Below are 72,089 nucleotides of genomic sequence, written 5' to 3'. Positions count from 1 at the left end.
GGTAAGCTTTCAGCCCAACTTTTAAATACAGATTGCTTAGCACAGTTGATTTTGACCCATGACTAATTGCAGTATAAATAAATGCTGAAAATAATCTTATAAAGTGGGGAGACTGGAGTGTTGTCTATCCACTTACTCAGACTTTTGTATTTATTATTTCTGACAACAATAATAAAATGGTATTAATTTTTCAATTAATATTAGCATGAATATTGACTTATGCTATTATGTATATCAAGACACAAAGAAGAAAAGCTTTTCCGCTGCTTTACATAATCGAATAATGCTACTTTAACATTTGCGGAACCTGTAGGGAAGCATAATGAATTCTGCAAATACTCAGATTTACATACTAGAAACTGAAAACAACTGTTGGAAACAACTGGAAAGTTCTAAAATGCATCTACTGTATTTCATGCAAAGTAGTTTTAGCTTTCTGAAAAAAAAAACCTAAAAAACTGTAAAGTTGTCTTTATCATAGCACTGACGATGCCATGCTTGCATTTGAGCATCAGGAAAGATTGTGATTTATACACAGAATGTATATTCACAGGATGACGTCTGGCATTTCTGAGTCTGGCAAAATATGCAATGAGCACAAAGCGCAATTTTGGGAGCACCCAGGAATGGCTTAGCAAAGAAGAAATCACTGACAGCCAGAAGTCACCAAACACTCCAGGGCATTGAAAATAAGTGAAAACTAGGATAAATAACGTTGGTTCAAGTCATTGCATAGTGATGGCCTAAACATAAGCTACCTTCACTGACTGGCCAGTCACAGCCGTGGTCTTTGCTGCAAAAGGGAGCGGTGCTGCCCCAGCTACAGGCATGAAGGGTGAGTGTCCATTGCCCAGTGTCACCCTGCAATGATCCTCCTGAACAGAATCTGAGTCTGCATTCCTTTCTGTAAGGAAAGGAGAGGAGTCCAGATTATCTATGCCTAGATTGTTTTACAAACCACAACTTTGCATTGAAAGCTAATACTCTTGTTTTCTAGCTGTGAATTTTGTTGTAGGCAAGAAGAGGAATTAAGATCTACCACTATTTAGCTAACACCTGGCAAAATGAACTATAGTAACATCTTCTCACAGTAGTATGTCTAGAATTGCACGCATAAATGCAGGTTAACACGCATCTTTTCTACTGCCAAGATGTTGATGGCAGTATGCTGATTGCATTCAAAAACAGAGAGAGCTAGGAGGACATAGTTTGAGGTAAAGGAGCAACTGCAGCTCCATTTTTAAGTCATAAAGTCAACATGTTTTTTGAAATCTAGGTTTTGATTGCTCTGCTTGCTCTTACAAGCCTCTTCCTCACTACTTGCAGTCTCTCAAGTTGCTTCTTGGGGAAGCTGCAACTAATTTTATGTTGGTGGAAGAAGTCTTCATTTTTATTTGAATGAAGATAACTGTAATTCAAAGAATTCGGCAGAAATATGGCTGGTGCTACATTGCTCCAGTTATGAATTGTTTGGCTTTCTGAAATACAGTTCCTCATTCATGAGAGCCTCACCATTACTTTCTTAAATCCTCTTTCACAAATTCAAGTGGTCAAGATCATCTAAGGGCTGGGTTTGCTATTTCTGCCTGCTCAGGTTCAGACTAATCTCTGCTACCAACTTCTATTCAAAGCTGCCACTGCTGGTCTTGTCCTGCGGTGTCTACTTTGTGGAGCCTTTGGAATCTCTGAGCAAAATAGGACCCCTGCAAGGAGCCCATCAGATGATCTGCGTATTGACTTTGATTTCCCTTCCTAAGAGTTTGCTCAGGGCAACCACTTCCCCTAGGCTTTGTTTTCTCCAATCATTTGCCTCTTCTGCGCACTCACAAGCATCATACAATATTCCTAGGCTCAGAATACAGACTCTTACTACAGCAAAACACTGAGTGAAAAAAATGCACCAGTGCTGAATAATAATTTATGTAAATCAAGCCTTCCCACACTACTTTTTTCCTTCTCTTAGAGAGGGAGCATAGGGCTTTTCTTCTTAAGCCTTCTAGCTTATTGCATTAATAATTCATAACCAGTGCACTTTATATAGGCTGTGGCTCACTCAGAGCAAACTTACAGGAAGCCATTTTTCCAACAGTGTTCACCAAAGTGGATTTTCTTAAAAGCATACAGCTTTCCAAACCACAGACTCTTCATTTTCTGTGGTGAAAGACTCGTGGTTCCATGAACTGTTTTAAACTGATTATTGACATGTTCCTTCTCTACAGAGCTGAAGATGTGTACAAGGCAAGGAAGGACAGGTTTGTTGCAACAGATTCTGCAGAGTTAATAAAGGTAGTAGATCTGCATCGGTAGGAAGCCACAGTGCTGTGAGGCAGGGCTTGATTAAACATTTCACTGTAAATGCATCATAAGGAGCTGGCCATCCACCTTTAGTATATTACTAATAATAATGAATTCTCTTGGAAGACTAGGGACAATTTAACAAGTAATTCAGTTGTTTTAAGTCTATTAAAAAAAAAAAACTTTTCACATTTTCAAATAGTAAAAAGTTAACGAACTCTTCAGTTCTAGTTATTAAGTAATGCCTAATAATAAATGACTAGTTATGTTGTAGAAAAAGAGAAATAGGCTGAATATTTTCATGGCAACCTTGTGAAATGTGTTAAGTAGATGAACTATCTGATATAAGCATATGGAGCAGGGTAAGACTGATTAAATTACTTTATAAGGTATAAAGTAACATGAACAAATATTTCAGAAAACTGGAAATGCCTGATGGTGTATCCTCATTGGATAATGTGAAGAGGTGTTTCCAAAGGAAACTGTGTCGCGGACTGCCTGTGTCTTCTTCCGATGGGTCGCAACCAACCGACTGTTGCGACCACAAGGTATTCTACAATCAGAAGGCTCTTCTAAACTCACTGCTACCTTAATCCAACAGAGAGCTCCAATTCACGCTCTCCCGAGGGCTCCTACCTCTCCAAACTCCAGGAGGGAAATGCCCCACTCCCTCTTGGGAGTGCCCCACCTTTAAACTTCCCATAGGTCACGTGGTCTCCGGCCAACCAACGTGACTCAGCACCTGTCTTGATGAGGCACAGGTGCTTCTCATGTAGCAGCCGGGAAACTTCCCCGACAATTCCCCCTTTTCTTTAAAAAAAAAAAAAAAAAATTGCGTCGCAGCCTTTAGGGGTTTCCAACGTTTCAGTTCCATTTTCCGTCGCCGTTTGTTAAACACCTTGGGACCGGGTCATGGGGAAGTCGTTCTCATATTTTTTTATCATACCACGTTGGCGGTGGATATATCCATTGTTCTGACGACGATGGATACATCCACCCTGGCTGCTCTGGCTGCTTTAGCATTCCCTCTGCGGTCTTTTCCGGACTGTTCTGCGGCTGTTGCAGCGTTCCCGCAAAGGGCTTGCCTGGGCCATAAGACGTCTGTACACGCTTTCTCTTTCTGCTGTTTCCCGGCCGGCCGTTTGATTTGCAGTTTTTGGCGAGATGACCTATTCTCCCACAAATATAACATCTTTGTTTAGTTAGAGCAGTGGCCAATGTGGTCATCTCGCTTTCTACGGGCCCAACTTTGGCACATGCAATCACCATTTCTTCTAGAGAGGGGTCCCCCGGCAATACTTCAATGACTCTCCGACAATCAGGGTTGGCATTGTCCTTTGCCAGCTGTTTTGTCAACAGTGCCCGTAGTCTACTGTCAAATATCTGCTTTTCTATTGCCCCCTGCAATCTCTCAACGAACCGTAGAAAAGGTTCGTTGGCCCCCTGTTTAATTGTTGAATATTTTGCTTTAGGCTCAGCCATTTCTGCTGTACGTAATAGTGCCTGCATCCCTATTTGTTTAACCTGTTCGAGGATCTGGGGATGCCATTGAGCCTGTATTGCCGGGTTACTAAATACTTGACCCGTTCCCATCAATACATCGGTACCTATAGCATAGCATGGGTCGCTTTGGGGTAATTGGATATTCTGTAATGCCTGCTGGTCGGCCAGTTGTCTCCAAACATTTGTGAAAACGGAGCGCTGCACCGGTTGGAACATGACCTGGGCTAGATGTTGAAAATCGTACGGCACCAAAATTTCTAAGTTTAATAATCGTAATAGTTGTGTTACCGCCGGTGAGTTTGGTCCGTATCGCGCTACCGCTTTCTGCATGTCCTGGATCACTTTCCATGACCAGCCCAAATGTTTATTGGGCTGGTTGGCACCCGGGAGGGCCAGTTCTACGGGAAACGCACTCGGCTCTCCTTCCATTTTCATTACCGATAGTTTTTTATTACTAACTGGTAACCCCAAAGCTTGTATCAAGTTCCAGTCCCCGGCCTCTATTGCCTCTTTCTTAACTTCGTTCCAGAAAAGTACTGGATCACGATGGGCTGTCATGGCAGGCGGGGTAATTTCTGTTATTTCTAACTGTGGAGCGGGGGATAAGCATGTCTCTAGAGGGGCCGGCGGGGCGGATTTTGGCGACTTTTTCATTGGTGGAGAAACCGGTGGAAACTTTCCAGCTGAACTGTCGCTTGCTTTAGGGGTTTCTTCTGAAATTTCTTTCACTGCAGGGGGGGTCATGGCCTGCTGCAACATGTTCACTACGGTTGCTAACTGCTGGGATATACCTTGCAGCATTGTCATGGCCTGTCGTACTAATAACGGCTGCATTGCTCGTACTTGTGCCATGTATGTCGCCGGATATGAATTTGCCAGGGGTGGGGTTATTAAATCAAACGGCGGAGCTGTAGGCTCGATACCTCCTGAGGAGGAAGGGGGGGTTGCTGGGGCAAAGGGTGGGGGACGCTCCAGTATCTCCTGGAGGGTGGGGCAAAGTTCCTGCATAGTCCCCGCCACTTTGTTGACCTCTGTGAACAGTGAGGACACGTCTAGTTCATTGTCCACACTGTTTCCCTCAGACAGTTCGTTGCCCCCTTCGTATCCTTCGCTTGCGGATACATAATCTGTAAATTCCTCTTCCTCCTCTTCTGCTGACCCCTTTTGAATTATATTATCTAGGGCCTCCCATGTACGCAGAAGGTCGGTCCGGCCTCTTTGATTAACCACGGCTTCATAGAGCAACTTATCCCCCAGCTTTTTCCAAAGTTCTAGGTTAAAGGTGCAGGTAAGGCTGAATAGATCTTCGTGCCCCGCTGCCCAGTTAAGTAAACTATATAGGTCTTCATTACCTATGTTGAGCCCCGCAGCCATCCCTGCAGATTTGAGAAAGGTGAAGGTCTGATTCTCCTTGACAAAATTCTGGCCCATTTTAGTTCCCAGCAGCTCACCTTGTTTCAGGCGTCTAGGTTGAAACAGATCAATTCACAGCTCTCCTGCTGCTCTCGAGCTTCACTGGGTTTTATCTCCACCGCAGCTCACCCTGCGGTCCAGGCAGTTCGCATTTCGACGAATCACGTCGGGGTCACCAGATGTCGCGGACTGCCTGTGTCTTCTTCCAATGGGTCGCAACCAACCGACTGTTGCGACCACAAGGTATTCTACAATCAGAAGGCTCTTCTAAACTCACTGCTACCTTAATCCAACAGAGAGCTCCAATTCACGCTCTCCCGAGGGCTCCTACCTCTCCAAACTCCAGGAGGGAAATGCCCCACTCCCTCTTGGGAGTGCCCCACCTTTAAACTTCCCATAGGTCACGTGGTCTCCGGCCAACCAACGTGACTCAGCACCTGTCTTGATGAGGCACAGGTGCTTCTCATGTAGCAGCCGGGAAACTTCCCCGACAAAACTGTAAAGAAATGTTGTGAAAAAAGACAGAACCCAGTAAAAGAAAGCAGGTTTTCCTAGGTTAGGACAATAGTCACAGTAAATAAATATGGATTATACAGTTAGCTGTGCTTAAATTTTTGGTCATTTACCTGGGGAGGCATCTTTAAAGGCCAAACTGCATAACAGAGATGAGGAGTCCTGGGAGTGTCTTCTGCCTAGATTCCAGTTGTTTTTATTGCAGAATAGCAAAATCACAGAAGAGTGAGTGGTTGAACCTTCACTTGCCAACGTCCTGCACAGAGACCCAGCAATGGGCAGCTCACACAGAGGTGAACCCAGAGCAAAGAAGGGTTGAAGCAATCAAGCAGCCTCCAAAGACCAGGAACAGCTAAAAATGAGGGAGAGAGAAGAAGAGGGGAAAAAATAAAAATCTTTGAGCCTTTGACAGAATATACCTGTTTTGTCAAGTTAATATTTACATCAGGTAGACTCAGAGACATAGTCCTCAAGAAACTGAAAACCGTCAATTATCTAGGCAATTTCTTTTGTAATAGTAGCCATGTGGTAGCCAGTGTCTGTTTGCTAACAAAGACACAGTCCTACTTTTAGCTGAAAAACAGGAATTAGCCAATTAATCAGCTTAGCCTGTACACTTTTCAAACCCTAGCCATCACAGAGCTCTCAACTCTGAAGGCAAAAGAAGCAATACAGCTAAAGCACTGATACTAATGGTCTCACAAGCACTTAAAACACTTATAATATGACTCCTACTTAAGCTCTGCATCCCCTGGGTTCTGTTCGTTGTCAGAAAGCAGTGAGGCAGCAGAGGCTGTCTCTTACCTGCTTATAGCAGGAGTGCAGTTGTTTTTCTCATTAGGAAGTACAGAACTAAATGGCAAACTACATTCCATCAGGTTTGTTTCAAAATGCTTTCTTTCAGTTATAACTTCCCTAGAGAAGTTTTATAATGCTTTGGCATCACCCAAATCCCACTTGAAAGCTGTAATAAGAGGAAAAAATATTAAAACAATAATAAAAGAGTTAAGTTTTAAATGCCAGCCATCTCCGTCATGCTGCTGGAGAGAAGATAGATTATAAAATAATTTTCAGCCACATTCTGACAACAAGAAATTTTGTTTCGGAAAAATTAAAATACAATACTTTCTATTAAAGTTGCAGGAGACTATCTACAGCTCACAGTAAGATAAACAGTAGGGATTGTTCCTGAATGTTACTGTTATATTAAATTGAAGGCTGCAAGTGAAATAGTGAGAAGTAATTCACACCCACATGAAACATGTCAAGAATGAAGACAAGTCTAGGTTAGATATTGGGTCAGGATGAGAAGCAATTTACTTTACAATACTGTGTAGTCCATAATTTTTGTACTTACAAGTAGATGTTCAGATTATAGGTGTGTTACAATGATTTGGGGGCAGGGGGGAGAACCACATTTTGTTAATTTAGTTATATAAAATAGTGCTATTTCAAACACAAAATTAAGCCTGACCATTTTACGCAAAAGCATATGAGAAATATTAAGAAAGGAAACTGATGTTATTGGGTTTGTCTAAAGCTCTTTTGGTAACCCAGTTCTTTCCATTTTGTACAGTTTTTCAGGCTAAAAATCTGGAGGTTGCACAAAGTGACCCATTTTAGATACACAGCTGATCGGTGGAGTGACAGTCCAATGCAGGGGAAAACTGAGAAAGAAGATAGAGACCTGCTCTATTTTACAAAGAACTGTTGAAGACATGAAGTGTGGACCTCTGGCCCTGTGGAAATGGGTATGGATACATTGTCACTGTATCATCTGCCGTCTTTGCAATAATATAGGTAGTTGCAAAAGCAGACCAGAAAATGAGGTTTGACATAGAACTGTTCCCTCCACAAGTTCATTACCTCCCAGAAGGAACGGGAGGGAGGATGGGATGGATGGAAGTGCTCAGGCAGCCTGTTATCCTCACTTATATGCCTGGTCAGCTGCTGTAGCTGAGAAGAACAAGACAAGTGTAAGTTCTCTCCTTGCTTAGTTCAAGCTCTTTCCTGCCTCTTTTCCCTGCTTTCTTGCTTGCAGCAAAGAATAATTCGGCAAGCAGTCCTGATCTGTAACTATAGCAAGAGTAAACATCTACTCAAGGAATTTATTGTATGGGATGAGAGAAAGAGTGGCCACAGGTGCTACTATAGCTGTGCATCTTTCTGAGTATGGCACGATGTGGGTTGCAGTGTTCCAGGATGGTGCCCGCAGTAAAGTGACAACAAGGGCTTCCTTGGCTCTGTTAGGAAATCCTACCTCAGTGATGATCAGTAACATCATAGAATCATAGAATTGTAGAATTATTTAGGTCGGAAGAGACCTTGAAGATCATCAAGTGTCTTATAAGTATTGATCAATAGATATCAGATGGTTATTTTGTATTATTTCATTTACAGTTGTGATCATAGATACGTTGAAGTAGTGACAGGAAGGTGGATATATATACGTATGCAAAATGTATACATTATGATCACCAAAAAAGAAAACCGAAAACAGAAACATGGACAGAAACTTATTAGAGGTGGTCATCAGTCTTAAACTTGGCAATGTTTTAGGGCTGAAGAGTTTCTTATTATCAAATATTTGTCCCTTCTAATTGCAGGGATTAAAGATTAATTAAAAATTAAAAATAAACAGCAGTCTTTTGTTTGAAAATGTATGATCAATATTATAGCTGCAGGATAGTTTTTGATAAAACTGAATAGAAAAATAATAGGCTTGGTTTTGTGACCCTTGAGAACACAGATGTGCATAGAGAACCTCTTAAAGGCTGATCTAGCTGCTTCTTGTTGTTGAGCTTATGCTGTTTTCTTTAAAATTCTTAAGATCAATGGATGACCAAAGTTGTGTTTAAAATAAATACCGATAGGGAAATGTGGTAGCAGAATAACAGATTTGTTTTAGAAGCTCGTCATGAGTTTCAGAAATGCTTTTACAAAAATAATAACAGTCCTCTGAAACTTGTCTGGTTTTCAGTTATTAGGAGGAAGAACTGTTCTTACTGTCACAAATTGCAAAAATCCATTTGTTTTCAGCTTTGCCTTGGGGATTAGCAACATTACCATCCCATATGTATTGCATTAAACTTCAAGTCACTTTAACAATGCTTGCAAGTTTGAAATTAGATTCAAGACTGGAATGATTCAAAGGTCTTTAAAATGAATGAACCGTGAGATTATTTTAATTGTTTTAAGTATAATCATCTGTATTTAAAAATATTAGTCCTAAAACATTCAATTTTGGCATCCGAAAAGAGATTAATTTGGCAGGTTGTTTTTATACTAGGCTTAATGAAATCACTTAAACTCAGATGTTCAAAGTGACCAATGATTTATAGCTGCCTAATTTGAGACATATTGGAAGGCCATTATCATAAATCTTCCTAAATATCGAATATCGTATCATTCGGGCCCCACAAAATTGTTGGTTTCCTGAGATGCAGTACCATAGATGTGATTTAAATCTGTTTCTAAATTACTTGGAAAAATGTTTTGAGAGTGGATCATTTAACGCTTACCTAACTTTTGTAAAGCCTTTTGAGGACTTCAATGAAGCACTTAGGCAACAACTGTGTCATGGACTTCAAGTCTATTAGATGACGAGGCTGTTAAACTTAATTAGCATAATGCTATGATGTGTGGGATGTTCTATGCTGCCACTAATCCAAGCCTTCTTGTTCAGAACAGAGAAAATAATCTGATAAAAAGTCGACTTCAAAGTGCTGCACTGAAACTCCTGAAGTAAAACCCCAAAAGGTTTGAAACAGTGGATTAACACAGAAGGAAATGAGAGTAATTGTCCACATGCATGTCAGCAGTTGTTGTGGATTGCTGTGCTCAGGGTAAAACCTTTTAGCATAACAATTTGAATGCTAACTGTGGATTTCTTACTCTGGTGAGGAGGATGGAGAGGAAGAAAAAAGCCAAACCCTTTCCCTTTCTGCACTGAGGGATGGGGGATGAGAGGTAGAGAGACGGTGCAAGGTTCTTTCCACATCTTGGTAAGAAATGCCTGACAACAAGTGGCATCATAAAGTAGCTGTTTTAATAAAATAGAATAAAAAGAAGAATACAGATAGCAAGTAAATCTTACGTCCCTTCAGATGCTGGGAACCCCACATTCCTGCAGCGTCAGATGGGCCTCAATAAATACAATGGCAAAAAATGCAGAATTAGCAGAAGGATCCTCATGACATCATTGTGATGGCACAAGGATACAGAAAGGACCATCACACCTGTATTTATGCATGTGCACAGTTGGACATGCGGTCCAAAGCAGATGTGCTGTCCATGTGAACTGCACTTTCACTGCAAGAGGGCATGGATCAAAGTTCTGACACCGCCTATATGTTTCAGTCCTCATATTTCTCCCCGGACATCACCCACACCTGTGACAAATTACATGTCAACAAGTTGCAGAACTCAAAGATGTGTGGTTGAAACAAGTCAGATTCTCTTAAATATAAACAGATTTCATTAAGGCTGTCTGTAAATCAAATGAATTGCCTACTTTGACTTCTTATTTTTTACCTGGTAACTAATCGTCATTAAATCACAGTAGGGATGCATTAAAGAGGCAGAATTCTACTTCCAAAAACAAAATATAGGAAAAGCCGTGTAACAATGAAATAAATACATATCAAACGTTGAAGGCAAGAAAGTATTATAGGGAGAAATTAACACATTCAACTGATTATAAAGTGAATGCATTCGTTTTTCTAAAGTGAGTAATTTTCAGATCTTTGACAAATCACACTGAAGTATTTTTTAAAAGCTTATTTTTGGTCAAAAGAGCCAGACTAGGCAACTTGGTTAAATTCTCCTTTCAAAATATCTGTAGAAACTCTCATTTAAGGTTAAGCATCTGTGATTTCAGTGGCATGATAATGTACAAAGATGACATTTCTCTGTTATGCATTCATATCTACTGAGCATAAATGAGGAATAAAAGAGAGCACAGCTGTGGGAAGTAGTTTGCAATGTGCTAGATATCACAGTAGCCAAGCAACATCATGTCTCCTGGTGCAAAAAAGGAATTCCAGGTACCTACTTCCTGCCCCTAATCTTCCATTAAAAATATTGCATGAATGTCTCAGGCCTGACTATATTTAATTTATCAGTGAATTATGATACATTGTAGCAGAAGAGTCTAAAGTAGATAAACTTTTATAAAAAATGTGTGAAAAAAAAGAAAGTGATAATAGCAACAAATTTGGTTTAGTGTCATCATGAGAGATGAAAAACTTACAAATAGTAGCATATAGACAGACACAAACATCAGAATATCACACACAAAAAGCCATCTCAGGAAAACGTCTAGCCAGCATGACTGTAACGAAGATCTGTTGTACTGAGAATAGGAAAAACTTTGACTTGTCCTATGTCTGAATTGTCATCAGATTTTACAAAGAAGATCTAACATCTAAAAATTCACACAGAGCGAGGGACGAAATGTACCACAGAAGAGTAAAAAGCTATCTATTCATGTTATATGGGATTTGAGAAAGAAAAGCTCTAACAGATTCAATCTCACAGCAAAGAACATTTTCATTACCCAGTTGTTAGTTGAAGGCAGCCTAGTCCAACAACTACAGACTTATTCCAGTGACTCAAAGGTTTTTATTCCATGCATGTATGTGGTTTTATGTTAGGTAATTCCATTGACTTCTACTTGGATTACACTGATACCACTAAAATGAGATAAGGAACCTCAAAAGAAAAAAAAAAAACAGTGCCACCACCAAAGTTAAAAAAAGTTCATTACTTCAATAAATTGATGTTATGTTCACAGATATATTTTAGAAGAACCTTATACAAATACAGTACTAGAAGCCTCTCATTCTTTGACTTTTTCAGCAAGAAAAAATCTGAATACAGAGCTCAAAAAATGTGCCACTGGTTGAGGAACAGATTCCAGCCAAGAAGTAGGGAGAACATCTCCCACTAAATGGGGTTAGTGATAAGGAGAAATAGGGTTGTATAGCACAGATTCATTTGCTTGTTAGTAGTAGCTATTTTAATAGCAAGACAGTAGCCACCCTGTAAGGACACTGGGAATGCAGCATTGGATTGAAAAAAAAGCATAAAAAAAAAAAAAAAAGATGCCAAAAGCACTCTGAGTATAAAGTCATACAAGGCAGTTGTAGATCATGTGAGCCTTTTCTGGCAGAAATCAATTTTGTAATGTTTTAAAGAACTGCCTATTTTCCTGATATTGTCTGTTATATAGACTAGATGCTTTTTTTGTTGGACCTTCTGGCTCAAAAAAAGAGTAAGCTGGTTTTGTTTTCTGTTGTACCTCAGGCATGCTGTAAAGGAGTTTCTGTTGAAACCTATTTGTGATAATAAATAGGAATTGCACTCTAATAGGTCTTAGCTTTGGTGATTCTAGGATAAAATGGGATTTCCTGGGTGATGCAATATTGACAAAAGTGTCACCAGCCAGAAGTATGCCCATGCTTTCATAGAAGCAGCAGTGAGTTTTTAGTATCTCAGAAACATGAACAGCAGCTTACATCTCCGGGAAGTTGTCATTAGTGAACATGGTACAGCAAAAGAGCCATTACCGTGAAGCCAAACAAACCCAGAGGTGGGAAATTGCTCAGATACTAATCTCTATGGTCTATAAATGGTCGTTAGCTTGTTCAAAGCCAGCCTTCTTTCTCTACAGTCAAAATACATATCTTTCCTATATAACTTTTCTAAATATAAAGTTGCATGGTTTCTTTTCGATGCCCATCTGTCACATTTGAAATCCTGACTTTCATGGGTGAGATGCAGACGTCTGTGCTGTCCTAGAGTCAACATCATGAGTCACAAATCACTTGGTGTGAGAGGTGTGAACCTCGTAATATATCCAGTGATGTTTCTCACTGTCAGCCTCTTCTGGCTGCTTCCTCAGCGTCCTCTGCTGCTCTGCCTGCTAGATTGCTAGTGTGTGTTGTAAGTCTTGGGCTTTTGAGTTGTCAGAAACAACGACTTAAGTTGCTAAGGATGCCAGGTAGGAGAGCAGTGCCATTCAGCCAGACCAGAATGAGGGAAATAATTATGCACGGTGACAGCTGTTTGTAGCCCTGTTTGCTAAGAAGGCAGGAGCCCAGTCCCTCACTTCATTATCCTGTGGGCTAGAGTTCATCTCATGGGTTACTTGCTACTAGATTGGAAAGCTGCATGGTATTTAGAAAGGAAAGTTCAAAGCTACATGAGTCAGAGTGAGTTCCTCTTTTATTCTTTCACCATGTCAGATACCATAGATTAGCAATTTCCCTGAGTGATATTTAATACTAATTACTTCAGGGTCAATGAGCTGTAACCAAAAAATCTTTAATAAGGCTTTTCTCATATAAAGTTTATAACAAGTATTTCTTCAGACCCATTTCAACTCTTCATGTGTATCTGTCCATAACTAGCCCACACTGGCCCATACGCTGATGTTCAGCTTCAGACTTCTGTTTTTCCAGCTGTGCTCGTCAAATACGTCCCCTGCTCACACAGTGGTGCTCCTCTCGCTGCGCTCCCTTTGTGCTGTCAGGTTAGAGCTTCCTAAACAGCATCGTGGACCTGTAATTTGAACTCAGCAGTCCAAATCCGTGGAAAGCAAAAACACGTTTTCTAATCGCGTTCACTTGCATTTCAAATTGCATGTGTAGCAGATGAATTTGCGTCACCCCCTGCCTCTCTTGCCACAGAGGGGTGGGGTCTGTTTGGTTTTTTCCTATAAGCATCAGAAAAAAAGAAAAAAAAAAAGCAGGGTTTTTCTTTCTACATAGAAGCCAGGGATTTGAGGCTTTTAGAAGTGGAATGAAACACGGGAGTTACTGAGAAGAATTGTACAGCTCTTTTCTTGCAAAAGCTAGACCAGATACTGTCTTCGTTTCTTTTGTCCTTCAAGTCGTCTCGGTAGTACCAGTCTTCAAATATGAGTCAGACTCATGGGAGAAGATAAAAGTAATAATTTTGAGTGACTTTTTATATAGCTTTTAAGATCCTGAGGTTTAAGTTCTTAGTCTTGTCTCTGGTATCCTGAGGCTAGAAATTTACTTTTTAAAGAAAAGCTGAAATTCTGATATACTCATATGGCAAAAGGGCTCTCTGAGCTTTGAAGAAGTTTCACCCAGTAGAAAAAAAAAATCACCATTTTGCAAACACGAGTTTGTAATGGCAGTATTATTTAAATGCCAGGAGTAGGAGCAATCCTTTATTCTTTCCCTAGAACATTAAAAAATTGTTTACAAGATCAAGCGTTATCATCAAGTGTGATTGGAAATACACTGCTAGTACTAAAAACAATTAGTTAACTTTTGCATAATGCTTACTCAGAGGTGCTGTAATACTTTTCCTAGAACAAAAATGGATGATTTAAAAATAATTGTTAGTAGTTTACTTACTAAAATATACAGTGCTTTTTTTTCCAGTTGGCCAAAAGTCTACCAAATTATTTTGGTCAGAAAAAGAAGAAAATTAAACCAGACTTCTAAAACTCTGCTGCTGTTTTTACCTCAATCAATAGCTTTGGCAAATGTACTGCTGTAAGTTCATGGAAGACCAAACTTAGCTTTCCGCACAGCTTCTAAACTGGTTTAGGGCTGCCATTTCCTAGGGATAACACTCTGTGTCCCGGAGTTCCTTCTGGTGATGTTTTCCCATTCTGAGCCGAATGTTTTAGAGTGTCATTAAACAACAGAGATTGAAAGTGAGAATGGTTTTGTAACCTAACACTTAGGGCACTTCTCGTCCTGATGAAACACCTGAGCTTCAGCCTCTGCTCCGGTGCATATTTAAGTGTTCTGTGCAGAGTGGACAAGTACCGACAGAAAGGATTTGGGAAGTGCCATTACAGGCAGCCCTGCTCAAAGCCCTGGTGCTCAGACAACGCCCAGGCAGAGGCATGATGTGGGTACAAATCTCGGAAACAGAGAGAGAAGTTGAGCAGGGACTACTAAGAGAAGTTGAAGCTACCTCATTTATAAATTTTGTTTGATTCTTCCTGCTTCATTCTATTTCCTTTTTAATTTGTTTTTAGAATACACAAAAGGGTTTCATTTTGCGCTATTGCAAGGGAAAAAAAAAGGAAAGTAGCATTAAAAAAAAAAATTCAAATACGTTTAAAAACTCACTTAAATTTTCAGACTGATGGATTAACTACTGGCAATCCATAGTAATGGAAAATAAAATCAAATAAGAATATTATCACAAACTTTACAGTTTATGTCAATTTTTTCTATCAATATTGAAAAATAATTTATGCTATTCTATATAGTAAATCAACAGGAAATCTTACATTAAGTAAATTTTTGGTGGCTATTATGCACAATGGTTTTATGGCCTTGAAAGTGCATAACTGAAATTTATTTTATGGTACCATTCTTCTGCCATTTCCATCGTCACATGTGGACTTAGCTTTCCCTTGCTATGTAAAATTAGTTAAAATTTGTTTTTAAAGACTGCACATACATCCTCTGGCTCAACTAAGCTCCTGCCAGATTGGTAGTATTGACTCTGAAATAGTTATTAAACCTCTTTATATATGTATAGCTATCTAGACATACAGATGTATGTACATATATTTATTTTATATATATGTGTCTACGTGTATCTGCCCACATGAGTACACGTAGCTTAATCTTTTGAATTACTGGGTCTGAAAATATTCAGATAACTTCCACACAATTACGAAGTTTTAGTTCATTATATGAGTCAGTTTCAGCTTTACAAGTCAGACTAACAGCTGGTATGGATCCCTGCTTCTTAGTGTGCTGTTTGCAAATCCACAACAGAGTGCATACAGGTGAGAAGGCATTTGCCTTTCTTCTTATTGCTGTTTCTAAAGGGAGCACTTAGGTGTCCTGTATCCCTCTTGTATTCCTACGAAAAGATACAAAAGACATACTTGATTCTAACCTCTCTGTTTTCTTTCTTATTCTGGAAATGCTTGAGTAAGGATCCAAAGTATTTTTACCTTTATCTGAGTCAGGCTCGGGCTTTATGTTTTACTATTTATTTGGTAATTTTTTTTCTTTATTCTAAAGACAAAACTGTCTCTCTGTAAATCCCTTGTTACAGGCAGGAGGCTACCTGATCATGACTACAATAGAAAGCTCTACACTTGCACAGGTTTTGTCCTGCCTAGTCTGAAGTTCAAGTGCCCTTGATAAACCCGCATAATTAAATTCTTTTCTGTCTTGAGACAAGTCATATCAGGTGCTATATGAAGAAACTTTCCTTTGTAGAGACAGCTACTTTCTAAAGAGAAAAATATGTTTCTAACTATTTGAACATGCAAGTGATGATATATAGAAAAACATTCAATAAATGAAGAAGGCATGAACCTGAATAAGAAATGTTTGGTAAAATTGACTAAAAGGCAGGCAAGACAATAGCATACTGCTTTGAAAGAGGACCTGTCAGGCTGGAGGAAGGTTACGACTTTAGTTCCTCATGGCGAAATTGAAATTAACCTTTCTTTATTTTCCTTAAAAATCTCCATTAAAACATGATTACTGGTTATGTTAGTTGTAAAACAAAGTTCGAAGGCACTGCTAATGCAGAGGATTGAAGTATCACAGACAGAGTCTGAGTGAAAAAATTGAATGAAATACATTTGAAGCACAAAGAACAAGGTCTCACACTTATAAAATGAAAGAGAGGGAAAAGAAGCAGAATGTATTGGTGGGTCACAGGACAACAGTAAGCCTGCAATGTGAAACAGTCATGGCAAAGCCAAATGCATCCTTTATAAGAGGTGATCGTTTCTAGCACCTGTAAAGCAATATTCGTTCAGTTCAATTAGCACTAGGGAAACAAACAATTGCCACCATTTATCTGCACCCAGAGTCTACGGCTAGCAGTCATTTTCATTGCTCTGTTTTGGCCCAAACAGATTTGCTTATCAAATGTCGAACAAATTTTCTCTCCCACTCCCACCTCGTGACCTCCCAGCACCAGTCAGTGAGTCCGACCCCTTCGCGCTGGGGACACTTGGCTGCCAGGTTTCACAGCCAAGGGCTGCTTGCTCAACGTGGTCCGAGTCCAGGCTAGAAAAACAGTTACTAAACAGACATACTTCTGAAAGTGCAGTGTTTTCTATCTATAGATAGGCATGGATGGTTTGGGACAGTTAAGGACTCAGAGTTCTTTTACTGCTTGACAGGGGATTGCTCTGTGTCTTTGGCTTCATCTTCCTGAAAGTCAGGGTCACTTCACCTGCACACATATAATATCCTTGAATTATTTCAGGAATTTCCCAAAGACTGTCAGGCAACAATGTGAAATAATTAGAAGAAAAAGCTTTTTTTTTTTGCTGTGAGAGTGGTCAATGAAACAGGTTGCGCAAAGGGACAGTGACGTCTCCATTCCTGGAGATTTTCAAAACGTAACTAGAAAGCGTGGCTAGAGCTATTACAGCAGCCTGCTCTAGCTGACCCTGCAGTCACTGTTTGGTGAACATCTATGGAACCAATATTCATGTAGGAGGATAAATGGTGGCTTGTTTTCTGAAATCAAAACACAATCAAAAAATATAAACCCTGACTTTCCTTAGTCTTCTGATGGCAAAGGTGAAACAGATTCTTTATCAGTTTTGCAGTACTGTTGAGAAATTAGCCCTTCATAGAATATATTGAAAGTTAAAGACTTTGCTTTATACATTCGTTAAATTGGAGCTTTCCTTTTAATGTAACTCTGTGTATTTTAAAAGATAATTTTTGTAGCACAGAAAGAAGCAATTACATAATGTAGTACACTCTCCTTAATGACAACTTTATTGGAATTTAAGTTAATCACCATAATTGTATGGTGTGCACTTTATTAATATTACAGTATGCTGCATTAAATTACTATAATTTTATTAGACAATTTGGTTCATATTCCCTCTATCAGAAATGCAGATATAGGTCATAAGATTAAAAAGATGTTTGAAAAACTAAGACTGAATTTGAACTATCTATTTGTACTTCTATAAAAAAATAGGAATCTCTCCCTTACACATGTATCTGAATGACTGTTACATATTTCCACTATTTTAGAGATTTTGCCAGTAGAAAATTAGAAATTAAATCTACTCCATGCATGATGTTCAGCTGTTATTCATAAAAGATGAACTGCACAAAATGCACATTCACGAATAATATATTCCCCTTTCTTCCAGGGAAAACCATAACCCAAGGGCATGAACAGGGTGTGAACAGGCTCAGCCTTTCATCTGTCTCTCTCTCCAGATGCGTATTCCCTCGATGCATAGTGCTCCAGAAGATCTACACAAGATCTTATGTGCCACTTTCTTGTAGAAAGATACAAGAGCTGTAGAGAAACTCTCCCTTGAAAGCATGGCATCATAAAGCATCATCATGCCTTTTAGACACTCAATATAATCCTCATCAGAATATCCTCACTCATCCTTGGAAGACTACCTGCCTTGTCAGCATACTTCTGTTTAATTTATTATGTAATTACATGCTTACACATAAAGTATACCTTTATTTAGCAGTGATTTAGCAGTTATTTAAAGAGGAAACCTGTAAGGTCATGGAAATATTAATTTTATTCAAGAAATACATGCTACTGTTACCCATTGTTCAAGATCAACAGTACTGATTGTAAAAGAGTGTCCCCATTGCTTTCTGCACTGTTTCTTATTTTTTGTAGGGAATAAAAAACTGAACAGTGACTAACTGTTCACTAATGGAAAAACACTAATGAAAAACTCTTGCATTAGTGAGGTAACAAATATACCCTTTGGGTTTTTTTTCATTATTCCTATGTATCTACTTAACATTTTTAAAATGCATTTTAGCTAAAGGCTGCTCAGAAATGTTTCAAAGTAAATATACTGTTAATCCCCACTGTTTTGCATAGAATACCTAAACAAAAGACCAAACAGAAGAATAAAAGGTTTTTTACTTCACATGATTACATTGTTAACTGCTTCTGTAAACCAAAAGTAACACATCAATGTCTAGTATCTAAGATGACAACTACACCTGAGTATATGGTTTCCTCAAAGTTCACCTAGCAAAATTCAGTGCTATAGATAGGCAGTTTACAGTGTATAAAACTAGACCTATAGAGGAAGAAAGAATTTAGAATGTAAAAATGACATATATAATTGGCTGCTTGAAAATAAATGTCTGGATCAGATCTTACACTTTATAAAAGTAGAAGAAATGAAAAACCAATGATAATCTTGCTATAAAGAATGAAGATATACTTCTATGGATAATAGAAAAATACCTTGGGATTCTTTCTGAGTTTAAAAAGCAATTCTAACAAAAGAATAACTTTATATGCAGTGCTTTCAGCTGCCAGAGACCAAGATGGGAGCACTGAAATTGGCTGAGCTCACATATACTATTTTGTGAAAGAAAAAAGGTTATTTTCGTTTCAAGTTCTGAGTCATTCAGTGCAAGCTAGAAGAATGAAATTAGGTGTTCTTAAAAATGCGTTCCAGAAAATGTTGGCAGTTATTTCCCATCAAGCTTCAGATTAATTATGTCAAAATTGTGTTTATATTCTATTACTTAAAATATGCCACGCATTTATAAAACAAGATTCAAAGTGCAAACCCTGTCACTAATATACTTAGATGAATCTGATGGCTGAATTTTTGTGACCTTCTTTCTGGTGTTTTATTTTTACATATAGTTGTTTACTCCAGGAGTGTTGAAAAGAGTACAACATAACATGCTGACAAAGACTGAAGCCTCATTTCTTCTGCATTTCCATGGAAATCAAGAACGTGGTAAGAAAAGATTCATTTGACCAAACCCCCAGTAGCTGCTCCCCTGATTTGAGTATTAGTGCCAGTCATAAGGCATAATGTTGTGTTCAAAAGGGAGCCTACCTTGGCACGAGATGCCTGGGGCTTTGCTACAGACCTCTCTTTGTCCTGAAGTTAGTCAAAATCTCTGGTTAAACTTTACTTTTTTTGAAACTACATAGTGAAAATGGGGGTTTTTCACACTACATAGTGAAAATGTTTTTTTTTTACAAGTTTCAAAAACCAAGTGGTTTCTAACCATTTAAAGCCAAGACTTTTCATTGAGTTCATGTATGCTTTAGGCCACGCTGAGACCTTGCAGTGCTCTGGCCTTGGGGTAGTGTAACACTATCCCAAGAGTGAGGTTAGGAGAAAGAAAGAACAAGTTCCCTGAAATGACATACAGAGAGGGTGACGTGTCAACTCCGAAAGGAACTATTTGTTAGGTTTTTGAATTTAAGTGGCATTTACACTTTTCAAATAATAACTCTCCAGTTTGTCTTGGGGTCCTTTTTCCATGACTGTCTATACTGAATAAATGTTAGTCCACTCCTTTCCCACCCACCCACCTCCACAGTTTAAAGTGAAAGCGGAACTGACCCAATTTTTCCTCCACCAGCTGAGGAGATGAATTTAGAATTTAGTATTAATTAGTTACGAGATTCCGCTCTACTATTCATATAACATGGATGTGGTCCAGGTCCTTCCTGATCCAGTGGGCATCTATTCTACCTAATGAACCAAAATAAAGCCATTGCTTCTAAAATCGAACCTCTTTATATCATTATAAATATTATAATATCATTATAACAACTGGCTGTGCTAGATAATTTCTCTTAACAAGAACTACTGGAAAGTTTAATCTTTAACCAGCTGTGACAGGATGTTGCAAATGCCATATGTTTTCTGGAAGAAAGCTGGCAAAGTGCATACTATGTTTTCTGTAAGGTTACACCTTCCCTGATTTCACAAAAAAGTTGTGTGGCAGCCCTGAAGGTAGAAAGCTTCTGTTTGGTTGTACTTTCTGTTTGTTTGGTTTTATTGCTAGCTAAACTAAAAGTGTGGTGAAGGGTAAAACACTTTATTATTATCGAAAAGAGACACTAGGTTGGATCATCTACATACAGCAGATGTCATACCTGCTTGACTCATTTATCTTACAGGAAATTCTCAACAAGGGTCTTGTATAATTTTTTATCCCAATATAAAGTGAACTGAAGGTACTATTCTAAGAGGACACTGAAATTACAGGGTAGAGAATGACAGGCTGAAATAGGGAAAGCTTTCAGTACCTTAAAGCTCGTGTTTCTTGTCAAACTTTGGGAAGCAAAATAACTTTCAATTTTAAATAATCAGCACAGCATTTCATGTGTTCAAAACATTTAAGTCATTTTCTCAAAGTCTTTAAAATGACTACCTCAAAAGTCAAATATAAAATCTTCAACAAGAAGACTGCATGTTAGAAAATGGATCTCAGCATTATTTTTATAGTCTATGGTACCCTCAAAAAATCACAACTGTTACTAAAAAATAAAATTATATTGGTTCCAAATATGACGTTACTAGTTTATTGAGGCATTATTCTGTTTGTATTTTATAATGAAATGTCACTTAAATTGTATTCAATATTGACGAATTTACTTTCCAGCACATTCTGAGCATTAGGAAGTAAATTCCAACTGTTCGTCAAAGAGTAAGGACATCCTATATTTTTTTTACAATGGGATTCTTCATGTCAGACTGATCTGCCTGATTCTGATGCATATTTATATTCTACGGTCTGGCAATAACCTGGCAAAATTAGTTTGATTGACATTTTAGCAAAATTGCTAAAATTACCTTATATTCTTTTATGTGTGTTTTGCTGCAATAGACAACCTAGTCATTTGGAGAGGCATTTCCAATCTGTCTTGAAGTACAACTAGCTGAACAGCCTCTTCATCGCTTAATGTCCCGTCTCACATTTACAGCTATATAAGAAGATGAATTAAGAAAGTATCAGTTGAAAACACCCATTTTATCAAGCACCAGAAACTCGGAATACAATCGCTGCCTGTTTTGTTTCACCCGTAAATTTGGAAACTTTTATGGGAAAGAAATCCTAAGTATGAGCAAAAAAATATTACAGATACACTCAATACGCATACATTTTCTCCTTTCCATTTAGAAGTTGATTTGACGTCTTTCCCCTTAGCACAAGGGGACAACTACAAACAATAGAAGTGGGATGTTGATTGTCATGGTTATAGTCTTCTAAGAGTAGACACTGTTCAAACAAATATAGGGGAGTTAGTTTGCCAGATTAAGACCATCTCTTAAAAAATAGTGTTAGTGATAGTAACAGTAACAACAATAATAACAGCAATTTAAAAAAGAATTAAAACAGCAAAACACCCTTCCACAGCCCTGCACTCCAGTTTTGTAGTAGAAGGGGATGCAGGAATCCTGATCTGGTATTTCTGAGGTGTCCTTTCAAGTTTTAATCTTGAGGAGCACGCATTCTCTTGTCAGTGTTGCTTTTAATATTGACGGTAGAAAAGGAATGGCTTTTCAAATAGACATAAATATTTTTATATGCATTATATTATTCAATAATGAGTGTGCTTTTATTTGTTCTTTGATTAAATGTAATCAGCACAGTGTCGGCATTTGGATTAAAAATATCCCATGAACTCTACCCTTAAATGTAAAGATAATCAAGCTTGGGGACCTCGACCTTCATTCCATAAGCTAATTAGAGCGGAATTAATATAATGTATCCTGAGGGCCTTTACTTTATGATAGAGTACATTCACAGAGGAATGAGGTGCCGAAAATTCCAGTCATGATGTTCAAAATTCCACATACCCCTGGACCCTGCATTACAGTCTGCAGGGTTTAGTGTTAACAGTTTCTAAGATGCTAGAAAACACATTTTTGGTGGGATAAGAGTAGTGACAGAAAAGAAAGTCCGTGCTCCCACAAATCCTTATGAGACTGGGAAACCTGTTCTCCGAGTCAATCTCTGAATTCATCCTGATCCAGAAATCGATGTCCCCCTTTCTGTCTTTTCAGAGGAGCTGATCAGATAGGGATCCTCAGAACAGCCCACTGGACTAGTCTTTGCACAAAAATCTGGTCTCCTGGTTCAAGTCCTCTGCTGGTATCTGCAAGGTGTTGAGATCCCCTTTGGCAGACCCACTGGCTGAACTCAACCCATCTGCACCCAGGATGACAGCTCTAGTCACTGGCTGATGGCTGCATTCAGTTAGCTGTCACATCTTTTAGGGTGTGGGCTGGTAGGATTTCAAGGGCAGTTCCTCAGGTGAGCGTCACTATCTTTTAACTTTTGAAATACAAATGCTATCTTTAAATTGTAACACATCTCCTGCATAAATTTCCCTTTATGATTGAATGACAGATGCCGAATGATCTGGTTACATCACACAGACAGCTGAATTAGGTTAAAAATAGCTACTAATGAAGAAAATGGTATAAGGATGGGGAGAAAGATGAGAATTAGCCTCTCAAATTGAAATTGTGCTTTTAAATTAGACGCGTGATAGCGGATGACAGAACAATGATAGAAGCAGCAATCCTTGCTCACATTCCTCTGGACTTCAAAGGGAGTTTTCCCCATGTGAGAAGTGCGGGATCAGACATCCTATCTGTACTTGCTTCTTTCAGTGTCTGGCTCTTACATGTGTTGTCAGGAGAGCTTTTCTCACCATATGGGACTTGTGAAACATATTTAAAGCCCTTGGTAATGTTCAGTCCGTTGCCTACTCGGTTGGACATTCCTTACACCTCTCTAAAAAGTGCCACCACAGAGCAAAGTTTAATTTGCACTTTAATGTGGGAAAAGAAATCTTCCTTTTATAGAACAGATTTTTACAACAGTTACCTCTTACAGCAGCTTTTAAAAAAGTAAAAAAAACATGCCCCATGCTGCCTGAAGAGAACTAGAGCATGTTCTTTTCACTTATTACTGTCAGACTGGGGCTCTTCGTTTTCCAAACCTCGCTCAACAGCCTGAAGCTAAAATGGTCTTTTGAAAGCCTGCAAAACTTTCTCCCTTTCAGGTCATGGGATGCGGAATGACTTTCGGGCTGCTCCTTCTGGAGCAACGAGAACTGGAACTGGAGAACTGGAGAAAATTAACCATTCTCCCTTTAGGGTCTAGGTGTCTGGGGAAAGATGAATCAGACAGCTGCTGTTATTATATATTTATAAAGGAGATAAATGTTGCTGTGTAAAAATGTATCTTATGCCACTCTATAATGAGGACTTAATTTCATGTATGTCCTCTAGTTATCCTGAATTCTTGTTTATATTTTGTGCTGATGCACAACCTGACTCAGAGGCCTTTGTTGTATGTTTTCCATTGCTGCATAAACAGTGAAGAAGAGGACTAGTGAGTCCTGGAGAAGGTTAATGTAAATGTTATCTGTAAGGATCACTCACCCATCACTAATTTCTCTCTACAGCACTTAAATTCTGTGTGATACTAAGGACACCCCATGGCAGGCTGGGGCACGAGATAAGACCAGCATTCACAAACTCATCTTTTGTCCTATATACAATGTGGTACACATTCTCACTACTGTTGACAAGGTCCAGTGTGTAATTTGTAGGTCTGAATTGGTAATCTGTCAAAACAGATTCAATATCTCATTTTGGACTCAAGGTCTTGACTAACATTCTTGTTCCACTGAAGATTTTTTAATAGCTTATGAATTCCATACAAACTGTGCAGAATAACATTGACTATCGCAGACTCCAGAGCAGGAAGAGCAGTGAATTCCTGAACCTGTTTGAAAACAACAAATTCTAACTTCTGACATTTTTAGATGTATATAGTAATATGTACATATGGTGAGAAAGTGAATATACAGTTTTCTTTGCTAATCAAAACATGCCGAATCATCCATTAAGCCACCCTTCTCCGTTCTGCATCTTGTAATTCTGGGAAGTAGATGGAAGATTAAAAGTTTGTGTGTTCTTCCATTTTTCTTGAATCGTCACTACATGCATGTGAGTGGGTTATCTACAGGTGTTGTGAATATTTTTCAGGGAGGATTCTTGAAAAATGTGAGGAGTAGCTCGCGTAAAACATGTTCTGATAGCTTTAGGCTATTCTGAATCAGCAGGAAGCATCCTTATGCAATTATAAATATTTTAATTCTGTTGCTGGTAGTAGTTTAGGGGATAGGGTTAATTCAGCAGATATGGCAAATATATAAATACTCTGTGTATTTATTCCCTTACTATAATGCATGGTTTCCTTTAAAAGATAGCATCGATCATTGTCTGATGCACCTATTTTGTGAATATCTGTAAATTGAATTGTATACCTACAATTTTTTATTACCATACTCTTCTTGCAGACTAGAGCACCTAACTTTCTCCAATAACCTTTTCTTTCCATTTATCCTCTGGCATTCTACTGATGTAGTTTACATATTTCCTCCGCCCCAAGTAATTTGAGATACTGAGGGTGAAAATCATGACAGAAGACTCAAAAGAAATCATTTGGTTAAACCTCTAGGTGGCCATCAAAAAAATTTGTTTCAAATGCCTTTCTGCTGTGCAAAAATGAACAGATCTTCATTGTGACATTCAGCTTTGATCAAATGTCATATCTGGGTTTCCTTCTGCACAGCAGTGTTTTTATAATAAGAGCTATCATAATACTGCAGCTAATGCTTTAAACTAGCATTAAATGAAAGTCTGTGAGCTGGATGCATTTCACAATGGATAGCATATCTTGCCATTCTCCGAAAAAGGGAAGTTTTAAGCTAACAGTACCTTCTTAAATAGTGTTTTGGCACCATCTAGACATTAGTTCATTCTGACACAGGCTTCCTCTGTGGCCTTGAATGAGTCACTTAAGCTCCCTTGCGTTTTCTCTGGATTTGTTTATCTCTAAAATAGGGGTGATGATCTTTTTCCCTCGATGAGAAGTTCAAATAAATAAGTATTATTTTTGTAAAATTTCAGAATCCCTCACTTATCTGTGATTTTGGACTTCTCTTAAATGAAAGCATGATATATTTTGCCTCTCCTCTCTTGTGTATCTTTTATTAAATTATCTAGTCTTACTCATACGAATCATTCTTGCCCTGCTTCAAAGATAACAGAGGGAATCTGTTTTTCTTATAGGTAACTCAGCATTGATGTCATATATATAATTTACAAAAATACTTACATTTGATTGCACATACATACACAAATTCACGTCTAGTCAAAAACATAAAAACATGATGTGTAAAGTTTTATCCTTGCAAATGTAACCATAGAATCCAAGAAACCAGCAAAAAAAAAAGCAAAACTGTACATGTAATATGGTTAAGTGGAAAACTTCAAAATGACCATTTGGATGATGATTTGAATGGTTCAGTCTCATGAGTCAGCTACATGAGTAGATTCTCTGGAAACTATTCTAAGGTGCATGTAAAATAAGGAGGTGATTGGTGACAGCCAACATGGCTTCACTAAGGGAAAATTTTGCCTGACAAATTTGGTGGCCTTCTATGATGGGGTTACAGTGTTAGTAGATAAGGGGAAAGCAACTGACGTCATCCACCTGTCATAGAATCATAGAGTCATAGAATCATAGAATCATAGAATCATAGAATGGCTAGGGTTGGAAGGGACCTCAAAGATCATCTAGTTCCAACCCCCCTGCCATGGGCAGGGAAACCCTCCACTACACCAGGTTGCCCAAAGCCTCATCCAACCTGGCCTTGAACACTTCCAGGGACGGGGCATCTAAAACTTCTCTGGGCCACCTGTTCCAGTGCCTCACCACTCTCAGAGTGAAAAATTTCTTCCTTATATCTAATCTAAATCTGCCCTCTTTCAGTTTAAAGCCATTGCCCCTTGTTCTATCACTACACGCCCTTGTAAAAAGTCCCTCTCCAGCTTTCCTGTAGGCCCCCTTTAGGTACTGGAAAGCTGCTATAAGATCACCCCGGAGCCTTCTCTTCTCCAGGCTGAACAACCCCAACTCTCTCAGCCTGTTTTCATAGCAGAGGTGCTCCAGCCCTCAGATCATCTTCGTGGCCCTCCTCTGGACCCGCTCCAGCAGCTCCATGTCCTTCTTGTGCTGGGGACTCCAGATCTGAACGCAGTATTCCAGGTGGGGTCCCATGAGAGCAGAGTAGAGGGGCAGAATCACCTCCCTCAACCTGCTGGCCACTCTCCTTTTGATGCAGCCCAGGATACGATTTGCTTTCTGGGCTAGCAGCACACATTGTCGGCTCATGTTGAGCTTCTCATCTACTAGCACTCCCAAGTCTTTTTCGTCAGGGCTGCTCTCAATCCAATCTCCACCCAACCTGTAGTTGTGCTTGGGATTGCCCCGACCCACATGCAGGACCTTGCGCTTGGCCTTGTTGAACTTCATGAGGTTCTCACAGGCCTACCTCTCATGCCTGTCGAGGTCCCTCTGGATGGCATCCCTTCCCTCCAGCGTGTCCTTGTCTCTAAATTGGAGAGACATGGATTTGATGGATGGACCACTCACTGGATAAGGAATTGACTGAATGGTCACACTCAAAGAGTTGCGGTCAACAGCTCGATGACCAAGTGGAGACCAGGGACAAGTGGCGTTCCTCAGGGGTCAGTATTGGGGTCGATTTCTTTCAGGGAAGATATGCCTGCTAGTTTCATGGGTTCAGTAAGCCCATCTGCCCCTATCCTCTTTCAAAAGCTGCTTGTATTTCTTTCATGTCACCATTTAGTCAGCTAAGTATTTTTTCCCTTCTTTTCTCTTATCTCTTTCCCCTTTCTCCACCTATTTTCCACTCACTCCGTTAAATCATCTAGTTAAAATGAATCTTTATAAAACCCATTGAGATGCCATTATGTTCATATCTGATTTATTTTTCATGAAATACGCTTTTCTCTTCCCTGGTGCTACTCCATCTATATAAACTGGCTATTTTAGTCAATGGAAGTTTTTATGACTCCAGCAAATCAGATTAAAGAGGAAAGTAACATACTGGTGAGGTGAGCCATGCAACATTATGAGATACTTCCCTTAGGCTCCCAAATGTGAAGCAGTCCAGGAGCTCTATCATATTTGATTGATATAGTCATATTTGAAGTGAAATCCAAAAATGAGTAAAATGGTGGGGCAGCAGATTAAAGGCTTTTCTTACGTAAGCTGAACATGATTTCTGTCAAAAAGCTGAATTTGCCTTTCACTGGAAGGCTTTTTAACTCTGTGGCCGCCAGAGCTGACTTCACAATTAATAAATATCATACCTGTGCGCATATACAGCTGCCTATAATGCTGCCGATCTCAGCAATATCTTTAGAAGTCCTGGTTTGTGTCGGTAAAGGCAGTGGGCAGTTCCACTCCACATTTCTGGTGGCAGTAGCAATGAAGTACAGTGCCTTCACAACGCACATCTCGAATACTTGGTATTTTAGCTAAAGGAGTTGCAATACACAAACTGACATGGGAAAACTGTATGAAGTTTCTGAATGGTCCAGCATGTCATAAGTCGCAGTAACAACTTTGTTTCAAGTGTTCAAAAACAGAAGAGCTGAATGCATGTATGGACATTGCCTCCTAGGAATGCATAACCAAGCATTTAAAATATGATTTCATTTTAGCAATACTTACATAGGGCAGTTTATTAACTAATTTTGAATAAATATGTGTTCCTTTTTCTTTCTGAAATTCTGTTTTTATTTACTTCCCAATGCTTTGAGCACACTGCCCCCTTTTCAGCACAGCCTGCTCTCTCTCTGCTTTGGGTTTTCTGTGGGTTTCAGGAGAAGCAGTCAGAAGTTTATTGGCCTGATACTCTGTCATGGTTTGATCGGGGGCGGGGGGGGGGGTGCGGGGTTCTGGTGGCAGGAGAGGGGCTTTGCTCCCTGTGACCTCCCTGGTTTTGGAACCGTGTTAGACCTGGTTCTGGCCACCAGATCGGACTCTCATCCCCCTCGGGGTTGAGCCAATCATGCCACTGCGAATTGCCCTATTTAAGTTGGGACAAAGGAACCGGAAAAGGTGCTTTGCCCAGGAGCGAGGAGAGAAGGGAGGAGGGCACTGCCCCCGCTCCCTGGCTCCCGGCTGGGCAGCTGCCTGCGTCGGGCCGGCGCCGCCCACTGAGGATGGCGACGGTGGAGCCAGCTGGGGAACTCGGGGGCACCCCACTCCCGGGGTGCCCACTGGGCTGAGTTCACCTGGAGAGGACTGAGATCTGAGAGAAACAGCCGCATCAACACCAGGTCAGTGAGGATGGAGGGGGAGGAGGTGTGCCGGAGCCGAGTTTCCCCTGCGGATGGTGGTGAGATGGCAGGCAGCCCCCCTGCAACCAGGGTGGCCTCGGTGGAGTAGAGACCCACTCGCAGCCCGTGGAGACGAGATGCCTGAGCCTGAGGATGGTCGTGTTGGGATGCACGACAAGGTAGAGAGGCATCTGGAGTCTGCGTGACGACCCACTCTGGAGCGAGTGGCTACAACTCCCTAAGAGTGCGAGACTGTGGTAAAGCCCACACTGGGGCAATCCATGGGGAAGGATTGTTTCCAGTGGGCTGGACTCATGCTGGAGAAGTTTGTGGATTTTTTTCCTCGTGAGTAGGGGATCCACTGGAACAGGGGAAAAGGGTGTAAGGACTCCTTCTCCTTTAAGAAAGAAGCAGCAGTAACAGCACAGAATGAACTGACCTGCACTCCCCCAGCCCCTGCCCCCTGTGCTGCTGGGGGGAGGAGGTAGAGCTGAGAGGAAAAGGAAAGCTGGGGGGGAGGATGGTGTCGGTTTTAAGATCTGGCTTTGTTTCTTTTTATCCTCTCAAGTAACCGGTTTTGTTTCCCTTTGTCCTTTTAAGTAACCATTAATAAATTGTTTTGCTTTAAGAAAGCTGAGTCTGTTTTTCCCGGGACCATGGTCGGTGGGTGCTCCTTCTGTTCTTGTCCCAACCCTCAGTCCCTTTATTATATTTTTCTCCTCTCCACTTTACTGGAGAAGGAGCGACTGTGTGAGTTTTAGTTGCTGGATCAGCCTAAAACCACAACATACTCTGAATTCTGCTTTACTCCACAGCTCAGCTGGTGAAATACTAAGATAGACGACTACATGACATTTCCCTTCTGAGGAATCGAGAACCATCATGAGAGCCGTGAATACAGAGCTTTTGTGAGTCATCAAATTTAAGCATAAATTGTGATTCTGAGAAACACTGTGTTTAAAAATGTTTTACAGTTCTGTGATTGTATTACAGCTCTATTTTAAGAGAAGCTAAGTGACTTCAGCAGCAGTAAGTCAGAATAGTTTCTCAAATAAAAGAATGGTTACATATGCACACATATTGTTATAAAATAATGGAATGTCCACCTGAAGGTTTTCTCTGAGATTAAATTGTAAAGATGAGGAGCATATTGCCAGATGATACCTGTTGGCAATGGAAGTGAGAACTTTATGGGATGCAGGAGTGTGCTGTTATCAGAACAGGACATACAAAGATGAAGATACAAACAGTTTATTCTTTTTTTCTCCCATTGTTGTTTTATTGTTTTCAGTGCTGAATTTTTTCTTCCTCCAGCTTTAAATACATCTCAGTTAGGTTACCGTTTGCTGATGTACGTATACCTGTTCCACTGGAATGTTGACTCTTGTGACATTAGACTAATGCCATGTTCCTGCAGTTATTTCTACACATCTAAACTTAAAGATTGCTAGTAGGTCATTTAAGCCAAATATTATTCCATACATATTTACACTTTTTAAAATAAAAGTTCCCAAACTATCTCATGCAAGTAGAAACATGCAAGACAATTTGAAATGGTGCATCTATTCTCCATGGCCCTTCTGTGCCATGAGTGTGGAGATGTTTCATGGCCACCACATCCTCCTTAGGGATATCTCTGACCCTTGCGCCGAAATGTATTATTTTGCACCTATAAAAAGCTGGAAGTAATACTAAAGGCTGAAACTGCTACTGAATTGCTGGAAGAGAACAATGTAAGGCTGGAGGTGTGACTCAGCAGATCAGGAGATGCTGTGCTGCTGCTGCCACCTAGGAAGGTCCTCATTACTAGGATGGAAGATTTGGGTGCAAACAGTAGAGCATGGGAAGCTGCAACTTGGAAAATTGTAAGTGTTTGCAAAACCAGTGTCTTAGTGCTGTAACAATGCCCATGAGAGGAAAAAAATGTTTACCAACATGAATGTTGATTAATTTTTCCACCAAGGATGCTGAAGTAATAGGATAGTTACCTGCAGTAAACTTGACAGACCTGAGCTACTGCTTCTTGATCAAGCCCCTGTACATAACAAATATGAAAGCCGGGGCTGGAGGCAGGCCACAAGAGGAGATTTGTGATTCAGGCTTTCATACCACATCAGGCACTGCTGCAACTCCTGCCTCTTCTCATACAATTCTTGAATTCCACTTTGCTTAGTCAGTTCCTTAATTTTAAAGCAGTCTGTTAAATCAGGGCCCAGAATATGCAGATTGCCCGGATTTACCAATTACACAGTATTATTTCTGTTACATTTTAAAAACAAATATTCATAAAGGATCAAATATTACACAGTTATAAGGGATTATTTACTTTAGAAACTCTTTTCTTCCCTTTTTTCAGAAAAATTGCAATAAATATTTAGTTCTCTTAAAAAGAAATAAGTTATTAAACAAATGTATAATGCTTCTCTTTTTGTCTCCCATGGGGTTAATCATGCACTTGTCATTCAAAGATTAATTTAAATGTTTTATTGCACCTTATTAAACCAACTTACATTGTTTCAGGAAAGACTGATTGCAGCTTGTGGTATTAGCGGTTCTTCCAAAGAGATGCCGATTTGGAAATAGGAGAGATCTTCATGTGTATTAAACATACTGCCAGTATCCCTCCACAGCAGCCCACAATGAATTAACAGTAGCTTCTGATGATCTGAAAATCTAACCGTAGGTCAATATTTTTCATCTGGCTATTGACAGTTCATATTCTCTTAGATTTCCTGGAGTCGTCTGTTTATTTTCTTCTTTCAGTTCTTCACAACGCACTTTGAGGGGGGGATGGAGATGCTTTTATATTTGCAAAACTGAGAAGTAAAGGTGCTTAAAATTGCCCTGTCCTGGGAAGAGTGGGGTCACTGTCTGACAGTATTGAGGCTTATTGGGCTGCTGTAGAGTTGAGTGCCCCATAAGCTCAAGGAGCTTCTCACTGAGATGGTTCTTGCTGGTTTAGCTGCTGCACCACATAACTGACTGGTGGAGATGAAATCAGACTTTGCCTTTGCTGCTTTAAATCTAGTAAAAATCATCCCAGGTTTAGTAAACCTAAGTCTAGAAGCCTGTGATGCATAATCTTGCTTTTGAAACACCAGCTTACAGTACGTTTGAAATAAAAACTCGAGAGACAGACGTTCTGTAAGAACAGCTGCATAGGGTCAGATTAAAAGTCTACCTGTAACTATGTTTTTTGCAGAAGCCTGTGAAAGTACAGGATGAGTATTAGTAGTGTACTCTTTCTCATAAATCCAGAAATATTTTCTGTGGCTTCAATAATTATTAATTCAGGCACTTCTGAAAACACTGGAGTACCCTTTTATATTCAACAGCCTTCAATAGATTTTTTTTTTCCTCCATCAACTTGCTCAGTTGCCTTTCAACCTCTAGAAACTTTAAGCATCCTGAACACCTTTTGACAAGGAATTCAATAGCTTAATTGTAGACAGTATGAAAAAAGACTGGTTTTGTTTGTTTTGAACCTGTCACCTCCCAGAGTCTCTTGATGTTCCTCGGTTCTTTTATTATAAAAGACAGTGAATAATTATTCCCTGCTCATCAGTATCTCAAGTGCATGGATTTCAAGTAATAATTTGAAAATGCAAATCATTGTGTGATAGTTGTGATTGAGCTTGATCATGAACTCTTTCAATGCCTGTATTCATTCTTCAGTTTGGATGACTTACTATAAAACTATAAATATCAACTGCAGATACTACGGAAATAATAGATTTGCATCTATTATTAAATATTTCCTAATGCAAATTAGATTAATTGATATTTTTCACAATATTTTATTTGATGAACATGATTCATCCAGATCACCACACTCCATTTTATCTTTGTCTTTGATATATGCACGCTTAATTAATGATAAATTAGTGATGCCAAGATCTCAATCCTGGCTTTATTGTTCATCTTTTTTTTCTAGCCTTTGCATGTTAGATTATCAAAACATTCTCTTAAAGGTACAGAGCAAGTCAGATGAGTAAATCTCTGGAAAAAACATGAAAGCAAATGAAGGAGAAAAAAGTTAGTGAGATGTGAAGATGTCATTTTGAAATTCAAAGTATTAAAACTGGCCCACCAGAAAATATTATAAAATTTTACTGAGGATTGATTGCATGAGTAGTGGGGAGAGAGAAGTTGAATCTTATGGATCTCACAGTTCCATCAGTATGTGTGGTCAGGTCATCAGATTTGTATACATCACGTTGTTCTCTATTACCTTCATTCTTTGGGCAGCATGTTGTTCCCTATTCAATCCAACCAGAGTCAAAAATGTTCATGAGAGATCTGTAGAATCCAGCATATATAGTATCAGGATTGGAACCATAGACAAATAGCCATGCAAACATGCAAATGTGTATTTTAAAAAAAACAACTTAAATTAGATATGAATAAGAACTATTATTCTTATAATAGAAGAAGAACTTCTCAATTCCTGTGTTAAACCTGAAGTCTCTCATAACTCCAGCTGTCACTTATAGGAAGCAGATGTTCCTAAAAACTGTGGATATTATATCCTTTTAAAAATACTCTTTTTAAAAAAATCTGGCTTTTTTAAAACTATAAAACATAGTTAAGCAAATACATAAAGCAAAACAGTCGAAATTCTCCCGTCTCTAGCATTAGACCCAAAGCTTATTGCATTCTTTCTTTCCTGTGTAATAGACTGCTGAAATATAGGTGGTTGTAACAGCACGCCCCAAAAGTCTGTGAGCCAAAGTTTGATGGTCTGATCTGGACTATCAGTATCTGTGTCCGCGCCGTTGGACTTGAGAGAGATTGAACTTTTAATTTTATATTGTTCCACAGCAACACTTTAAACATTTTAAAACATTTTAAAATCTCTACATGAGCTAGCAAAGCTTATTGTGAACTAATGAAGTCAATTAAAATCACAACCTATAAATGACTGAACTTCTAAGCGATACGTTCCTACCTTCTGCTTTGGGCATTTATACTGTGCACAAGTAGTTGTACACCCAATGAATGACCACAAAGTCTTTCATATCTCTTTTTGTTAAAAACATGATGGGGTTTATGTTGTTATTTTAAATATACTTTTCCAGTAATCAAGATTTCTTTACAAAAGATGCATGGTTCTAGTTAGCAATCCTAAGTGAAAAAAAATGCCCTACCACATCCGTCACACGTGCTTGATCCAGATGGTTAGAGCATATGGCAACAGTGAAGTTGTCACTACAGCGCCTTTGAGTACCCAAGTCACGTGCCCAAACGAAGATGTTGCCATCTTTGCTGAACTGACCTTTGAGGAAACAAGCACAACTTCCCCCGGGTGTCATCTGCTAGTTTGGCTCACTCTATGTCACCAATGAACTGGCTTCAAAGCCAAACATACACCAAGACAGGACTTCCCCAAGGGGCGTTATTAGATAAATTATTTTAAATGCTTCTGGCCAGGAGAACTCTGATGAAGACAGATGGCAAAATGGAGCAGTCTCTTTCCAAAGGAAGGGAATCTTTTTCTAGCTTTGCTGCAATGCCACTCTGTTTTTGCGAAAGATTTAAGGACTGTGTCTGCACAGAAAAAAAGGTTCATAAATGTTGGCAAAGTATCCTAGATCCCTGTAACAGCACAGTGCTTTTTCGTAAGCGTTATCTGTTTAAGAATGCTTTTATTGGGGTGTGTTTCCAGCAGGAGATGTTAACCATATGGGGCTGCATTAATGTAAGAATTGGGAATATCGCCTCGCTCTTACATGTAAGAAGGAAAGCAGACATTAAGCTCCTTGTATAACATGGTGCTTAAGCACACGAGTCACTTTAAATGAGTAAGGTGCCAGAAGGAAAACTAATGAACGCCAAGTGATGTAATCCTAATGCTACTGGAAGTGGGTAGTCAAAAAGAGCACAAAAGTGAGGCAAATTGTAAAGCCTCTCTGTAAAGCCAATTCAGTGGCAGAAGTGCCACTGATTAAGCCACATGTCTGAGGAGCACCATGCAGGCTGATTGCAGTTACTAAGCATGTTTGTCTTACTACGACTACATCACTACAGTGTGATGTTACCCTCTCTAAGATGCTTGCATGACCAATGATAAAATGCAGAGAGTTTCTCTGCAGGGTGACTGACTCTCAGTCCAGCATCTGAGTCTGACGTGGTACGTCACCCATGAAAGAAAGAATGATGAGCAGTAGCTGAAGCAGTGCAAAGGTGTGCCTAAGGAAGGAGTAGACAAACAAGAGGTGAGTTGTTACCTGGCTTTAAGGATTAACCGAGACTTGCGCTAGTGAAAGAAACAGGAGGAAGCTACCAGTCATAGCTCTTTTTCAGCTCTCAGTATGTTTCTGAGAGTATGAGAGATTCAGACTGGATATTGCAGAACAGAGTCGTTCAGAAAACAGAAATATGGTCTATGCTTTGGTTGTTTCTTGAAAAGGGAGGGCAGAGCAAGACTAACTTTATGGTTTGGCGTGCATTTCTGGTGCAATCTCACCTTCTTCCCATGGGCCCGCACAGGAAAACTCCTTCCAGAGAACATATGTTCCACGAGTACATTTTCTTAGAATAAATTATTACTTGGCATTAAAACAAATTAAAACAAAACACTGCTTAGAGGTGCGACAGGGCTGGGGCAGGAGGGCAGGTGGTGCAGGGCCGGGCGCTCCAGGCCACAAGGTTGTTGCTGGTTTGGGCACGCGTGGCCACAGCTGCGAGGAGCCGTGCCTTGCCACTCGCTGTTATCTCCTCCGCTCTCCCATCCATCCAAGTGAGTGATGAAGAAGGTATTTGTAACTGGAGTGGCCAACACTGCTCAGCCAAATCAAACTCAGGTCTGTTAAGGCTCTGCTATAGAGTGTGTGTAATGAAGTCTGTCGGGGTCAAAGAACACAGAAGGAAATGAAATTTGCTGATTTGCTGATACCAGAGACATTTATTGCAATTTACAAGCAGCTTTTATAGATCATTCTTCCAGCCACAATGTGTGATGACCAGGCAGGTGACAGGCAGCTGATGGCCCCGAAGCACTCAGATGCTGGCCGGATCTGGAGGCTGCACCATGTCCTCCTTCAGCCAGCCGCCGGTGAGATCTGCCGGCTGGGTCGTCTCCTCCTCTGCCACTGCCAACTCCTCCTCTGCCGCTGCCCACTCCCACTCCTCCTCGTGCTGGCGGAGCTGCTCCAGATGCAGCCTGGCCAGGTGAAGCTGCTTCTCCTGCGGCATCTCCTCGACCTCCTCCTCCGCAGCCTCCCGCCACCACCGCTCCAACGACGGGGTGCGGGGACAGCATGAGCACCACCACCCCCACAGGTACCAGCACCCGCTCCGGCGCAGCCCTTCCCTCTCTGGCTCAGAGTCGCTGGACACCTCCTCATCAACAGCCCGAAAGGCTGCCCACAGCTTCCCCTCGGCGCTCAGGACCTCGGCGCGGGGAGTGCCGGGGGGCTGCAGCTGCTACTTCGCCTCGGCCTGAGCAGAGGCCTCGCTGGGGGCCGGGTGCCACCTCCACCGTGCCTTCCACAGCTGCGAGCGCAGCCATTGCAGGTTAAGCCTTGACTTGGGCTCTCCTCCTCCTCCTACTTCAAGGATGCGGAGCGTCTGAATCGCCAGGGAGGTGACCGCGGGGCTGGTATCTTTGCTGGCGCCTTGAAGGGCCTCTCTGATGTACTTCCTCTCACCATCGACCACCTGCCGTCCCAAGAGCCCCAGGAACCTGACGGTCTCCTGCTGCAGGAGCTCCTGTGGGTTCTGCAGGTAGTGCTGGCTCTGGTGCAGGTAGTCCTTGGCCCTGCTCTTCTTCCTGGCCAGCAGACACTCACCGATCTTCCACGCCTGCGCAGTCTTGACCAGCTGCACCAACTGCTTCCACTTCAGGAACCAGCCAGCGCTGTGGAGGGCTTTCTGGGAGGCCTTGGCCACGCTCTTGTCCTCACCGTACAGGAGAAAGAGCAGCAGCAGCAGGCTGTCCCACACCACCTCCTTCATCTTCTTCCTTTTGGCACCCGCCATGAGCCCCATCGTGTCTCGGAAGAGATCAATGGAGAGCTGCCACACGGTGGCCGACTCGTTGTCGAAGAGCCGCCGCAGCTTGTCAGCCAGCGCCAGGGCGGTGTGGCTGGACTCCTTCCCCTCCGGGAGCTGGAGCATGTTGGCGAGCACGGGCAAGACCATGTCACTGGCATCACCGTCACCATGCTCCAGCTGCTCCATGATGACAGGCAGCAGGACAAGGGATTTCTTTGCTATGTCTAGCCTCTCGCTGAGTGTGAGGATGCCCCTGAGCACCAGTCTGGGCATCTCCAGGCACTGGCTCTTCAGTTTGGGAAGATTTCCAGGGCACGGTCCAGCTCTTTGTTGAGGTTGGTGCAGTCCAGCCTCTCGATCAGGAAGGCCATGGTGACCATCTCCTGGATGGGGTCCTCCACCCTGAGGGACTCTGCCAGGCAGCAGAATATGGCGGAGCACAGGTGTCTCAGGGTCTTCGTCATCTCCCTGGCCACAATGCACACTCCTGAGAGGTGGGTCTCGGTGCAGAGCAGGGCATCCCAGCCACCCTGTGCCTCGACAGCCAGCACCTGCTCCTCAAAGCCCATGCTGCAGAGCAGCAGTCTCATGGAGTACAGCAGGGACCTCAAGGGAGTGAACGGATCCTGTTGGTCCTCCATCCAGATGTTCCCCTCCTGCAGCATCAGCTCCCTGGTGAAAGGCACTTGGAGAAGCAGAGCCAGGAAAAGCCGGGAGAAAATCGCCTCCACCACCTGCAGGTGGGTGGGCTGCTCTTGTGCTCCAGCGTTATTTGGCGGTGTGACCAGAGGGGGAAGATGACGTTTCACTATAGGTAGCAGCTCTACGCCGAGGGTAGACCTGTAGAACCTGTAGGCCCGGTTGTATTTCTGTAATTTCATGGAGAAACAGACTGACTCAGTAGGAAACCTTAAAATAAATACTGCTACTTTAGCACACGTAGGATGTTGAGGATGTCGTCCTTTCAACATCTTGTGTCTGTCACGTGCACACTCCTACACTCTTGCTTTTTTCCACTTCTGCACTTTTATTGCAAACAGCTAATCCCTCTGTTATTCTGTTCTTCTACATATCAGAGTTCCATATATTCCCCACTTTCTAGAGAATGTTTGGCCACCCCTTTCTGCCTCTCCCAATGGTTCCCTCCCCCCTTTAGCTGCTGATAGTTGCTGTCAACTTCTGAAATTTAGCCAAGTTCAGATATTTGAAGCTGCCAGGAGCGTTAATGAACTGCAAAGAAAATTACCCTTCCTGCCCAGATCTCTCTCTCCCCGGTTCCATAGTCTTCCACCCACCAAAGCCTAGCACATCTCCTGAAATCCTGGCTGATGAGATTTGGTGTTCAGAAGTGTCTACTCGACAGAAAGGCCATCAAGTGGAGCTTAAGACCTTTCTTCCTCAGCCTGTTAAATGCTCTTCCAGGTATTTCAAATTCCTTTCTCCTCATGCTGAGCTTTGTTGCACCCGCTTTTAAGATAGCTTTTAGTCATTGTTTTGATCATTGCCATCACAAGGCGGGTGGGAAATACCTGCCTCCAACTGGGTGGCACTCAAAAGGGCTTTGTTCCTGTGGGTGTGTCCTGGTTTCAGCTGGGACAGAGTCAGCTCTTCTTTTTAGCAGCTGGAAGAGCTCCATGTTTTGGTTTTGGTCTGAGACTTGCTCTGAGAAGAACACTGACAGCGCACTGATGTTTGTAGTTGGCACTGAGGTCTCAAGGACTTCTCAGCTTGCCGTATTCTTGCCAGTGTGCAGGAGCACAGCAGGATAGGGGGGAGCATGCCCGGGACGGGAGGTCCACGACTCTCCTTATGATTTGTACATAGACTTAGAATTGAGGGCCAAACTGGCCAATTAGTATTCCATATCATGCAGCGTTATGCCCAGTATAAAAGTGAGAGACAGCCGGAAAGAAGGGCTTTTGCTCTTCTGGGACTCTCACTTTCGGACTCTCGGAGTGCTCTCTCTGTCTCCCTCTCTATTTTCGGGCCTCCCATTCATCCGGGATTGCAGTATCCTGATTCATCTGTTTTGGGATCATTAATTCAGGATGAGACGGGCCCCGGTCAAGGGGTGGTGAGCAATTACACTGTACATCACTCATTTGTATATGTTTATCATTGCACATATATGTAAAGATATATATATACTGGTAGCAGTAGTGGTAAATTGTTCTTATCTCAATCCACGGGTCTCTTTTCTTTTTCTCCTTTAATTCCGTTCCTCATCCCCAGGGGGTGGGGGAGGTGAGTGAGGGCCGTGAGGAGTTTAGCTGCCGGAGTGGCCCAAACCACGACAGGGTGCCACTTCTGTGCAGCAAGCAGCCACCAGGTTCAGCTGCAGACAAGGGCAGGAAGTGGCATCCTCACAGCTAAACTGAGGAAGTGTGGTCTGGATGATTGGGTAGTGAGGTGGATTGTGAGTTGGCTGAAGGACAGAAGCCAGAGAGTAGTGGTCAGTGGGACAGAGTCCAGTTGGAGGCCTGTATCCAGTGGAGTCCCTCAAGGGTCGGTACTGGGACCAGTATTGTTCAACATATTCATCAATGACTTGGTTGAGGGAATAAAGTGCATGGTCAGCAAGTTTGCTGATGACACTAAACTGGGAGGAGTGGCCGACACACCTGAAGGCTGTGCTGCCATTCAGAGAGACCTGGACAGGCTGGAGAGTTGGGTGGGGAGAAATTTAATGAAATACAACAAGGGCAAGTGTAGAGTCTTGCATCTGGGTAAGAACAACCCCATGTACCAGTACAAGTGGGGACTGAACTGTTGGGGAACAGCACAGGGGAAAGGGACCTGGGGGTCCTGGTGGACAGCAGGATGACCATGAGCCAGCAATGTGCCCTTGTGGCCAAGAAGGCCAATGGCATCCTGGGCTGTATTAGAAGGGGTGTGGTTAGTAGGTGGAGAGAGGTTCTCCTCCCCCTCTACTCTGCCCTGGTGAGGCCGCATCTGGAATATTGTGTCCAGTTCTGGGCCCCTCAGTTCAAGAAGGACAAGGAACTGCTTGAGAGAGTCCAGCGCAGGGCCTCAAAGATGATTAAGGGAGTGGAGCATCTCCCTTATGAGGAAAGGCTGAGGGAGCTGTCATGAGGATGGAGCCAGGCTCTTCTCAGTGGCATCCAATGATAGGACAAGGGGAAATGGATATAAGCTGGAACATAGGAGGTTCCGCTTAAACATGAGGAAGAACTTCTTCCCAGTAAGGGTAACAGAACACTGGAACAGGCTTCCCAGAGAGGTTGTGGAGTCCTTCTATGGAGATGTTCAAAACCCACCTGGACGCGTTCTTGTGTGATCTGATCTAGGTGGTCCTGCTCCGGCAGGCGGATTGGACTAGATGATCCTTTGAGATCCCTTCCAATCCATAACATTCTGTGATTCTGTGATTAAAACAAATTCTTCTGCATGCTGTATCTTATTTAGAGGAGACTCTACTTTATTGTTGGCTGCTGATCAAACGCCTTCTGTCTTTACGATTTCAGTAGTGGGTTCCCAGTTAAGAACTACTCCAAACCATAATGACTGCTACAAATTATTCTGGGTATCTTGAACCTCATTATCTCATGCTAAATCTATTTAGTTTTTTAAGTTGAAATACTGTCATAAAGAACATTGCAGAGAAAAGTTTCCTTGGAAAATACATTCAAAGTGTATCACAGGAGTCATACTGAGATTTCATAAATGTTTGTGTTACCATCATCATTTTATATTTGATAGTATAGGGTTTTTTGTAGCTAATGATAATTGATGTAGTATGGTAATACCAGAGTATGGCAATATGTAATTTAGAAATCAAAATTTATGTAATTCCATTTTAAAAAATTCAAGCTATTTATGAAAGTTTTTTTAGCTGAAATTGAAAGCATTATTAAAGTTTGGGTTTTTTTTTTCTGCTTTTCAATTGAAACAGCATTTTAGAGCCGTGTGCCTCAGGATTATTTCTTGTAAGCTTTGGGACACAAGAAAGAATCATATCTGCACTCTTTTTTTGCTGTAAACACATAATTTCCTTGTCCTGAATTTTGTAGTGTCTTCTAATTGCATGAAAATTACTAGGCTTCCTTTTTCATTTGTCACCAGGGTATTGCAAATAATAATACCAGTTCGCCTGGCTGTGCTGTAACCGGGAGAATTTTGTAGCTGTGTGAGGCCAATCCAAATTAAAAGAAAAGACTGTCTGCTACGTTATTATGCACTAATATTTTCTGAGATTTCTTAAGAAGCCTATTTCTCAGGCAATAGTATTAGGCCTGCCTTTACATTTACAGTATTTCAGATCAGTCAGCCTAAGCACAAGGACCTCAACAGAGCATGTGGATTTTCCTGGAGCCCCTTTTCCCTGCTGTGCCAGGCTTGTCATCCCATTGCAAATGGCACTGGCCGCAGCCTGGACTGCGCTGGGTGGTCTGTGTGTGCCAGACTCTGAGCACAGGCTCCCCAGCGATGAAGGAGACATCAGGCTGTGCTTTATTCACGCCTAGAAGCGCTCCTCTGAATCGGGGCCACAAATCTTTGGCATTAAAAGAAACATTTCCCTCTGCGGCCATGGAAGTCCCTGTCAAATCAGTCTATCAGCCCGTGCTGAAATATCTTTACTGTCCCTGGGTAGAAATAGCCTTCCTAATATCAGTGTCAAAAGGGTTGAAATAGAGACACAGTATTTTATTATTTGCTTTGTTTGGGGTTCTTTTATTTCATAACTCAAAAGCTTGGAAAGTAACTGTTGTTTAATACAAAGCTCAATAACTCAAACACATTCCTCCAGCTTGGTTTCATGAAATGGTTAGGGTTGGAAGGGACCTTAAAGATCATCTAGTTCCAACCACTCTGCCATGGGCAGGGACACCTTCCCCTAGATCAGATTGCTCAAAGCCTCATCCAACCTGGCCTTGAACACTTCCAGGGATGGGGAGCCCAAAATTTCTCTGGGCAACCTGTTCCACTGTTTTACCACCCTCATTGTAAAAAATTTTTTCCTTGTATCTCATTTAAATCTCCCCTCTTTCAGTTTAAAGCCATTGCCCCTTGTCCTGTCACTACACATCCTTGTAAAAAGTCCCTCTCCACCTTTCTTGTAGGCCCCCTCTAGGTACTGGAAAGTTGCTCTAAGGTCTCTCCAGAGCCTTCTCTTCTCCAGGCTGAACAGCCCCAACTCTCTCAGCCTGTCTTCATAGGAGAGGTGCTCCAGCCCTTGGATCATCTTCATGGCCCTCCTCTGGACTTGTGCAAGCAGCTCCATGTTCTTCTTATGTTGGGGGCCTCAGAGCTGAACGCAGTACTGCAGGTGGGGTCTCACAAGAGCTGAGTAGAGGGGCAGAATCACCTCCCTCGACCTGCCGGCCACACTTCTTTTGATGCAGCCCAGGATACAGTTGACTTTCTGGGCTGCCAGTGCACATTGCTGGCTCATGTTGAGCTTCTCATCAACCAACACCCCCAAGTCCCTCTCCTCAGGGCTGCTCTCAATCCATTCTCCACCCACTCTGTATTTGTGCTTGGAATATTTGTTTTATGAATACAATTATTACTTAATTGTAGTTGCTACTCTTACAGTGCATTGAATTGAAAAAAAAAAAAGCTATTCATAAACAAAATGTTATTTCTAATAAAAAATAGACAGTTGTAATGTTTGAAGCTTGTTGAACTCTGGGGAAAATCAGACTGATATGAATTTGTTAATCAGTAGGATTTAAACCCCTTATTTACACATGTGGTAATACCAGGATGTATAAATACAAGGTACCTTGTCTCTGCCTCTAATCAAACTGACTGCAATTAACTGCAGCTACTTTAGCTTTTCACCAAGTTACTGTTCTTGATCTTACATAAAAGTAGCATGGATTGTTTAACTTGCTATCTACTGCTTATCACAAACTACAGTTTTAGTTGCATTAATTTTCCCACATCTTAGCAGTTGAGAGTGAAATTTGCTGTTCAGAGCTTCAGCTTAAGGTGGAATTTTTTGAGGGACTTCCAAATAAAGTGCATTCAATGAAGTTATGTAATAAGAGGGCAATAATATCCTTTAAATAAGATCTGCCATATATACATTATCATCTTTTAAAATTATAAAAGCAAGCAAATGAAAAACAACCAAAAAAAATAAAAACCACAAAAAAGCCCAACCCTATTTTGTTGAAGAGATCTGGTGCTTTAGTTTTTATTTAGAGCCCTTCTATCACTGGGAGGCCACCTACCACCTTGCCATGCAAATTTGACTGTGATGAATGTCCTCGAAAAACATGCTCAGCAGCAGTTTGCAGGTTTGGAACCTGAATTACCTGGAGGTTTGGCTTTATTTAGCATATTTCGTCCCCTGATTTGTGTGCTTCTGGGCTCTACCCAGGCACCGCCACCTCAGTAGAGCTAAACATCCAGCTCCCCATCGTGAAAATGTCTATAGGGAAACAATACCACATCATTCAGTATTTGCACCATAATGCGAACAGCCAGGGACTCACAAGGACTTCAGTCTGACACATTCCAATTTCCAAAGCCTTATGTTTTTAACAATCATTTTCTGGGGTTTTATAACCAGTGTTCATTTTGGCCGTGTTACTTTAGGCTTAAACCTGGAAAGATACCAACCCCAAAATTTAACTGTAGTCAGCAGGATTTGAGACTATTTCAAGAGCTCTAAAACAAAGTTTTTGCTAGTCATGACATGGGTAATTTTGCAGATTTTGTATAATTCAAAGGCGAGGAGAAAAAGTCTGCTGCATCTGTGATATCTGATAAAACTAATAACAACAAATGATTTACATTCCTGAATAAATGGAGTAGATAAATGACTCTAATGCATGTATTGCTTTCGCCTTCAAATACTTAACAGTTACTATCAGGAAAATGTTCATGTGTCTTTCTCTCTTGGGCATTTTTTTCTCCAAACAATAAATCATAAAAGATTGATTTCATTATTTTTAGTTGAATACATGTGATATGGACAAGAGTCATATCTCAGAGGCATACATAGGCATTTTTTCCCATTTTGACCAGTTGATAATAAAGTATAAGGAAAAGAATTTGGTCCTGCAGATGAAAAACTCAAATACATTGTCAATGAAAAACAGAAAACTTAATTCTGTGCTGGTTAGAGTGTTGCTACTGTTTGCACTGCAATAGCTCCAAAGAGTACTTGTCTTGCATAGAGACTTTGTCATACCAGATACTGTACTAAGGCCCTGTCCCACAGCACTGGCAACCTTTATAGCAAGGACTCACAAAATGGTCAAAAGAAAGTAGCTGTATTCCCACTTTCAAAAGAGAGAATAAACCACAAGAATCCAGACTTCTCAAGAAGCCTTCAGGAATTGAATGAATTCTGTAGTGAGCTTGGCAGATGCAGCAGGAACGAGGACGTGCTTATTTTATCACTGAGTGCTTTCGCTGAGGAAATTCAGTTAAAAATACAGCATGGATCAGCTATGTAATGTTGCTCTCAGTGTAGTCTTCACATACATAGAGAGGTCTACACATATGTTGACTCATGTTCAGTCTGGGCCTGAATGATCTGCAAAATGCAAAGCAGGATGTGGTCCAAGATTTAGGACAAAATGAACGTTCCCCACATTCCCTGAACTTGTTCCCAGTTTCCTTATGGTTTTTAATGTTTTGTTTGCAAAGAAGGCGAGAGTCCTCATATTCTCCATTATCTTTAAATGGTGAGTATCAGTTAGGAACCATTTCAAGGTAGATGAAATTACAGTTCATGCTGTGATATCAGTGCCTCTCCACCAGCTTCACCAGTCTTGATTTTGTAGGGGAATGCCATAAAACGTTAATGTTACAACATGTCCCAGTGTACAGACAACCAGCTTGTACTGTGGTATTAGGTGTCAGTGCTGAACTGCTTAACAGTGCCTGCTTCAGTGTTCTGTGCCTCCAGCTATGTCTAACATATGAAAGTGTACAATCAAATCTATCTATTTCAGTAAAGAGCCATTAGGAAACACTGAGTAAATGCCTATTAGAAGCATTATGTATGCAGATGTGTCTAACAGTCTTTCTAGTAATGAACCATGGATAAATGCCTACTGATGAACAGACTGCAGAATTGTAATGGTTTGAGATAAACTGAATGCTTCCAGTTCTGCTTCTAATATTGGTGTAAGTCAGAGTAAAAATCTGATTTTGCAAAGAAAGTTGGCAGTACCTGAGTAATAAAGACCCTGCCAGCTGGGACTGGTTTTCAGCATATTCTACCTGCCTCAACACGTTGATATTAAAATAGGGAAACAGAAAGATCAGGATTAATCTGTGTTGTTCAGATAGGGAACCGAAGAGCCAAAAGACTAAGTGCTCTTGGTCAAGGTCACCCTGGAAACCAGTAGAGGAGTTAAAAATTGAATTGAGATTCCCAGTGTTTGACACAGATGCCTCAGCTCTGGCCCACCTTCAGAAGAGACCAGACCCTCCATCCAAAAGGAGATGTCACCAGGGGTACTCTCTGGTGCTGTTATATGATCTCCAGAAGAAAAGGCAGGAGCTGGGAGGCCTTTTGATACAGCCAGAGGTATATTGCAAAAGATTCTAAATATGGAGAGGAAAATGAGCTAAAGCAAGGGCAGGACAATGAAGTTGTCTTTATAGAGTGGAAGTAATTCTGCCGATACGAAACAGCTCTCAGGAACTCAGGTTTCGTAACTGAAACCTTGTGGTGCTAAAAATGTAAGGCAGTGTGGCATTATGATGCTGTGTAAGGGACCTAGGATGAACATCAGTCTAATTTTGTATATTCCCCACAGGATGAGAAATGCTTTGGAGACCTTTCGTATCTGCGGCAAGCAACGTCACCTGATGATAATTCAAATGGACAGTTGCGCCTTATAAAAAAATCATCCCGGCAATCAACTCCAAATTCAAAATCCAGTACTTCGCATCACAGAAGACACCACTCCCACTAAATATTTCACAGGATGGAAGGAGCAGCCACAGAGGAAATATTTTTTTTACAATGGTAATTTCCATGCCAAGGTGAGTATAGTTGTTATATTCTGAGGGCGGGAAGAAGCAAAACAAACCAAAACCAAACAGAAGCACAGGAGGGCAAAAATGACAAGACTCAGCAGTCAGCTAAGTGTGTTTCTTTAAAGAGAAAAGAGATTTCTTACGACACCATTCCCAGGAGCACCACCACGGCTTAAAAGCATTCTCCTGTTCAGTGGAAGTTTGTGTGCCTGTTTGATTGAGTGGAAGGAGAGCAGGGGAAAAATGAGAACATGAATGTATGTTTTGGCTGCCATACAGTCAATACAGTAATAGGTCAGCAGAAACATCAAAACACAATCAAGAGCTGTCTTCAGGGCTGTGAGTGAGCAAAATCTGTTGGGCAATCAGCCAAGGGAAAGGAGAAGAAGTCTTCTGTTGTTCCTATAGCTCATCAAGAGGTGCTAAAGCAGCAAATTGAAATCTCTTTATATTGAAACTGGAATCTCTGTTTTAATCTGCATACGCGGTTTCATTATGTGTAGTGTGACAGAGCTGCCGTGTTCATTCCCCTGAGGTGACTAAACATACAGTTTGCAGCACAGCACAAAAATTTTTGTATAGTGACTTTGGGGTGGATGCAATACCCAGGAGCCTTGAAGCCAAGAGTAAGTGATGCGGGTTCATCGCAAGTAAGCAGTTATAACTGGTTATGTGTCTGCAACATTGCAACTTTTGCAAATGCTGCTTTGCTCTAAAAACAAAACAAAACATCCCAACCAGGAGCACCTGAGAGTTGCAAGCCATTTTTTGGAATTTTCATTTTTGAAAGACAAGCAAATAAATAGTCACCAGTGTTCAGCTCTCAGAAAGAACACTAAAAGCTTATATAGCAGCTTAAATGTTATATCCACATGTGAAAGGGACATATGTATAAACTTCCACACATCTGCACCTTCCAAGACTGGAAATAAGGACCTATTTTGCGAAAGGAGTCTGTAGTGGCCCCTTAGTGTTGGATTCAAGAACGTATTTCTCATTCTAATATATGGCTTTATATTCATTATCAGTACTGAGAAAACTTTAAAATGACAGCATTCTGATAACATTTAACACAAAAAGCAAATAACTTTCTCAAGCTATAGAAGTTTTAAGGAACAAGCAATTTCTTGCTCTTCCTATCATGCTTCTTACTGGCCTTGGGGCAAGAATATGTTGGACAAAGAGGTAAAAAGCATACAAATTTAAAGAGAAATGCTACCATTTCTTTGGCAAATTGATTTACATGACAATGATAGATTTCTTGAAGCATTGTGAAGATTTGATCTCATACAGAACCATTAAAAAGATATTATTAAATCATCCTGTGGCTCTACAACTTTGCTATATATTCCTTTATATATTTGCATGTGTAACAGAAACAGAGGGCTCAAAAAGATCTCTTGGGCTTGTGAAACCTAACCCTTTGGTATGGTACCAAGTGGTTTTTCTAACTCCCTTCATTAGCTCAGCAGGCACCATCTCTAAAATAACTAGGAAGTCCAGCTGGCAAAGTGAACATCCTTCTTTTTGTGATAATCATCACCTTCAAGTTTCCAGAATAACATTATTCACAAGCTGTTCACACACAAGACAATAAGTGATTTTTAGCTTTACTGAATCTCTGTCCTGGCCTCTTCACATGCAGCCAGATTTGGTGTGGCAGCTCCTCTGCTGGTCTGAAGAGCTTTCCTCTAGCTCTTTTCTTTCATGGGTGACTTGGCATTCATCTAGTAGGAAAAATCATGATGGTCTGAAAAGCATTTAGACTTTCTGTGGGTGCTTGAAGAAAAATTTTGATCTGAAGTAAGACTCCTAAAGTCATGCAATATTACAGAATCACAGCATGGCTGAGGTTGGAAGGCACCTCTGAATTTCATCTTGTCCAACCCCTGCTCAAGCAGAATGACCTAAAGCTGGCTGCCTAGGACCAAGGATGAGGACTCCACAACCTCTCTGGACAATCTGAGCCAGTGTTTGACTATCCTCCCAGTAAAAAAAAAAAAAAAAAAGTTTTGTCTTATGTTTAAATAGAGCTTTCTGTATTTCATTCTTTGCCCATTGCCTCTTGTCTGTTCACTGGGCACCACTGAGGAGAGCTCGGCTCCCTCTTCTTTGTTCTCTTCTCCAGGTTTGTATGCACGTTGGTAAGATCCCACCGAGCCTTCTCTTCTGCAGACTTGACAGTCCCAGCTCTCAGACTGTCCTCATATGACAGATGCTCTGGTCCCTTTATCATCTTGGTGGGACTGGATTCACTCCAGTGTGCCCATGTCTTCTGTACTGTAGCCCAGTGCTGGACCCAGGACACAGGACTGAGCAAAGAGGAAGGACCACCTTCTCAGACCTGCTGGCAATGCTCTTCCTACTGCAGCCCAGGAGGCTGTTGTCCTTCTTTGCTCTGAGGGTGCATTGCTGGATCATGGTCAGCTTGGTGTCCACCAGGACCCCCAGGTGCTCTTCTGGAGAGCTGCTTTTCAGCCTCTGCTTGTGCCGGCGGTTACTCCTCACAGACACAGGATGTTGGTGGCAAGGTGTTGGCAGTGGGTGTCCTGGTTTTAGCAGTGACAGGGTTAGCTCTTCTTTTTAGCAGCTAGAAGAGCTCCGTGTTTTGGTTTTACTCAGAGGCTCGCTCTGAGAAGAATGTTGATAGCAAGCTGATGTTTGTAGTTGGCACTGAGGTCTCAAGGAATTTTTCAGCTTGCCGTATTCTTGCCAGTGTGCAGGAGCACAACAGGATAAGGGAGGAGCATGGCCGGGCCAAGGGGTCCACGACTCTCCTTACGATTTGTACTTGGATTTAAGATTGAGGTCCAAACTGGCCAATTAGTATTCCATATCATGCAGTGTCATACCCAGTATAAAAGTGAGGGTCAGCCGGAAAGAAGGGCTTTTGCCCTTCCGGGACTCTCACTTTCGGGCTCTCAGAGTGTTTTCTCTCTCTCTCGCTCTCTGTCTCATCCGGGATCGCGGTATGGAGTTTTATCTATTTTGGGATTGCAGCTTCGTAACGAGACGGGCCTTGGTCAAGGGGTGGTGAGCAATTACACTGTACATCACTCGTTTGCATATGTTTATCCCTGTACATATCTGTATATATATATATTGGTAGCAGTAGTAGTAAATTGTTCTTATCTCAACCCTCGGGTCTCTTTTCTTTTTCCTCTTTGATTCTCTCTCTCATCCCTGGGGTGGGGGAGGGTGAGAGGGGACTGTGTAGGGTTTAGTTGCCAGAGCAGCCTAACCCACCACAGTGGGGATGCAGCGTTGGCCTCTTGTCCGTGGGTCTGGTTGGGCAGACAGGGCCCCCAGACCCTCAGCAGGGAGTCTCACAGCTGTCCCTCACTGCTCCCCCCAGCACAGTCGCGTGGCCCTCAGGACCTCCTGAGGGTGCAGGCCTCTCTCTGCAGGTGGTGCCGGGGATGGTGCCCCATGCCTCACGGCAGCAGAGCACCTCTGCCACCTGAGAAGTGTCGTCCCCATGCCTTCTCCCTCAGATGTTGGTACAGGAAATGTCGATGGAAAATGAAACAACACCCATCCTCTGTAAAAACCCTTCATGAGTAATTTCCTCTACAGCCACCTATTGGACTCGTTTTCATTCAAACTGTGATTCTGCTAATCCCTGAGGGAAGAGCGTTTAATTAGTTTTGGTGCAGCTGTAGGATGTTATAGGGGTATTTGTGCACATGTGAAAAAAGATGATATTCAAAGCCATAATTAGGATTCCAGCTGCAAAAAATTGCCCAAAACCCATGGGTGAAATGTATAGAAAAATGATTTGAAAATATGTCCCCAAAACATATGAAGTGCCTTCACCATGAAATATACCATGTGAATGAAATAATGTTGTAAATTAATTATTAAGCAGTCCAAATGTTTGTAGACTTAACTGTAATGACCCTTTAGTTTGTTTTTATCCCAGTAACAGAAATAATCTAGCTAGGAGTACTTCTCAGGCATGATGGGGCAGAATAAATGTGCCTGCAAAGCTCGTAACGTACTGTAATGAAAAGGCTTTCACCTTCATGTCTGGTAAGTTTGAAACATCGAGTACATGTCAGAAAAACTGACGTTGAGGCAACACAGCCTTTTTGGCCAAGGACTGGTGTTATTCTTTTTCATTCTTGTCACAGTCTTCTCACCAGGGAGCAACGAGGAAGACTGCAAAATCCCTCAGCTTGTAGTACGACCAACAAAGGGGTTTTGTTTCTTCTGTTTCTGCATATGCAATGAAAACTGTATTGCAAACAGCACTAGTAACACAGTAACTTTTGCTTTTATTCCTTTTACATGCATAAAGGCAAATTATAACATTTAGTACCATCATTATTTGCAACCTTCTCGTGTGCATACGCAGGACCAGATCTTCATATGCAACCCTTACTACGAAGCCTGCTGAGTGCGACGGCTGCATGGACTGGAATCTATAACTTAACTTGCATATCAAAGTTAAGTAATTTAATCTTCCTGAGCACACGAGACTAATCTGCAGATCAAAATACCCACAAAAGGCTATAAAAGTACATGGGCATGGGTTGTAGTAATCAATCAGCACAACTGATCCATACCAAGTGATTTCTTCATGGCAGTTTTAACGAACTGCACTCAAAAAAGGGCTGTTTTCTGCAGCATAAATGAGTCAAAAGCCTTCAGGATGTTAAGATTCATTCTCCAGGTTTGCCACAAACCTGTTTGTTTTTTTTTTTTTAACCAGAATATTAATGTGATATCTGTGTCGATCTAATTTAGTGCCACTAAGAAAAGTGATCGGAAGTCTGACTACACTAACAGGGTGACCCACCTAGATTCATCAACCCCTGCATGAAGCAGTGTATAACAGTCTGAGAAGACACATATTAGCCCCAGCTTCCTTCTAATATGTCCCATATCAATTTGTAGAGTACAGGTCACCAGGAATAACCAAGAAACCCTCAAGACAGACCTATTTTGACATTGATCTCCTGATGTGCTGCTGCTCAAATTCAACAAAGAAGTTTGAAAATACATAAATTATTTTATATTTCCATATAAGCATCTTCCAGTTGCCATATTTAAAGTGTACTCTGAAAATATTTTCTGCTCTTTTTACTGATTATTTACTTTTTTTAAAAAACTTTCTAAGTATTTAGTCTTTAATGAATTGTGACACGTACTTTACTTTTGCTCATTATCAGCCTGACATGTGGCCTTTTTTTTCTCTAGCAATCTATGGGTGGTCATGCACTCACCTGTGAGCTTTGCATAGCTACCAGACATGCAAGACTGATTGTACTGAAAACCAAATGACTATCCCAGAATTGCTTTCATATAACTGGAAAAACCTCTGTTTCTCTAAAGCCAACCATGCAGGACACTGAAGCCAAGAAAATATCTCTCATTTACATCCATGGCCTTTGATTCATCCATGATACATCCATGATACATGTATCATCCATGATACATTCCTGGCCAATGTTTTATTTAAATGGGCTTTTAACAGTTTCATATATTCAACTCATACTGATTCTCAAGTTCAAAAAAAGTAAACATGTTCTAGAGCTGAATTGTAATGTATCCTCTTCAAATCCATGCTGCTAGTAAAAATATTAATTTGATTACAGTGGCCAGCTGCCACCGTGGTTTATTTTGAAAGTACAGGCTGGTGCTGTGCTCTTCTGAAATCTGAGACTGGAAAAAGCATCATATGTACAAAAGAAAAAACTATCAAAGACCAGAGACCTCTGGAGGGATAGGGAAGTGGAAAAAGAAAGAAGAAACCTAGGAAAGAGAAGAAGAAGCAGGCGCAGTGCCCTACATGTGGGAGGAGAAGGAAAAGGGGAGGAAACTTTGAGAGATGATTCTGCCAGGCTGAGGCTTCACAAATTTCCCGCTCTCCCACTTCAAAAACTTTCACGCTCTCAGGGCTGCCACCAAGGGTTCCCCTCAATACCTTTCTGGTATCTCATGGGGACCATGGGGACTGAGGCTGCCTCCAGGACCACATAGGGGCTACTGAGTTTCAGCAGGACAGCACAGCCTCGAGGGCACCGGGGACTCCAAGGTGGCATGGGGGATGCCGAAAGGAGTTGCCTTTCCCTGGTGATGACATTTCCTCACCCTTTAATTTTGCGCAACGCAACACCTCTGTAGCAAGGCACAGTTTGTCTCCTAGCATGGTATGTTTAAAGCAAATCTGATTATCTCAGTTCAGTCCAATAGTTTCAAGCTCCAGAAAACAAAGTGGGTTTTATTACTATTATGTGTTTATTGCCCTCAGTGTTGGCAAATTGTCTCTTTTCTGAAAATTGTATTCTGTTACAAAGTCTGATGAAAATGAAGTGGAGAATTGCATTATATCTGAAGAAATTCAGAAAGGTTTGAGTTTATAAGATATTTATTGAAAAACACAGTTTGAGGATGTTGAGATATTTAGGGCATTTTGTATTCATTATTATTTTATGTATAGCTTGCTGTTATGTAAAATACTGAAGTAGTCTGTGGGAATGAATTTAGGGCTTAAAGGTGCTAGAGGAAGGCACACACTTGGCACATGAACTTGGATGTTTTGTTATTATATGGGGGAGGCAGGCTCACAGCTGTGTGTGCTGCACAGCTGCCAAAGGACAGTGCTGGCCCTTGCTGTTCCCGGGGACAGCATGGGTTAATGCTGAGTTTGCCTCTTCCTCTCCAAAGCTGGCCAATGCAGGTCAACGCTCTTCTTCCACTTTTCTGTGTTGTGATGAAGCCAGGTTATTTGCCTTGAAAATACAGTTTTTAACATTAGTCAGCATTACGCACTGTGTGTCGGTTGCAGCTAAAAAACCCTAAAGGTTTCAAACCTCAACCTGTTTTGAAGTATAACTGCAAGAGTGAATCAAGTCTCACTGGCTTCCAAATGAAGTGCCATAACCTCAGCGACATGTTGGCACCTATATAGCGTTCTCAAGCTGCGTGGCTCAATCCTGCCAGGAGGTTTGAAAGCTTAGAGGTAAAATGGGAAGGAAGAGTGCTGGAGAAGAAGATAATTATCTATGAATAACTGCTTGACATGACTGTCATTTTCATCAACTATAATAATTTTCATTAACATTATTGAACAAGAATAATAAACCTTATTTTCAAACTTCTATTTCCTTCTAGGCAATTCATTTTACTTCTTATTTCCAATACATTATTAATTCTACCTTGCATTCTGTCTCATTCTGTTTTGTCTCTTTTCCATGCCCAGTTACTTTTGATTAAATATTAATAACCATCTTTTAATTTATCCTGTAATTTGGAAACAGAAGAGCACTGCAATGGTTCTTGACTTTCTGAGGGAGTGATGCACTTTCTGTGCAGTGATGGAGGGATCCAAATGGCAAGGCATCTATCTCAACGAATATGTGGCCCAGGCTGACAGCACACCGATTGTCCTGCCACTCTTATGCCGTGGAGGTAGATGATAATTTGTGGAGCTGTGTGGAAATGTCGAAACAGATAAAAGACTACCCTCTGCGTTTTGTACATCCAGGAGGGCTGTTCTTGTGGGAACCAGGATCTGTGACATGGAAAGATCAGCTGCTTGGAGATAGCAAATGTATTTTGGCTTTGGAAACGGGTCTCTTTCCGGGGTTTTTCCGAGGCCTCTGTGCCAGGGTATGAGCAGTAGGTGTTTGGGTCACGGGCAATCTCTGAAAATCAGGAATCCCTGTGGCATGTTGTGTTAAGCACTCAAAATCCCTTTTATCATAGGACTTTGGCCCTCCTGCAGTGTTACTGGAAGCATTAACTGAAGATGAGCCACTATTTACTGAGGAAACCCTCGCGACTCGAACAGTGAGAGGGTCACTGCTGTGTCTCACGATTTTTAGAGTGGCATTTGGGGAGTTTCCCGGCCTCTGATCATTTATTTGCTTATTAGGCAAGAAGAGAGTAAATGTCCTCCCCGGCTCAAGGATAAAAGAAACATTTCGCACTGACTTTTCTTCTTGGTGCTGTTTTTGAGCTTCGACCATGGCTACTCAGAATACCCTGAAGCAGTGATATATGTGTGCAGTCAAGAATATTGTCACCTCATCAATAGCACGAGGAGGGACATTAAACATGATAACATGTCATCCTGAATTAACTTTAAAATCTCTTGTTTCAGGACAAGTCGTAAAGTGATTATTCATTTTAGATAGAAGTTGGTGCAGATTTATTCTTGTCTTCTTTTTCTAGAAAAGATCAATAATAAGATTTTTTTAAGCTGCCTAAGGGATTGAGAATCTTTATGCTTTCGGTGAGGTTGATACCTCTGACCAAGTCTGTGAAGTTTGTTAATGTGTGCAGTGTACTGAATCAGGTTTGCCATAGACCTTGCTCTGCTTCACAAATTAAAAACAAATAAACAGCACCCTCCATATTCCTGGACTAATACATTTCAGTATTTTTCCCTGTATTTAAAAACTGCTTGATTTAAATGGAAACTTTATACTCATAACTTGAGAATGTGATGTTGTATGATGACCATGCAGGCAAAATTATTTTTGTTCAAAAATAATCATGATTCTGCCATTGGCCACTCAGAGTCATCTTTAAAAAAATGGCAGGCAACACTTATAAGAAAAGGATTTTACCTATTGCATACATACCCAGACAGACATGCCTTTAGTTCTGGACGTAGGTTCCCAGCATTGTGCATTGATAAATTAACCATCTCTTTCAGAAATATTTAAAAGACTTCACTAGGTTTTATTTAAATTAATTCTGCCTAAATAAAATTTATATATTTTTTATTTTATCTATAAAAGTTCTGAAATTGCTAAAGGAATAGAGAATTATTAGATAGAGAAGATACCATTTTCTTTCAAGGTAATTGGTTCAAATCCAACATAAGATGCTCAATTGCAGATATATACATGTGTGTGTATATATGTATATGAATTTTTATTCATCAGAGTAGCCCTGGTGTCTGTAACTATTCATGTGCACAGAACTACTCAAGTAAGTATATGTTGGGAAATTAAAGGCTTAAGTCTATATTTTGTGGAAATTGTTACTATTTGTTTTATAATTCATCATACTGGTATATAAGTACTTTTAGAAAATGGCAGAGCTAAAATATTTGTGCCAGTAGGGCAGCTGTTAACACAGCTGGAATTAAACAAAGATTTCCCCCCTTTTCCCAAACAAACATGAAAAGCAAACTCTTAATCAGCTTGTGTTCATCCGAAAGCTGGCAGGCTATTGACTACTGTCCCTTGTGCTGCTGAATCCTGCCTTGTTACCTTTTCTGACAGGTAATACCATCTATGGTATTGATGCTTCTGTAGTTAAATGGGTCACAGACATAATGTCATTTGCTTTATTTTTATATTTATTACAATTTTACTAGTATTATTGCTGATATAATTATGGATTTTCATTCAAGTATAGCCATCAAAACTGTTTACAGTTCAATATCTGTTGAAATAGCTGATTTCTTTTTCTTTTGCTTCAAAGTGGTTTAGGTGCTATCTGAGATTAGAGAGAAATAATTTTTTTGAAAAGGGGAAAAAGGAAGGAAAATCAGAAATGGAAACTCCATGAAGAAAGAGATGTTTTCAGAAAAATGACTGCAATTTCTGGGGTAAACATTTAAACTTTTTGCCGATTCTTTTCCTTAAATCTCTGAACTACCTACTAATGAGAAAGTGGAGCCAGGCATTTTCTGCCCTTAATCAGAACAAGCAAAACTGAGATTTCTACTTATAGTAGGTGATCTCTGACTTCTTAAAGGACATGGACTCTTGTGAGGAACTGATACATCTTGAGAGATCATTTGAAAGATTACTTTTTCGGTAGTTCTGCATGATTTATAAAGGCACTTTATTTTGTTAGTTTAAAAAGCTAGTAATTCAATTGTGGATTTTGGTTTTTTCCTTTCTCACTTACTTGACACAGATACACTGAAACAAAAATGCATCTGCAGCTAAAATAGTTGTATGTATAGAAAATATTTTGCTTTTTAATAGCAAAGGAGTGGCCTGATGGTTTCTTCATTGCAGAAGCATGATATTTAACAGTCTAGAGTTTTGAGACATATTGAATCTCAAGCTTAAAGAGCTTTTAACATCAAAGCTGGTGTTAAAAAGTTATCTAAACAGGATAAATTGACAACATTTCATCATTACAAATATTTTCTGTTGGGAAAGTGACATTCAGCATTGTCATAAAATTTATAGAGTGTGGAAAATGTGTCAAACATTGAGCTGATAACATTTGAAAATCACATAAAAGGGAAGACTGAGTAAGATTTCCAAAAACTCCCACAAAACCAGGTGATAATATAGTATAGTATAATATAATATCATATCCAATATATTTTTTTATATATATGTATAAAATTTTAACGGTATGGTAGATCTTTTGATACAGAGTGCAGTTCTGGTCATGTCCCTTTAACATGGATATGATAAATCAGGGAGGTTTAGGTTACAGGAAGAATTAGACTTCTATACAAAATGTGGATGTTTATTTTCCACTAAAAAACCCAAGAAAAATACATATGATCAAGATAATAATAAAAAATAAAATTATTTTTTAAAAAGCAAAGGAATTACTGACAGTAAATGGCATTTTACTTCTGTTTTATAATAATACTAGATAAGCACATATAATTAAATTGAAAGCAATTAAATTAAAGTTAGTAAAAGGAATTATTCTTTTACATAACATACAATTATCTTGTAAAACTCTTGTCGGAAGCTGTGATTGAAGTTGAGAGCATAAACCAGCCTCTGTGGATTAAGTAACGTTTCACAAGCGAATCAGGTGGGTATTTTTGCGCTATGGGAATGAGGAGAGAAGAATTTCCCATGATGAAAAAAATGCTTGAAATAGCATTTCTCGTGTCTCTTCTTGAAGACATATTCCAGGCCATCATTTAAGACATGGTTCTAGATTAAGTCAATCACCATGTCAGTTCTTACATAGCTTTATTGAAAGGTCCTTATTCACTGGATATCAAGGTATGAATACTATTATTATATACAGTGTCATAAGCTAGAAGATGTCATATTTTAGATGCTGTTTCATCCATGCGAGGATGTACCTGAATTCTGAGACAATTTTGACCCCATTGGTAAATCAGATTTTGAGGGAATGGGGGACTTTTAAGAAGCTTTGTGAGGACTAATACTCTTTAAAAAGACAAATATCATGCCAGGCCTTTGCTCTGAACCAATTATCTTAAGCTAAAACACTAATTAGGACTGGTTCACCTATCCAAATAGTGCTTGGAAGTATCATCAAAGTAGTGCTTGAACAACTCTGAAGAAACAAACTGCTTTCCACAGCTAAGGAGGAAGAAAACCTAAAATGGCTGAAAGATTACTGCAGAGAAGGAAACTGCTGAGAAAACCAGAGAGAGAAAAATATTTGCAAATTCTTCCTTGTAACATATGCTCATTGCGACCCTGAATTAGACATTGACTCATCTGGGCAAAGCCTACATTTACTGCCGGTGCTGTCCATTTCGTGAGTCTCCGCTTGCCTTCAGAGGGCAACGGGAGGAGCTCCGTTGCGACAGGAGCACCTCGGTTGGATGCAGCAGGTAGCAGAGCAGAGTCACTCCCACAGAAACAGCGACTTGCTGCAGCTCGTCTTGCTTCAAAGCAGTATTTCATCTCTTTCGGAGTCATATTCCATAGGGTAAAGGAAATATCACGCTGAGATTGTCAGCAGCATTCCTCAGTGCTCAAGTGGCTTCCTTTGAGCAGCTGTTAAGATACCATTTTAGCTTCGTGTTTGCTCCGAAGGGATGGCAAATAATGAGTATAAGTTGGGAAAAAACCCATTTGAATTCCTAGGCAGACAGCGTATTTGTCCTGCGCTTTCGGCGGCCAGCAGCAGTGCCCATTTGTTTTTAACTGACACTCGGACCCCGAGTCCCGCTGTGCGAGATGGAACACAGCCAGGGAGTAATCGCTCCTCTCTCCTACCTTAGGGCAAAACGGCTGATGTTGCTGCAGACTGAGTCTTGGGGGGAAACGAACCAAGCAGCACATTTTGCCGTGTCTGTGCACACGTGGATACAATATGATGGAAACTGAGGGTACAATCTAAATCCCATAAATAAGCCCCCATGAGTATTTCTGGAAAAGTCTTCCCATATCCCTTCCAGCATCTCTTCCCAGTGCAGGGAAGTGCCAACGGTGGAGCGACTGCAGTAGCACGTCTTCTGTTGTCTCATCCTAAAACGGGGAGCAGAAAGTCCGCAAGGGAGGGATGCAGGGAATGACTTTAGCTTTTCAGCTCTGCAAGGAGAGGGGAGAAAAACAGCACAAAGGCTCATCACGCTCCTATGACTGCTTTGGCTACAGTGACACAGCAGAAACCCTTCCCACCTCCCTAAAACCATGAATGGGACGTAGTGCTGACAGAAAAGTCACGCTTGACTCTACTTTTACAGCAAAAATGCAAAGGCAGAGAAGTGGTTTATGAATTGTTTGATGTGCATGAGATATCTTGAAATTCAGTTAATGTTAACGAAGATTTTACATATCAGTAAGCTCAACAATTTTGTTGCCAGTAACTCTACAGCAATTTAGCATTGTTTTTTGTTACTAGTTTTTCTGGAGTTGAACAAAATGCAACAACTACTTCCCTGTAGGTATCCTGAGGGCACGATAGGGCAGTGCTTGTTGTTTGTAGAGCAGTGGTCAGAACAGCTTTGCATAACTAGTTACTGCTAAAGAGCATTTGCAATGTTTGTATCAACTACGTACTTGGAACATTTTTGGCTCCTACCTGGTTTGCAGAAATTTTGGCTGAATTTCAAGACAAGCTTTTAAAGCTCATTTGAAACAACATTACATCAAGTGAACCTAAAGAAAAGCTTTGCCTGAACAAAAAATAAAAGAAATACTTTGAATTCTTATATGTTCCTTAGAGCTATTTTACTTTTTCCTTAAAAATTTATGTAAAAAGATAATTGTAAAAATTTCAATCACATATATAATTTGTTTTGAAACAGAGAATTTCTCACAACTTTAACTCTGTGTGAAACATGATAACAGAAAAACAACCATTTTATTTGTATTGTTGGTCAATGTTCAGGTCTTTTATAGATCTAATTCTCTCATTTAAACCTATCAAGGTTACACTATTTCATTTTTTCAGGATAATACTTTTCTCCTAGTTCACGTATCATATCAGAATTGAATTCTCTCATGCTTATTTTGTATAATAACTCATTCCACAAACAAAGGATTCACCATGGAGTAATCTACATAGGTAATACTGATATCATGCTCCAGGCTGAATCTGGCCCCAGTTGTGCCGCTATCATCCAAATGGAGCTGTATGAAGTAACGCAGGATTATCTGTATGCTAATGCTGTAAAATCAAGATGGAAAAACCTGTCCCTTAGATATCAGGATAGATGTATAGGCCACAGAAGATAAGCAATGCCTAGAGTTTGGTAGGTTACTTCCACAGTTGTGTAGACTAGTATTTGAAGGAAAGTTGTAGCAGTGCACTCTTTGCTGACACTTGGAAAATACAGTAAATATTTTGCAGAATGCATCAATTGCTCTCAGCTTTGTGTGTAACACTGAACTTTTATGAAGTGTGTTATTATTAAGGATTAACTACAACATTACCTTTTAATAGGATCATAAATCTTTAATTACAGTTCAATATGGTACCAAGTAAACTTGCTTTTGGAACGAAACATTTTTATTAAATGATACGAATAAGAATTTTTTTTCCAGAGGTAAAGAAATCGTAACTTCTCAGGAAGAACTTAAGGCGTGCAAAACTCCCACTGACTTCAACGGATGCCAATGTCTGCCCTCTGATTAACATGGAATTTCCCTAGTCCGCCACTACTATTTTTACTACTTTTAACACCCATTAAAAATTCAGGTCCCTCTGTGATTTTTATATTTGTTCTTTAAATTCACAATGGTGTCAGCTCTAATTATGTAAGAGATCTCATCCCAGGGAAGGGGCTCGGCATGACACCTTTTTCTGCTGTCAAAGATCAAGGCAGTGGAGAAAGGTTGGTGGAGAGACAGTTTTCTTCAAGAAACAAGAGTGTTCATTAAAACTAAATTAAAATTACAACTGGAGTTTCTTGCCAGTTGAGACATGAATGTCCATTACTGTCATTCCAGCTGCAATTTCAGCTCCAGCTTAGTTAACTTCCCTGCAATGACCTTCCCAAACGCTTTTCTTCTCAAGATCTGAGACTGCCTGTGGTAGCAGGGCTGTGCAAAGGTGACTTTGGGCCTCAGTGATGAGGCTCAAATGCTGCATCATTGGGGAACCTTTTAAAGCACACAAAACTGTATTTTATTGCTTTAGGAATTAGGTGTCTCCCAAAGGGATGATTCCTGGCACCAAATTTTTAATTCCCGTTGTGCTCAGTTTAGAGGGCAGCCAAGAGAGACCACAGAGCCGGAGATGTGGGGCAGATAGCACATATTATAATACAGTTAAATACTTCCCTGTTAGTTTAGTCTTTGACATTTTATTTTGTTTTGTTTTTCAAACAGCAGCTGACTTCTATATAGGAGCGTTTTTTGGACCGTAGCCTTGGACTACACCCATGAGTGGAAAGACATTATATTGTACCCACTCCTAAACTTTCATTCAAGGCGAAGAGGAAATCAGTGCCAAAGAGAGTGAGCTGCACTAGGAAAATATTCTTTGCAGCTGTGTCCTGAATGGATGTGTAAAGAGGTAATGCTTCAATTGCAAGGCACGGGAAAAAGGCGACACTGTTTTCCCAGCAAATGTTTTCCAGCCCACTGATGTAAAACCCAGTGTTCCCTTATTAGAGTATACGACACAGGGAGTTCTTTCACACTTGCAGACACACTGGGCAAAGCAAACGTTCCCGTGCATTTGGTGAAGCTGCATCACAACAGCTGCTGGTTTATTCAGTCCTTTCTGCTCTTCGTAAGTATAAAAGACCACTGGCAAGCAAGGTCAGTATTGATCCCAAGGCAGTTCCACAGGCTGTCAATTAAAAGATAAAATTAAGATGATTTTGCAAGTGGAACTGCATTTACATTCTTTGTATGCAAATTTGCCTAACTGATGTGTTCTTATTACAAAGATTAAAGCACAGAGAAAGCTCCGTATCATTCACCTCATCCCTCTCTTGACTGACATTGCTATCCTTGTGCTTTCTTTTAAAAAAAAAAAAACAAAAAAACCTGTCTCTGCCTTCCTCTCAGATCTGGGGTTCCAACACAGTGTTTCAAAGGCATGTCCAAGAGCTCTGGCAGGTGGAGACAGTCGAAATTCATGACAGTGCATCCACGCTGGCATGGCCATCGAAGTTAACTAGTTTAAAGGTAACGCTCATATTGACTCCCTGCTCTTCAGTCTTCCAAATAACACATCCCTGACTGTGGTACTTGCTTCTGTCCTTCAGAAATAGCTTTTGTCCCATGGCCTAGAAGCAGTTGCAACGTTGGCATTGGTTAACTGGCAAACTTGCAAGTTTGAATGGTTTTGCAGTAATAATTCAACAGCAATTTTGCTTCCCACAGTTACTGAGTCTCACGGCAAATGGTGAATATTTCTGAAACGAGTACAATGGCTAAGCTGCCCAGTAGCATGGACTGAGAGGAACACATTTGTAGAGTGAAGTGGTAGCAAGGATGCTACATTTCAGGGCTTTTCTGTTTTTATTAATTCAGACTGCCTTGCTATGGCATCCAATTATTATTACCCAGCTGGCTTGAATTGAATATAATTAACTAATTAACTAAGGTTTAGACCCTGCCTACAAAAGGTGGGCCATTTCCTCTTGGCTGTGGAAGATGCAATGGCATCCTTGGAGCTGCAGCCTGGTCTGGTGAGCAACACCTTGCATGTGCTGAACACCCATTTGCAACTGTTGGTGGGCTTTTTCTGGGTTAGATCTACCCAAAATGAATGCAATTTGTGCAAGAGCTGGGGTTTAGGTAATGCCACAAGGGAGAAAACAGCAATATCACAGGGCTGGGAAGGAGGGTGAAATAAAGGTTTCCTGAAATCTCTTGATCTAAAAACAGCAAACATTGCCACACATTAATTAAAGCATTATGGTTTATTGCAGAGAAAAGGAGTGGAGTTGGATGGCTGAAGAGAATACTCTCAAGAGTAGAATGTAGGGTGGTTTTTTTTTAAATGTCAGATTTAAAAAACTTTCTAGTTTTACCCTGGGTTTGCAGTGCTTATCTCTGCTTAACTGCAGAATTCTCTTCAGTTATCAGTACACTCTAATTTTTAACATCAGCATATGCTGGGCATATATGTAAAAAATTGCAACCTACCTGAGTTTTTGCAATCTATTTTCATAGCCTGTTCCCTTAGGTAATCCACTTTGTGATTTTCTTTTTTAATATACTTTATAGAAAAGTATAGGTGGCTTAAAGTGAGAGGGGGAAAAAACATTGAGGAATGTTTGCATTTTTGTTTTCCTAATATGTTGCTAGTTTATTAGATTATGTTTGTGAATGAATGCCACAAATAATTTGCCTAAGTTTGTGAAATGTTCATATAACAAATTTCAGATTAGTTTTTTTTTTTGTGTACCAAGCCTTCATACTAGAATAAGCAATTAATGAAATATTTCCTTAGCATACACTATCTTGCTAACATTTTTTTTTTCTAACAAACAATTATTCTTGGAAAAAAAAAGATGTGGGTGTTTTTGGTTGGGAGTGAATGAGTGTGTTTTTTTTAGAGGGGAGGGGAGGTGTTGGTGTGCTAGATTCTTTCTGAATATGCTTTATAATGTCAAAGAGACTGAGAGGGCATTTCTCACTCCATTTCCTCCGGCTGTAATTTACCCCTGGATTGTAGATGTATGTGAACTATAATATAGGGAGAAAAAAAATAGTTGATACTACAGGGTACACTGAATAAAAGACCACTGACTTGAACTCCAAGTGTGGTGAAACATGTGCCATTTATGTTTTAATTAAACAATTCAAAAGGGCTATGCTTCTGAGTTTATTTCTTTGCTTTTTTGTTTATTCACAGAATTAATTGTACAGGGCAAGTAAGATAAACCTTCTTGTACAGAAGTGAAAAAAGTGATCTGTGTACTATATATATGCAAAGTCATCAGCCCAGCTACAGTGATAATTTTATGCTGGCAGCTCACATCTGGCGTGCTGACCTCACAGGCTGACAGAAAATCTGCATGTAAAACATACATTCAACTTATTCTGGGAGGAAAAAGTCAGAAAATTAGTGCTTACTACACAAAACTGTCCTGTGTGCCCATGTCAGAGGGATGACATTCCCTGGCAACGCTTGGGAGAGCACATCTCATTGGGAAGGCAGGTTGTCTTTGGAGACTGAGGGTTCCCCTGGCCTCCCTGCTTCCTGTGGGCTGCCCCGAAGCTGCTGCCCCTCACTGATGGGTGGGAGGGGTGAGCTCTCACCCCATCAGGGTGACAGATATTCAGCTCTGTGGTCATGAAATCTTTTTTATTCCATTTTTTTTTTCTTCCACTTGCCAGTCCATGCAGCTGCCTCCTTCTACTTCAGTATGTTTTCCTGTAAGAGTCTGAGCCAGAGAGCTCATGCCCTGTGTTTTCCCAGGAAAGTCCACCTGTACTGAAATTCAGGCAGACAAAAGTCAGAATTTAAGCTCTAGGTAGCAGCTTCCACTGAAAGGTACTTGTGGCTATGATATTACTGTGTTTTCTGCAGGAGGAGTATGATTTTAAAGTAAACATTGTTTATAGCCTGAGACCCCATAGCATCCCCTTTGTTCTGCTGGATCTCTTGTCTTTCATCATGCCCTAGGCCTCCTTACAAGAGTCTCAGTTTATCCCTGTTTTTTAGCAATTTGCTGTCATGATATCAGTAGGAAGGTCCCTGCGTCCTTCATGGAAAATGAACTGAGGTTTTGTGAGAGTGTTTTGGGCTTTATTGCATTTTTTCTTTGGTACTCTTTCTACACAATATTGTGCTATTGTATCAGGAGGATATGTGACTACTATTTCAGGTTCAGCCATGGGGAGATTCCTTTTCCATTCAAAGCATCACCTTTTTGAGATCTTCAGCTGTAGGAATTGTAGCAGCTGTTTTATAGGAATTGTAGCTGGGCCCTGGCCCTGATGCAAGTGCTCGTGCCCTAAAGAGAAAGCAGACTTTATCCCTGCTTTTCTTGCAAGTGGGTACTTAGAGCCTTGGAAGAGAGCACAGCATCTCAGCAGAGCTATCCTAATTAGAAAGAGCCAACAGCTTTCCACTTCGTTTGAACTGCCATTTTTCACCTGCTTATTTGGAGGGGGCAAATCCAGCTGTTCCCCCTTCCTTCAAAACTGATAAAAAGTCTAGGGGAAGGTGTCCCTGCCCATGGCAGGGTGGTTGGAACTAGGTGATCTTTCAAGTCCCTTCCAACCCAAACCGTTCTGTGGTTCTATGAAAATCACTGCATGGTGTTATTACTAAGGTAGGCTGTAGGTTTCTACTCTCTCAGCAGAGAGTAGAAAAGGGGAGGGGGAGAATGCTCATCAGCTTCATCAGGGAAAGCTTCATTTTGGGAAAGTATTTCAAGATTGTTTTTCCAAAATGTGTTTTAAATATTTCTTATGTTTCTAACTAAGAAGCAACAAATATCAAAGCTTATGAGCTGACACAACAGTATAATGAAAATATAACCAGCCTTATAAAGAGATACTATTTCATTCTTTCAACAATGAATATAGTTGTGTTGGCAATGATGGGTACAGAATGAATAAGGAGCCAAAACCATATGAAAATAATATAAAATAATACCTGCTATCACATCTCCTTGAATTATGACCTCAACATGATTTCCTAGCTAAGTCAAGCTTTACCTTGTTAATAGCTTGATAAGGGAAACCCATCCCATTTGTAGGAAGTGGTATTTATAGATAAGTAATCAGTGCTGCCATTCCCTCTCCTTCCACAGCCCAAATCAGTGCTGCACCTTACCTCCCCTATTTGGCTTGAGTGTTTTGGTCTGCCAGAGGGTGTCACAGCAACGAGATCCTGGGCCCTAGCACTGATTAACTTTCCCACAGGAGGTTTCACCAGAGAGGCCTATTAATCAGAGGTGCCCTGCTCATGTTGTAAACTGGGTAATTAAATTTTCCCTTCCTACATTACCTTTGTAGTTTCAATGACTTTACAGCTTTTTTTTCCCGTCTTTTTTTTTCTGTTAATACACATGATTTCCTGAAATAGTGTGCAGTATTTTTTTTTTGCTGTCATACTTGTGTCCACTCCAGATACATCTATATTTGAACCACGGTAATTCTGCCCTGCATGACATTTGTATAGCCCTTGAGGCACTAGGAACCGATGAATACATCTGTTTCCTTGGTGATATAACAGTGATTCATGATACATCATTCTTCACCATACTTTAAAATAAATATGCCTGCATTTTTTATGTACTTGGAAATGCATGAGAGCCGCATCATTTATGGGGACATTACCCTCAGCATAGAAGACCCAGAGACCTGGAGAACAACCTTCAGTTCAGAGCTTTTCCATGTCACCACCTAAATCAGTATAAGGAGGACTGGAAATTGCCTCACTGATGTGAGAGGGTGCAGGACCTGAATATTTTGTTTGTTCTGGGACACAACACGTCTTTTAGCTGCCACAGCTCTTAACTGGTTCTGTGCTATTACTCCAAAAATAAGTTGAACCTGTAGCTTAGATCACCAGAAGTATTCAGAAACATGGACATAAATTCCAAACAGTCAAATAAAACTTTGCACATCAAATGACAGTACAGAGCAGAAAGATTTGATTCAAGGCATACTGATCCAGGTTGTTGCACTGATGTAATTTCCATCCCTCAGAAAGGTTAAAAGGAAGAAATAATAAAAAATGTTGCAACTAAGCCTATCGCTGAGATCCATACCTCGGGAATATTGATTTGGCACGGCTAGCTCAGAGGAAAGGCAGGGGTTCTTGCATTTGCTACAGCAGTAATAAGGTGAAGTTGTACTTCTCAATGATGTTCCACTCCAAACACAAACACTGAATCAATATTCAAGGCCGCCGTTTCCTACTGGAACGGTCCACAGCAGGATAAGTTGAGGAAGGAATTGCTCTGCCCGTGTAGATTTTAACACACACTGTGGGGATCTGTTACTTCTGTGCTTTTTACCCAGGCATCGCGAGGGGGCTCTTGGACTTTGATGTGCTCAGGTTTCACTTGTAAGGATAGTTCACACGCTGCAGAGAGATTACCAAAGCTGGGAATCTAAAGGGAGTTTGGATACTGAATTTTAATGTAGTGGTACAGAGAGACATTTTTAGCACACCACCTCCCCTCACAAAGCAGCAGAGCTGCCAGCATGGGAGGGCAGCTGGGGCAACTCTGCAGCAGGAAGGGGGCCGGAGACCTTCCCTCATCCCGTTAACTTCTGCCACTTGGTAAGGGTAAGGAGGAGAGAGGACAGAGAAAGGGAAAAGGAGAGATGAAATATGGAAGGGGAGGGGAAGAGAACAGATGTCAGAACAGGAAGAAGTGCTGTGTTTGTCTCAGGACCTTAAACAGTTTTTGCTGCCTTGTAGAGGAAAATACAAAATTAACCATTTTTGTAACTAAAAATATTAAGATATTAGAGCTTGTCCAGTAAAATGCATTTTCATATCTGAAATAGCATTGAAATTCAAACTTGTTTTCAGTGAAGATAAAACACAAAATTTGGGTCCTTGCGTGTCTATGTATGTAGGTCAGATGACGTGATTCAAGTGTAATGTTGTGTTTGGTGTATGTAATGCTGACTTCTTTCTCTGCTCCATCCTCCCCTCTCCTGGCCAACTTCAGTAGGAAAGGACTTTGTCTGAAGAGGAGTGTTAATATCCTCTGAGCATCACCATTTATCTAGCCCTGCTCGTGACAATAGCTGGCTGTCAGCGTAACGTTCATAGAGACTGTGGGATGGGCTGGAAAGCAAGAACAATACCATTGGCCTTGCTGCCGTTCGGAGCCGAATAAAGCTCTATCCCTGAGTGGGGGAACTATTCAGAATTAGAAGTGAGTCTGATTTTCCTGCTGCCTTGCAATTACGTAGTGTTACCCAGTCCCTTATCACTCTTGGGGATGTTATATGCAAAACATTAATTTTATTAATGCGCTTTATATCCATGGTGTTAATGAGTGCTCTCCGTGACTGACTGTGGGACTGCAGTCATACCCCCTCTTTTGCTACCTCTCACATTTTTCAGTGTCATTTCATCATAGCCAATATCCACATGACGATGACAGCTCTCCCAGGCAATCTGGAGGCTTGGCAGTGCAAGGGTTAGTACACAGCAGCCTCAACATTTGTGGTTTCGGGCGTAAATGTAGGGCATTAATACACCAGCCATGCTATGATCCTCATTCATGCAGAAGCTAATCATGAAGTGTGGGCACAGAAATGCTGAATGTTTCTGTGCACGGGGTTTTGCTCCGCTCTGAAAGAGCGTGCTGCAACTATCATGAGAGCCATGAGAGCAAAATGGCTGGTCACTGCAAGTGCTCTCATAACCACTTTTCATACTTTCTTTTCCCACTACACAAAATCTAATTTTCCTTAATGTCACTCTGCTAGTACATTATAATCCACTTCTATGCCATTTCTTGCTGCTGAAATGGTGAGAAAAATGTACAGGAGCAGGGAATTAGGTACCTCAGAGTGTTTTGTGATTTGAAGGCTAGTGTCTTAATCATTATGATAGTTTACTTTTCTGCCTTCCAGCAAAAATTAAGTTCAAGTAAATAGAAAGGAACATTGCTGATTTTTCCTTTATTATGGAACATTTCCTATTTTTTTAACAGTATATGCTTGATTTTAAACATTTATTAATGTCACTGCTACAGGGAGGCTCCACTGAATCCTGATTCCTCTTTCTTTCATTGCAGATCAAACATCATAGAAAGCTACAGAAACTGCACCCAGGACTTTTCAAAGCGGTGTGCCTACAGTTGTGAGTCTGGCAATGCTTCACCTGCTGAAGTATTTGTTTGGCTCAGCAGCCTCAGGCACCTCAAAGTTTAGCTGCATTTCTCACATTCTTAGTGCGGTCTCACCGGCATGGATCAGCAGAGCACCTGAGGGTCCATGTCCTTGGGGCAGCACAAATCTTGTCATCCCTCTACCAGCGTACACAGCATCCCCTAGCAGTTCATGACTCAGTGCTCTGGTATTGCCATGGGAACTGCACTTTAATGTTTGGATGGGTGTAGCATGTTGCAAGTTTTTAAAAGCATTTAAAGATCTGAACTTGTAAGTAACATCCCTGATACTATATCCACAAACCTTTACTTTTTTCATTTTCTTTTTTTCTTTCTTCCTGTAAGGGACCTCACAGACCTTGGAATAGGTTTTATGTAAAAGACTGAACAGAGAAACGAGGCAGAAGATGTTTCCTCTAATTCTTGATGGAAATGGTATTAGGGGAGGTATGGCATGGGAGAGGAAAAACATTTGTTGATATTCTGGTTTCTATGGCTTTTCCTTTCAGCTCACATCATTGTATTGCAACATACACTGATTCATGACTGTGGATATCTTATTATGGATATTTTCACTGGCTGCAGTACAGTTTCTCATGAATGTTAGCTGATCGTTCTATGTCAGCAGGAACAAAAAAAAAAAGGGCTTTGAGTTTTCACATATTTAGTCACAAATGACATTTTTTTAATAAGAAGAAAGCATTAAAGCATTTGTCTTCATCTATCATGAGCTGTAACATTTCAGTTTTCTGTAGGGCAAGAATACTTGGTTTGGTGAAAAGCTCTTTGATGTCTAGCAAAGGTCTTCTAGAGAAGTGTCCGGTCTTGACATAATGAAGTAAAACTAAACTCTTGGCAGACTGTCCCAGCAGTCACACCATGTGCATATTATCAGTGTACAATCTGTCTGTCTTCACTTCAAGCCATTGGTTATTTTTTTGCCATTCTCAGTTTCTGAATAAACAGTATTTTCTTTCATACATACATCAATGAAATTACTTCTCAAGATCCATCCCCCCCGCCTCCCCCCCCCCGAAAAAAAAAGAAAAAAAAAAGCCCACCACATTTCTTGTTAAGCTAAATAGGCCAAACTCTTTCAGTTCTTCTTCTTCAGTGTGGAATTCTACAAAACTACAAGTCTCACCCACTGCGATGCTCTTCATTCAGCCTTCCCTGCTGCTCTCCTCACACGATGTTCTACAACCACCGACCGCAGAGCTGGAGCTGTGCTCCCACTTTGTCTTGGTGAAGGCACTGCACACAACGGATGTGGCTTCCAAAAGCCACTTGCGATTTGAAATAAGGACAGAAACTCATCTCCTTGATTTTGCAGTGGGTTGCAAAATTCACATACTGTTTTCAATTCATGTACAGTTTTCAATTCACGAAACTGTGCTGTTTCACAGCAGTGGGAAATCTGACTTTAAAAGAGCAGGAGGTTCCTGCAAGTCCAGCGGGGAGAAGGGTAAGATGCACAAGCGTATGGGCCTGCCAGTTTTGAGTAAAACACTTGAGTGCCAGTTAAAGGCTGCTCTCAAAACGTTCATAGCAAAGGCAGTCTTAAACTGCAAAAATTCAAATCAAGTTCTGTAACACCCTAAGGAGAGTTTAGGATGATTTATGTAGGAATTTGTAGCTATTATTCAAAGCTCTGGAATTTAAAGTGCTCCTAAAACTCAGATCTGGGCTTTTGGTTTAGGTTTAACTCTAATTTAGCATTAAAACTACAGACAGAGCTGTGAATGGAATGTCTTGTCCCAGACTCATCCCAACCTTCTCCACATTTTCCTTTCCTTAGATCAGCCACACTAAATTGCTTCCATGAAGATAAACAGTTCACTAAAAAATACCAACTGTGGAAACAGAACACCCTTTTATTACCCTAATATGACATTCCACTATAGATATGAAATTAATTTTGTTAATGATATTGACGCACAGAACAAGAAAACAAATGGGCTTTTATTTTGGGTCTTGCTCACACTAGACCTAAACACTAGCTAGTTTCACATGAAGAACTTGTTAGGTTAACCAAGCCTATTAAAGGCAAAAGTCAACACCAAACAATCCTCTGGTAGACCTATTTACAACATATTTTGTTTATCTTACCTTACATATTTTCAGTCTCCAAGCACCTCCTAAATAATTTTGGTTTTATTCTTCACTCTGTGTTGCACTCTTAATTTTGTAGGTTAACCTTGTTTAAACCTCTATCAGTTTGACTTTGGGAGGAGACCCTCCTAACGCTATTGCAGTTACGTATTTTATTACAACTAACTTCACATCAAGTCCAGAAAACTGTGGCAGACCAGCCAGACAATTCTTGGAAAACAATCTAATCTACTTGTTTTTCCAAAGTTACCTGAAGACTCAAATAGTGGAGAAGATGTAGCATGGGGAGGATCCAATGTGGCAACTACCCCATTCCTCTGGAAGTAATGCTAGGTAATTCTCTCTCTGGTTGGGGGGTATTTGAAATGGAAATCTCTGTAAATATAAAACAAATCTTATAACTCTGTAAATGTGGTTGTCTCCAGAACACTTTATAATATACTATAATAATCTCTGGCCAATCTCCTACCTGTCAGCAAAATAAGCACCCTTTGAAATGGCATTGGTAACTAATGAGAAAATTATTAAAATTCTAAGAGAAAATAAAATAAATCCTGTGGAAAACAATAGGGTCAAACCCTAAAAAATGTTGACCGCCAAAAAAAACCCCACCACTGCAGAGAAATGCTGATTTTGACTTTAGGAAGCCCTACATGTGTCTTTGATATGCTGCCTACCAGCTCTCTGCTGCTCATCCCCCCCGGGCTGTTGGCACAGTGGCAGCAGCCAGCAGAAGAGAAGGTTTGACAGTTGAACACGTGAGCCTCAGCCACCCCTGTTGTCCCACTGCTACCTCCAGCCAGGAGCTAAGCTTGCTGGGGAGTGGTCTTTGCAGCAACTAAATTTTCTTCGAGTTAGTCTGGCAGTAAATTAAGCACAAATATTTTTCAATGTCAAAATGAAATAAAGAAATTTATCTTGATTTTTGGGGATATTTTTCCTTAGGACTATGTTGGCATGGACTTTGCTAAAAAAAATCCACATATTCTTTCTGTGGTAATTCTCCTTCTAACTTCTAATTAATTTTGCACATTTTCTGAGCTGTACTTTCACCTTCCAGAAAAGCCATTTCCTCTGATTTGTATCAATTGTTCATTTGCCGCTCCTTCTTGAGATTTCTGACTCCTGATTCATGAATCCATTAAAAGGCATTCGTTTGAAAAGTTGCCCCCACCACTGTGTCAATTATTTTCCAGTGTTGGTGCTGGCAAGTAGAACTTGTGACTCTCCTGAGCAATTAACCTGGCAGTTATCAATAGCGAGCACCGTGCTCTGTAACAAAACGCCACCGAGTTGGGAGCCATAAGGCAATGGATCGTACAATGCAGCTAATGGAAAATGTAATTGTGAAATGGTTAGCCCATCTGACTTCTTTGAACCCTTGGCAGACGACACGCTTAAGTAATGCGTTTAGAAAGCTCAATCTCTCTCCTTCCTGAGTTCTGGGCACCGTATGGAAGCAGTAATGCCTCTATATGGATAGGTGTGCGTATATATTTCAACAGGGAACAGCAAGCAGGCTGTAACGCCATTCTCTATGACTGGGTTTCTTTAAAATGTGTGGATCAGTGGGTTGAAGTAGGGGTGTTTTAAATCAAACTCAAACGCGGACAATAAATCACAGTTATTTTACAGAAATACTTACATGGGTAGAGTGATGTTTGTGCACAAACTCGCCCTGCATGGAGCCCAGTGATCCATTTCACACAAGCAGGCTCACTGCTTTATAGTGACCCCTCAGCACTGTGCCCCGTCTGCGCTTTTCCTTGTGAGCTTGCCTGGAACGTGATGTCCCAGAGCTGCTCCAGACACGAGGCAGGCAACACTGGGACACCGCTTCATGTACTCACCATGCAGGAGCTGGTCCTACAAGCGTTCAATGCCACAATGCAACACCTGCCTGCGTTGCACAACTGTGCGTGTACAGCCGCCTCTTACTGCATTTTTTGAAGCAGTTGTCTCTCACCCCAACGTGACTTCTCTGAAATCAGCCGGTTTACTAGGGCTCACCAAGCTCTGTGCCAGGGCTTGGCAGGGTATCTGCTGCACTGAAGAAGGGAATCAGACCTAAAGCAGTGAACTCGGTAATAAAGCATACAGAGAATTTACATCTGAACTGCTGTTTGTGTGCGCCGCATCGCTCTCTACAGTAGATAACAGTGGTTTGCATCTTTTAATTGATAGCAAACTCTTTTGGTATGTAATAAAAAACTCTTTTGCTATATAATCAAATGCAAATACTCGGTCCCCTTGGCAACTGTTTTCTACTATCTATCCCATTGAAGAATGGTTAATTATCAGATTTAACCCCAATTCCTTATGACAGCAGTTGACAGGGACATGTGCTGGATATCTGAGACTGGTCCAAGATTCTGAAAT

At 40.8% G+C, this 72,089-nt stretch overlaps 1 pseudogene; it reads right to left on the bottom strand.

Annotated features, from left to right (window-relative positions):
• Positions 1-35,704: 35,704 nt before the first annotated feature.
• LOC147529372 (maestro heat-like repeat-containing protein family member 7) lies at positions 35,705-37,671 on the bottom strand (annotated as a pseudogene).
• Positions 37,672-72,089: the final 34,418 nt, after the last annotated feature.

The sequence above is a fragment of the Tauraco erythrolophus genome, chromosome 1, assembly GCF_009769465.1.
Source record: "Tauraco erythrolophus isolate bTauEry1 chromosome 1, bTauEry1.pri, whole genome shotgun sequence".
Classification (NCBI taxonomy): Eukaryota; Metazoa; Chordata; class Aves; order Musophagiformes; family Musophagidae; genus Tauraco; species Tauraco erythrolophus.
Note: the sequence above shows the minus strand (reverse complement) of the source record. Positions and strands in the feature narration are given on the sequence as shown.